We start from the raw sequence: 72,089 nt of genomic DNA, 5'->3' as shown, positions 1-72,089 counted from the left end.
TAAGGCCTTCCCTCGTTCAAACTTTTCTCTCACAAGATAAACTACTCATACAAATGCATCTTGAGGTTTCCATAGAATCGAAGAGAGGGATGATGATGTGTGTGTGTGCGCAGGCGATCGATAAAGAGAACCATCCAATTTGTCTGTGCCCACGTCAAAGATATAGAGTGGCTGGCCTACTGGAACGTGATATGGGACATGTGCAGTTTGTCTCTGTGGCATGGATACCTACCTGCATCGCTCGACTATCGGTGTGTGGTGGGGGAAGAGGGAGGCCTAATTAACTATAGAGGTACAATGGCTGGTATATGTGTGGAGGAGGAGAGAGGCCTACCTCATGTATTAAGGAGATCGATCTACCTCGTGTATTAAGGGAGATCGATCGGCATCCATGCATATGTGCAGGAGAGGAATAAGGTTGGGAGAGTGACAGAGCTAGAGTGTTGGAGGGGGTGGTAGTGGAGTTGCTTCTAACAAATGGTGGGATAGGCTTGCTAGACGAACGGAGTGCACGCCCTCAATATCAATAAGAGAGGAGATGGCTGCTTGTTGTCTGTGCACGTGCATGTGAGAGACGGGTCAGGAGGCATGCACAAATGATGAGGGGGGACGATGTGGCTGTGGTAAGCATACGTAACTACATAGGAAGATAAATCGCTCTTTGTTAGAGAAAGGAGAGACATAACTTGTGAGGTATGTCGATCGATGGGGGGGGGTAGTTAAAGTCGATCTAGGTATATGTCGGGAGATCGATCGGTATACATGCTTGTGTGTGTTAGAAGCAAATGAGGCACGAGGAGAAGGATAGAGAGAGAGGGATGCATGTAGGAGGTGGTATGAGAGGCATACTATATCGAGGGGGAGGAGTGTGCGAGTACAAGAACGATGAAAAGAGTGGTGGGAGTGAGGCATGGACGGTGACAAGAGAAGAGGGGAAGCTTGTGTTTGTGCTAGGCACACCTGGCTAGAGAGGCATATCGATCGATGTGTGCCATAAAGAAGGAGCTGGGGGCCTACACACACCGTGGGTGAACGACCTAAAGTGAAAAGACGAATTTGCGCGATGGAGCTAGAGAATGCTGAGGGAGGGTGAGAGGGATGCGGGCGTGTGCATGCACAAGAGAAAGTTAGCGCTAGCTACAAAGATAAGAGGGTTGTTTGGGTGTAAAAGATGAATAGAGATCATATATACTTCATTATAAAAAGCGAATTTGGGTATTTGAAGAATTTATCATAGTGTTTCAAACCGACGCATGTGTGAATATATATAACGATGATACACATGGTGTGGTTATGAACATGTTATACTACATTCAATATATCTTATCTCTACTCTTATAAAAAACGGAGTTGTTGATGATGGTGTGCCTGCCATCCTGCATTATAGGCCGTCCGATTTATATCTGACGGATAGCAAGGAAACTATGATGGTTCAAGTTGGCAACAATCATGATTGTAGATTATTATTGAAATAGAGAAACGAATTCAAATTTGGTTCGAATTGCAGCGGTAGTATAGACATTTGGAATGCACTAAAATGTTGGTATGAGTAGGTTAATTACATGCATTATACAGCAAGCGAAAAAAATTAATCGGACATAACATGGATTCATACTCCCTCCTTCCATCTATATAGGGCGTAATGAGATTTTTAAGACCGCCTTTGACTATTGACAAGATTAATAGTACATGACATGCACAATGTGAAAATTATATCATTGAAAGAACCTTTCACAGACGAATTTAATGGTGTGCTTTGTGTAAGTTGCATGTCATATATCATTGCTCTAATATTTGGTCAAAGTTAGCATCAAAAAACGCATTAGGCCCTATATAGATGGAAGGAGGGAGTAGCTTTGAATAGCATTTGTATAGTAAAACGGGGCAAGACTCTCTCTTTGTGTGGTGTGAATAGTTTTATTTTTTCGTTTTCTTTTTGGTTGAGGGAAGTGCGAATTTATTTGGTACGTACAAGTACAATATTACTACACGTTAGGCTTGTCCCTAAAATTCAACCCGCGTCTTGTTATATCCCGAAAATTCAGATATCGTGCTCCCAAAATTGGCGCCTTCACAACCCGCGCCTTGCTATCCCGAAATTACAACGCGCGCGAAAACTCCCTCCAGCTGCCAAATCCTGACACGTGAAATCCCCCTTCTAACCCTGAGCCGAAAGGGCCGCTAGTTCAAATCGGTGGGGGGTACTTTTGTAACACACCCTACATTTTGGACAAGCGCGTCCCTAAGTCATGCTTCACCCCGTCCCATCGCCCCCTTTTCGCCATTCGAAATCCCAGGCCGCCATAAACTCTCCACTCCAGCCGCGAAACCCCAACCTCCTCCATCCACCACGTCACCGCTGCCCAGCCGGAGCCTCTTCCCCGACGACGTCGTCCACCACAACAGCTCGGCGTCCCTCGCCCACCTCCCCGGATGAGGATCCGTCGTCCATCTTGTCGTCCCGCCGGTTCAGCCGCCCCGTACTCCACCTCCAAGGAGCTGCTCCGACGATCGCCTCGTCTATCGCGGCTGCTCCATCCCCATAGCGCCCCTTAACCTGCTCCACCAGAACCGCATCAGCCTCACCGACTCCTCGGACGAAGCTGAGGCCTACTCGGCACCACCAAAGAGGTTGTACACTCATCGCATCGCACCTTCTCCTTAACTCGACCTCCCGGCGCCGATGGTGCTCCATCCCGCACCCCCATGGAGCGGCTACCTTGAAGCCGGCGCCGTGGGCGACATCTCCACGGCGGCTCTCACCCAGTGCGAGGCCCCTTCAGCGGCAGCGTCCATACCAGCCGGATTTGCTGCTGCTGCTCCGGCTCTCGCTCGCTCGCGCTGCTGCTGCTGCTCCGGCTCTCGCTCGATCGCTCGCTCGCCCAGCTGTTGCTGCTGCTCTCCCCCTCGCTCGTGCTGCTGCTCTGCTCTGATTAAGCCACACTTCAGTCGACTAAATCGACTTTTGGGTCAGTCGATTTTCAGGGGTTGGGGGGGCTCGCCGGAGTTACGGAAGAACCACCCGCAGCGAGGACGGGGGCCCGCCGGAGAGGTACCCCACTATCTATCTTAGGGTTCAGGGTGGGGACGGGGAGCCTAGAGGGCTGGCTGGGGCGGCGGTGGTGAGTTGTTTCGGGGCTGCGAGGCGGCGCTGGGGCCGGCAGCGAGGCCGGTGGTGGCTGGCGGCTCATGTTGGGGAACGTAGTAATTTCAAAAAATTTCCTACGCACACGCAAGATCATGGTGATGCACAGCAACGAGAGGGGAGAGTGTGATCTACGTACCCTTGTAGACCGATAGCAAAAGCGTTAGCACAATGCGGTTGATGTAGTCGTACGTCTTCACGGCCTGATCGATCAAGCATCAAAACTACGGCACCTCCGAGTTTTAGCACACGTTCAGCTCGATGACGATCCCCGGACTCCGATCCAGCAAAGTGTCGGGGAAGAGTTCCGTCAGCACGACGGCATGGTGACGATCTTGATGTACTATCGTTGCAGGGCTTCGCCTAAGCACCGCTACAATATTATCGAGGATTATGGTGGAAGGGGGCACCGCACACGGCTGAGAATATGATCACGTGGATCAACTTGTGTGTCTCGGGGTGCCCCTTGCCCCCGTATATAAAGGATCAAGGGGAGGAGGCCGGCCGGCCCCTATGGCGCGCCAAGGAGGAGTCGTCCTCCTAGTAGGAGTAGGACTCCTACTAGGAGGGGGAAAGAAGTGGGGAGGGAGAAGGAAAGGGGGGCGCCGCCCCCCTCTCCTAGTCCAATTCGGACCAGGGGGGAGGAGGCGCGCCGTCCACCTTTGGCTGCCCCTCTCTCTCTCCACTAAGGCCCATATGGCCCATTACTTCTCCCGAGGGGTTCCGGTAACCCTCCGGCTCTCCGGTTTTCTCCGAAATCACCTGGAACACTTCCGGTGTCCGAATATAGCCGTCCAATATATCAATCTTTATGTCTCGACCATTTCGAGACTCCTCGTCATGTCCGTGATCACATCCGGGACTCCGAACTAACTTCGGTACATCAAAACTCATAAACTCATAATATAACTATCATCGAAACCTTAAGCGTGCGGACCCTACGGGTTCGAGAACAATGTAGACATGACCGAGACATTTCTCCGGTTAATAACCAATAGAGGAACCTGGATGCTCATATTGGCTCCTACATATTCTATGAAGATCTTTATTGGTCAGACCGCATAACAACATACGTTGTTCCCTTTGTCATCGGTATGTTACTTGCCCGAGATTCGATCGTCGGTATCTCAATACCTAGTTCAATCTCGTTACCGGCAAGTCTCTTTACTCGTTCTGTAATACATCATCTCATAACTAACTCATTAGTTGCAATGCTTGCAAGGCTTATGTGATGTGCATTACCGAGAGGGCCCAGAGATACCTCTCCGACAATCGGAGTGACAGATCCTAATCTCGAAATACGCCAACCCAACATGTACCTTTGGAGACACCTGTAGAGTACCTTTATAATCACCCATTTATGTTGTGACATTTGGTAGCACACAAAGTGTTCCTCCAGCAAACGGGAGTTGCATAATCTCATAGTCATAGGAACATGTATAAGTTATGAAGAAAGCAATAGCAACATACTAAACGATCGGGTGCTAAGCTAATGGAATGGGTCATGTCAATCAGACCATTCACCTAATGATGTGATCCCGTTAATCAAATAACAACTCTTTGTTCATGGTTAGGAAACATAACCATCTTTGATTAACGAGCTAGTCAAGTAGAGGCATACTAGTGACACTCCGTTTGTCTATGTATTCACACATGTATTATGTTTCCGGTTAATACAATTCTAGCATGAATAATAAACATTTATCATGATATAAGGAAATAAATAATAAATTTATTATTGCCTCTAGGGCATATTTCCTTCAGTCTCCCACTTGCACTAGAGTCAATAATCTAGATTACACAGTAATGATTCTAACACCCATGGAGCCTTGGTGCTGATCATGTTTTGCTCGTGGAAGAGGCTTAGTCAACGGGTCTGCAACATTCAGATTCGTATGTATCTTGCAAATCTCTATGTCTCCCACCTGGACTAGATCCCGGATGGAATTGAAGCGTCTCTTGATGTGCTTGGTTCTCTTGTGAAATCTGGATTCCATTGCCAAGGCAATAGCACCAGTATTGTCACAAAAGATTTTCATTGGACCCGATGCACTAGGTATGACACCTAGATCGGATATGAACTCCTTCATCCAGACTCCTTCATTTGCTGCTTCTGAAGCAGCTATGTACTCCGCTTCACATGTAGATCCCACCACAACGCTTTGTTTAGAACTGCACCAACTGACAGCTCCACCGTTTAATGTAAACACGTATCCGGTTTGTGATTTAGAATCGTCCGGATCAGTGTCCAAGCTTGCATCAACGTAACATTTTACGATGAGCTCTTTGTCACCTCCATATATGAGAAACATATCCTTAGTCCTTTTCAGGTATTTCAGGATGTTCTTGACTGTTGTCCAGTGATCCACTCCTGGATCACTTTGGTACCTCCCTGCTAGACTTATAGCAAGGTACACATAAGGTCTGGTACACAGCATTGCATACATGATAGAGCCTATGGCTGAAGCATAGGGAACGTCTTTCATTTTCTCTCTATCTTCTGCAGTGGTCGGGCATTGAGTCTTACTCAACTTCACACCTTGTAACAAAAGCAAGAACCCTTTCTTTGCTTGATCCATTTTGAACTTCTTCAAAACTTTGTCAAGGTATGTACTTTGTGAAAGTCCAATTAAGCGTCTTGATCTATCTCTATAGATCTTAATGCCTAATATGTAAGCAGCTTCACCGAGGTCTTTCATTGAAAAACTCTTATTCAAGTATCCCTTTATGCTATCCAGAAATTCTATATCATTTCCAATTAGTAATATGTCATCCACATATAATATCAGAAATGCTACAGAGCTCCCACTCACTGTCTTGTAAATACAAGCTTCTCCAAAAGTCTGTATAAAACCAAATGCTTTGATCACACTATCAAAGCGTTTATTCCAACTCCGAGAGGCTTGCACCAGTCCATAAATGGATCGCTGGAGCTTGCACACTTTGTTAGCTCCCTCTGGATCGACAAAACCTTCTGGTTGCATCATATACAACTCTTCTTCCAGAAATCCATTTAGGAATGCAGTTTTGACATCCATCTGCCAAATTTCATAATCATAAAATGCGGCAATTGCTAAGATGATTCGGACAGACTTAAGCATCGCTACGGGTGAGAAGGTCTCATCGTAGTCAATCCCTTGAACTTGCTGAAAACCTTTTGCGACAGGTCGAGCTTTGTAGACAGTAACATTACCGTCAGCGTCAGTCTTCTTCTTGAAGATCCATTTATTCTCAATTGATTGCCGATCATCGGGCAAGTCAACCAAAGTCCATACTTTGTTCTCATACATGGATCCCATCTCAGATTTCATGCCTTCAAGCCATTTTGCGGAATCTAGGCTCACCATTGCTTCTTGATAGTTCGTAGGTTCATCATGATCTAGTAGCATGACTTCCAGAACAGGATTACCGTACCACTCTGGCGCGGATCTCACTCTGGTTGATCTACGAGGTTCAGTAGTATCTTGTTCTAAAGTTTCATGATCATCATCATTAGCTTCCTCACTAACTGGTGTAGGTGTCACAGAAACAGGGTTTTGTGATGTACTACTTTCCAATAAGGTAGTAGGTACGGTTACCTCGTCAAGTTCTACTTTCCTCCCACTCACTTCTTTCGAGAGAAACTCCTTCTCCAGAAAGTTTCCGAATTTAGCAACAAAAGTCTTGCCTTCAGATCTGTGATAGAAGGTGTATCCAATAGTTTCCTTTGGATATCCTATGAAGACACATTTCTCCGATTTGGGTTCGTGCTTATCAGGTTGAAGCTTTTTCACATAAGCATCGTAGCCCCAAACTTTTAGAAACGACAACTTTGGTTTCTTGCCAAACCAAAGTTCATAAGGCGTCGTCTCAACGGATTTTGATGGTGCCCTATTTAACGTGAATGCGGCCATCTCTAGAGCGTATCCCCAAAACGATAGCGGTAAATCAGTAAGAGACATCATAGATCGTACCATATCTAGTAAAGTACGATTACGACGTTCGGACACACCATTACGCTGTGGTGTTCCGGGTGGCGTGAGTTGCGAAACTATTCCACAATTTTTCAAATGTACACCAAACTCGTAACTCAAATATTCTCCTCCACGATCAGATCGTAGGAATTTTATTTTCTTGTTACGATGATTTTCAACTTCACTCTGAAATTCTTTGAACTTTTCAAATGTTTCAGACTTGTGTTTCATTAAGTAGATATACCCATATCTGCTTAAGTCATCTGTGAAGGTGAGAAAATAACGATATCCGCCATGAGCCTCAACGTTCATCGGACCACATACATCTGTATGTATGATTTCCAACAAATCTGTTGCTCTCTCCATAGTACCGGAGAACGGTGTTTTTGTCATCTTACCCATAAGGCATGGTTCGCAAGTACCAAGTGATTCATAATCAAGTGGTTCCAAAAGCCCATCAGTATGGAGTTTCTTCATGCGCTTTATACCGATATGACCCAAACGGCAGTGCCACAAATAAGTTGCACTATCATTATCAACTCTGCATCTTTTGGCTTCAACACTATGAATATGTGTGTCACTACTATCGAGATTCAATAAAAATAGACCACTCTTTAAGGGTGCATGACCATAAAAGATATTACTCATATAAATAGAACGACCATTATTCTCAGATTTAAATGAATAACCGTCTCGCATCAAACAAGATCCAGATATAATGTTCATGCTTAACGCTGGCACCAAATAACAATTATTTAGGTCTAATATTAATCCCGAAGGTAGATGTAGAGGTAGCGTGCCGACTGCGATCACATCGACTTTGGAACCGTTTCCCACGCGCATCGTCACCTCGTCCTTAGCCAATCTTCGCTTAATCCGTAGTCCCTGTTTCGAGTTGCAAATATTAGCAACAGAACCAGTATCAAATACCCAGGTGCTACTGCGAGCATTAGTAAGGTACACATCAATAACATGTATATCACATATACCTTTGTTCACCTTGCCATCCTTCTTATCCGCCAAATACTTGGGGCAGTTCCGTTTCCAGTGACCAGTCTGCTTGCAGTAGAAGCACTCAGTTTTAGGCTTAGGTCCAGATTTGGGTTTCTTCTCTTGAGTAGCAACTTGCTTGCTGTTGTTTTTGAAGTTCCCCTTCTTCTTCCCTTTCCCCTTTTTCTTGAAACTAGTGGTCTTGTTGACCATCAACACTTGATGCTCCTTCTTGATTTCTACCTCCGCAGCTTTCAGCATTGCGAAGAGCTCGGGAATAGTCTTATTCATCCCTTGCATATTATAGTTCATCACGAAGCTCTTGTAGCTTGGTGGCAGTGATTGGAGAATTCTGTCAATGACGCAATCATCTGGAAAATTAACTCCCAATTGAATCAAGTGATTATTATACCCAGAGATTTTGAGTATATGCTCACTGACAGAACTGTTCTCCTCCATCTTGCAGCTATAGAACTTATTGGAGACTTCATATCTCTCAATCCGGGTATTTGCATGAAATATTAACTTCAACTCCTGGAACATCTCATATGCTCCATGACATTCAAAACGTCGTTGAAGTCCCGATTCTAAGTCGTAAAGCATGGCACACTGAACTATCGAGTAGTCATCAGCTTTGCTCTGCCAGACGTTCATAACATCTGGTGTTGCTCCAGCAGCAGGCCTGGCACCCAGCGGTGCTTCCAGGACATAATTCTTCTGTGTAGCAATGAGGATAATCCTCAAGTTACGGACCCAGTCCGTGTAATTGCTACCATCATCTTTCAACTTTGCTTTCTCAAGGAACGCATTAAAATTCAACGGAACAACAGCACGAGCCATCTATCGACAATTAAGCATAAACAAGCAAGATACTATCAGGTACTAAGTTTCATGATAAATTTAGGTTCAATTAATTTACTTAAAGAACTCCCACTTAGATAGACATCCCTCTAATCCTCTAAGTGATTACGTGATCCAAATCAACTAAACCATGTCCGATCATCACGTGAGATGGAGTAGTTTCATTGGTGAACATCACTATGTTGATCATATCTACTATATGATTCACGCTCGACCTTTCGGTCTCCGTGTTCCGAGGCCATATCTGTATATGCTTGGCTCGTCAAGTATAACCTGAGTATTCCGTGTGTGCAACTGTTTTGCACCCGTTGTATTTGAACGTAGAGCCTATCACACCCGATCATCAAGTGGTGTCTCAGCACGAAGAACTTTCGCAATGGTGCATACTCAGGGAGAACACTTCTTGATAATTAGTGAGAGATCATCTTATAATGCTACCGTCAATCAAAGCGAGATAAGATGCATAAAAGATAAACATCACATGCAATCAATATAAGTGATATGATATGGCCATCATCATCTTGTGCTTGTGATCTCCATCTTCGAAGCACCGTCGTGATCACCATCGTCACCAGCGCGACACCTTGATCTCCATCGTAGCATCGTTGTCGTCTCGCCAATCTTATGCTTCCATGACTATCGCTACCGCTTAGTGATAAAGTAAAGCATTACATCGCGATTGCATTGCATACAATAAAGCGACAACCATATGGCTCCTGCCAGTTGCCGATAACTCGGTTACAAAACATGATCATCTCATACAATAAAATTTAGCATCATGTCTTGACCATATCACATCACAACATGCCCTGCAAAAACAAGTTAGACGTCCTCTACTTTGTTGTTGCCAGTTTTACGTGGCTGCTACGGGCTTAAGCAAGAACCAATCTTACCTACGCATCAAAACCACAACGATAGTTTGTCAAGTTGGTGTTGTTTTAACCTTCGCAAGGACCGGGCGTAGCCACACTCGGTTCAACTAAAGTTGGAGAAACTGTCACCCGCAAGCCACCTATGTGCAAAGCACGTCGGGAGAACCGGTCTCGCGTAAGCGTACGCGTAATGTCGGTCCGGGCCGCTTCGTCCAACAATATCGCCGAACCAAACTATGATATGCTGGTAAGCAGTATGACTTATATCGCCCACAACTCACTTGTGGTCTACTCATGCATATAACATCAACATATAAAACCTAGGCTCGGATGCCACTGTTGGGGAACGTAGTAATTTCAAAAAATTTCCTACGCACACGCAAGATCATGGTGATGCACAGCAACGAGAGGGGAGAGTGTGATCTACGTACCCTTGTAGACCAATAGCGGAAGCGTTAGCACAACGCGGTTGATGTAGTCGTACGTCTTCACGGCCCGACCGATCAAGCACCGAAACTATGGCACCTCCGAGTTTTAGCACACGTTCAGCTCGATGACGATCCTCGGACTCCGATCCAGCAAAGTGTCGGGGAAGAGTTCCGTCAGCATGACAGCGTGGTGATGATCTTGATGTACTATCATTGCAGGGCTTCGCCTAAGCACCGCTACAATATTATCGAGGATTATGGTGGAAGGGGGCACCGCACACGGCTGAGAATATGATCACGTGGATCAACTTGTGTGTCTAGGGGTGCCCCTTGCCCCTGTATATAAAGGATCAAGGGGAGGAGGCCGGCCGGCCCCTATGGCGCGCCAAGGAGTCCTCCTCCTAGTAGGAGTAGGACTCCTACTAGGAGGGGGAAAGAAGTGGGGAGGGAGAAGGAAAGGGGGGCGCCGCCCCCCCTCTCCTAGTCCAATTCGGACCAGGGGGGAGGAGGCGCGCGGTCCACCTTTGGCTGCCCCTCTCTCTCTCCACTAAGGCCCATATGGCCCATTACTTCTCCCGGGGGGTTCCGGTAACCCTCCGGCTCTCCGGTTTTCTCCGAAATCACCCGGAACACTTCCAGTGTTCGAATATAGTCGTCCAATATATCAATCTTTATGTCTCGACCATTTCGAGACTCCTCGTCATGTCCATGATCACATCCGGGACTCCGAACTAACTTCGGTACATCAAAACTCATAAACTCATAATATAACTATCATCGAAACCTTAAGCGTGCGGACCCTACGGGTTCGAGAACAATGTAGACATGACCGAGACACGTCTCTGGTCAATAACCAATAGCGGAACCTGGATGCTCATATTGGCTCCTACATATTCTACGAAGATCTTTATTGGTCAGACCGCATAACAACATACGTTGTTCCCTTTGTCATCGGTATGTTACTTGCCCGAGATTCGATCGTCAGTATCTCAATACCTAGTTCAATCTCGTTACCGGCAAGTCTCTTTACTCATTCCGTAATACATCATCTCGCAACTAACTCATTAGTTGCAATGCTTGCAAGGCTTATGTGATGTGCATTACCGAGAGGGCCCAGAGATACCTCTCCAACAATCGGAGTGACAAATCCTAATCTCGAAATACGGCAACCCAACATGTACCTTTGGAGACACCTGTAGAGTACCTTTATAATCACCCATTTATGTTGTGACGTTTGGTAGCACACAAAGTGTTCCTCCGGCAAACGGGAGTTGCATAATCTCATAGTCATAGGAACATGTATAAGTTATGAAGAAAGCAATAGCAACATACTAAACGATCGGGTGCTAAGCTAATGGAATGGGTCATGTCAATCAGATCATTCACCTAATGATGCGATCCCGTTAATCAAATAACAACTCTTTGTTCATTGTTAGGAAACATAACCATCTTTGATTAACGAGCTAGTCAAGTAGAGGCATACTAGTGACACTCCGTTTGTCTATGTATTCACACATGTATTATGTTTCCGGTTAATACAATTCTAGCATGAATAATAAACATTTATCATGATATAAGGAAATAAATAATAACTTTATTATTGCCTCTAGGGCATATTTCCTTCAGCTCAGGGGGTGCAGGTTGAAGATGAACTGCAGACCCTCTCTAAACTACATGTCAAGTGCCTCTCTGCTACCATTGCGTTCAGTTTCGACAGTAGCATTCTGATTCCACAGTAAATTTCAGTTTCGATAGTTAAGTTCATAGTCAACAGTTTTTACCTCATCTGTTGTAGTCAGGTGGTTTTTGGTGATGTTAATTTTACATCCACTTTACATCATCTATTGGAGATGCTATTAGAATCCCACTTGAGATTGATGATGTCTGCCTTGTGCTGCTTCAGCCTTGACGTCTTACGGCTCACCGGAGCTACTCCAAAGACAGAACGATCCATCACAGTAGAGCAGTGCCCTGGACGCCGTCTACAGATTCCTCAGATCTTCCTCCACACCTCCGACAGCCACCTCTGCCTCAACTGCTTCAGCGACCAACCCAATGATGTTGAGGTCGACACGGCTATGGTAAAGAGGTTGTACACTTGTTGCATCACTTATTACTATACATTCACGTCGATCCATTAGGGCTATTTTGGTTCAACGGAAAAATGTCGATCCACTGGTTGTTACCATCACTCTAAATTTCAGCATGCTCTCCTTACATAATCTCACCATATTTTTTCGTATGCATGTCAGATATTGTACACAGTCATGCTGAACATGTAGAGAAAAAGAGGAGAGTTTTGCGCGGCAATACAATGTCATGCAGACATCGCTCCATGGTGGGTTCAATGGCTAACCCTCCCCATCCCTCTCCAGATTGTAATCCAGAGGAAGATATCTGTTTTGAGGCGGATTCAGATGCCACTGACCACTCCTATTTACCCCCAAGGTGTTTGATCTACCTTGGCATGATGATGTTAGTCATATCATGCATATGTTGCCTTGCAGTGCCTACTTTTGATATCATATATGTCATCTTCTTAGTTCAGACATGTTTTGTAATGCCACCTGTTTAGTTTCTATATCATATATGGGAATTATGCAGTCTCATGTCTTTTAGCCAGCCATAATATATGTGAAATGTGCAATGCCATCCTGTTTAACCAGACATCATATATTTGAATGATATCTTACCCATCCTTTTCTTCATTACATTTCCATTTGTCGACAATGTTTGTACATTAAACTACTCTTCCTATGAATCAACCATTTGGGTGGGTGTCGGTGTCAAAACCGGCGGATCTCGGGTAGGGGGTCCCGAACTGTGCGTCTAGGCCGGATGGTAACAGGAGGCAGGGAACACGATGTTTTACCCAGGTTCGGGCCCTCTTGATGGAGGTAAAACCCTACGTCCTGCTTGATTAATATTGATGATATGGGTAGTACAAGAGTAGATCTACCATGAGATCAAGGAGGCTAAACCCTAGAAGCTAGCCTATGGTATGATTGTTGTATATGGAGTTGATGTCCTACGGACTACAACCCTCCGGTTTATATAGACACTGGATAGGGTTAGGGTTACATAGAGTCGGTTACAATGGTAGGAGATCTTGAATATCCGCATCGCCAAGATTGCCTTCCACGCCAAGGAAATTCCCATCCGGACACGGGACAAAGTCTTCAATCTTGTATATTCATAGTCCAGGAGTCCGGCTAAAGGTATAGTCCGGCTACCCGAACACCCCCTAATCCAGGACTCCCTCAGTAGCCCCTGAACCAGGCTTCAATGACGATGAGTCCGGCGTGCAAATTGTCTTCGGCATTGCAAGGCGGGTTCCTCCTCCAAGTCCTTCATAGAAGATTCTAAACACCAAGAGTAGTGTCTGGCTCTGCAAAATAAGCTTCCACATATTGCCATAGAGAGAATAATATTAACACAAATCAAATCTGCTGACGTATTCCGCAGTGCGTCATCACACTATAGCCAAGTCCTTTACTCGAATCGTTTTCACTTTTCCACATCAGTGTGTTTTGCGAGGCAGTTTCCTTGGCACGTCTTGTCAAAGCAGAGATCGTGTACCCCCCTTTTACGGGATTCTCATCAATACGGACGTGGATAACCCAACCGCGCCACTTATCACGGCGCTCGGGAGGCAAGCGACTTTTACTAGGCAGGTGGGGACGCACAACCGCATCCGCCCATATAAGGGGACAAGGATCCACCTTTTTACCTACGCCTTCTTCCTCCTTTGCCTATCCATCTCCTGCGCACCCGAGCTCCAGCGCCCAAGCCCGCACTTCCCACCTCAACCTTCTCCAGCAATGTCCAGAGCGGGAGGCAAGTGGATGGACTCCTCCGCCACGGAGGGCCAAGTCAAGAAGCTAAGTAAGGCCGGATACCTGTCCAAGGACATCGCGCACCGGCTTCTCGAAAAGGGGTAGCTTCTCCCCCACCCCAAGGCCCCATGAGAGGGTAGTATTTCTCCCCCAGTTCCTCCGTGGACTGGGTTTTCCACTCCACCCATTTGTCCGGGGGCTCATGTTCTACTACGGCCTGGATTTCCACGATCTGGCTCCGAACTTCATCCTCAACATCTCGGCGTTTATCGTCGTGTGCGAGGCTTTTCTCCGCGTCCGCCCTCATTTCGGCCTCTGGCTCAAGACCTTCAACGTCAAGCCCAAGGTGGTGCGCGACAGCCAGGCGGAGTGCGGAGGCGCCATGGCGGGCAAGATGGCCAACGTCCTATGGTTCGAGGGCTCTTTCATGGAGACCCTAAAGGGATGGCAATCTGGGTGGTTTTATATCACCGAGCCGCGCGATCTGAAATGGACCGCAGCCCCCGAGTTCCGATCCGGACCCCCCACACGGCTTATGTCCTGGAAAGAGACGGGCCTGCCATGGGGTGACGAAAAAAGGTGACCGGATTGCAAACATGCATCCAGTCCCTGGTGAACAAGCCAGTCCAGCTTGTTAATGTAATCTAGGTTATGCTCGTCCGCCGGATCCTCCTGTGCCAACACCAGGATTTTAATCTGTGGGACTTCGACCCGGCGCAGCATCAAACCCTCAGCAGGCTCTTCGACACGACGTACAAAGACGCCTGGAAGATGCTATTCAAGGGCACCGAGGCTCCCACATCTGCCTCCGAGGACCGCAGATACAGCTCGCAGCGTCACGCTAGCGAGGTAAGCCATCTACACCTTTTACAGGATGTTAAGCTTTTTTCACAGTTTGACTCTATGCGGGATCTAAACTTCCTTACCTTTGACAGGCTTGGCGGGCGATATCCGGACCGATTAACTGTCCGGCTCCGCTGCCCGAAGACCCAGCCCCAGCTCTACTAGTGAAGTTGCTGGTTCCGGCGCCTTATGTGGTGCCGGAGAAGAAGGCCAAGAAGAACAAGACCACGGGGACTCGAAAGAGTGCCCGCAACGTGGTGGTGTCGGACTCGTCATCTGACGAGTCCGAGACGCCCTCCTCCCGCGAAAACAAGGAGGAAGAAGAAAACTCTCCCCCCCCCAGCGGAGGGAGGAGAGAAGAGGAAGGCCGCCCCAACGGGGGAGGCCGAGGGGTCTAGGAAAGGGAAGACCCCTCCGCCGGACTACGCCCCCAACGCCGAAGAGGGCAAAGAGGAGTGGCCAAACAGGGCCAAGCGTCTGGCGAAATCGTAAGTTCAGATATCAGAGTAACTCATGATGTTCCTTTGTTGCACAGCTTTCCCTAATGTCGAATGTAATTATGCAGTCCGCCCCGGGCCGAATTCGACGAATCGTCGGGCGGCTCCCTGGACTCATCGGACGTGAACTCAGTTCCGCCCGCTGTCTCCCCCCGCACTGCAGACGACGCCGAAGTGGCGTCGCGACAAGCTCCGGGGCAAGAGGAGGTGGTCCCGGAGGAGCCGCAAGGCAACCTCCCGGACTCCAGGAGTGAAGGGGATAAGGCTCCCCAGGGCTCTCAGTCCGGCTTTGTGCCGGACACCGCGCCGGAATCTTCCACAGTTCCGGACCGCGGTAGGCGAACTCCTTCCAAGAGGAGCAAGCCTTCTGAGCCGGCGGCCTCCGTCCAACCGGAGGTGCCGGACAATCTGCTGGAGGTGCTTGACGACGCCTCCATCGACGAGGGGCACCATGCTATTATGAGTACGGTGATCCAGAAGGTTCAGTCCGCCAAGAGCGGACTGACTGAAGCTTGCGCTAGCCTTCTAACAGGCTTTGAGGTAAGTAAAAATATGTAAAAATATTACCTCATAGACAGTAGCCCCCGATGCTCTGTTTGGCGTTCGGAAAGAAAAGCCGAATAGAGGATCTATTAAATTTTGCAGGAGTCTAAAAAAAGAATCAATATGCGTATGCAGGCTTCGCTTCTATCCACCGCCGCACTGACTGCGGAGGTGGGTGTCCTGAAGCAGGACCTCGAGCGGACCGAGCAAGAGCTCGGCCTTGCCAAGCGGCGGCTCGAGGAAGAAGAAGGTAAGAAGTACCTTACAGAAAAAGTGCCTATAAAAAGGCTTGATTGCAAAAAGAGTAACAGGATTGTACTGCTTATTGTAGGGGCCACGACTGAGGTGGCGACCCTTAAGCAGGCGCTGTCTAAGGCCGAAAAGAAAACGGCCGCGGAGCGCACCGAGCGAGACAGACTTGGGGCTCAGGTCGGCGAGGTGCAGCAAGAGCTTCAGGCTCTCATGAAAAAACATGAGAGTTTGGAGCTGGAGTCGAAGCCGCAAGCATCCAAGCTTGCAACGGCCCTAGAGGCTGCCAAGTCTGCCAAGGCCGAAGCCCAAAAGGCCCTCCAAGAGTTGGAGGAGATGAGGAAGATAGCAGCGGGTAAGGCATTCTTTATGCAAAGCAGAAATATAAAAGTGAACTACCTGTTACTTACCCGAATTCAGAGCTCTCCAGGGGCATTCGCAGATCTTCCCTGCAGCGTATCCGCCACTGCCGCATTCTACCGAGCTGAAGAGGGTAGCTCGACGGAGAAGGTGTTCTGGTCTCAGTATTCTGAGGCCGGACACCCTGTGCCCTTGAGCGACCAGCTGAAACAGCTGGTCGAGCTCCACAAGGCGGCCGAGCAGGCCATGAAGGGCTTCATAGTTCGGCTGTGGCCCGGAGAGGCCCTGCCTGGGAGCTATTTCGGGCTGGTGCGGCGGCTGGTGGAGGCCTGTCCAAGGCTCGAGGTCATCAAGTGCTCCGTCTGCATCGAAGGTGCCCGTCGGGCCCTTGCCCGTGCAAAGGTGTACTGGGGTAAGCTGGACGGTGAGAAGCTTGTGAAGGACGAGCCGCCGCCGGGGAAGGAGCATCGCAAGCCCGAGAACTACTACAAGGATGTTCTTGCAGGTGCCCTCCTTGTGGCGGATGAATGTACCAAGGATGTGATTTTTGAATGAACTCGCTCGTGTTTATCCTGTGCGCTGAAAACTTGTTCATATGCGCTAAGCAATGCTTATTGAATTTAAAATATTACTTTCTATGCGACCGTTTATCAAAAATTGAGAGATGGCCAGTCGTCGGCTTCTGCCCCCATGCCACTAGTGCTGGGGTGTTCGGGATAAACCTGAGCGCTCTTTTTCCCATAGTTGGGTCCTTCGAGGGAGGCGCTCAGCACAACAAACCAGGAAATCGGACTATAATGCTTGAACACTCTCACTTAGCTATAGAACTCTATAATTTTAAATTTCGGCGAAGCCCCTAGTTCGGAAAACCGAGTTCGGGGCGCTATCCACACCTTGGCCGGATAAAGCCAGCTCCTCGCTCGAAGCGGCATAAGCCTTTAGGGACTCGAAAAACCTCTCGAACAGCGACAGGTCTCTCGCCACATCATGACAGTCAGTTTTAGCTTTCTCCACTGAGGTGCTTAACCCAGCTGAACCGGGGCACAATCGCAGTGGTTCTCCTAGTGCTACCTTAGCCGATAGAGCGGAAAGTAAGGCACCAAAACATAGGAGCCGGGCAAACCCAACTATTGACCCAAATCATGATTCGAAGCCGATGCATATAGTGCTATAAGTTCGGGGTGTCGCACTTGTGAAAGTGTACGGACTTCTCACACCATTATGAGGGGTACTGAAGCCCCTGGCTTGTTTGCCGTACCATGGTGTACCGGTGCAATCATGTCATTTAATAAACATAAATGTGAAAAGAAGATAATGCAAAAAATAGACAAGAAGCTAAGCATTGTTTATAGAGAGTCTATTTATCAAAGCCGAACGATACAAATAGTGCGGTAAGCAAAAGATATTGGACTATTTAGTATGTCCTGACCAGGGGCAGGCCGCGGAATTGTATTTAAAACAGGTATACCGCTCGTAATAGAGACCACCTGGGAGTTCCATAATGCGGCATGGCTTGTCTGCCTCCCTGGAGCTTGTATCGTTTGTGCGGCAGTCGAATTGCCGAACAGGTCGTCCGAAGTATGGAGTCCTGAAAGTAAGAAAAAATTAAAAAAAAGAATCCGGCAGCCCCTAGTACGTTTTAAGCCGTATTTTGGGCATGCTGTTATTGCGCCCCTTCCCCTATGCCCATGGTATTTCAAGGGCGTAGTTATGTACGCGAGGTACTGGTTTCGTTATGTCGCGAGAGCTGGGGTTGGGGCCGCATTGCTACGCTTGCTCAGAGTGTGCCAGGCGGTCCTGCTGTGGGTTACTCCGGGCGCGCTTGGCAGTGTCAGGCTTTTTGATGGTCGGACTGGAGAATTGCCTGAGAAGGCTACTTTGTACCTCCGCTGCGAGAGCCACTGTGTGCTCCTCCGTACGGAGGGAGCATTTGGTGTTTCTGTTGACCGTGATTACTCCTCGAGGGCCTAGCATCTTGAGCTTGAGATATGCGTAGTGCGGCACTGCAATGAACTTTGTGAATGCGGTTCCTCCGAGCAGGGCATGATAGCCGCTGTGAAACGGGACTATATCGAAGATTAATTCTTCGCTTCGAAAATTGTCCAGAGATCCGAAGACCACATCAAGTTTTACTGAGCCTGTATAGTTGGCTTCTACACCTGGTATAACGCCTTTAAAGGTCGTTTTTGTGGGCTTAATCCTTGAGGGATCTATGCCCATTTTCCGCACTGTATCCTGATAAAGCAGGTTCAAGCTACTGCCGCCGTCCATGAGGACTCTTTTGAGATGAAATCCGTCGATGATTGGGTCGATAACCAATGCGGCGAAGCCGCTATGACGGATGCTAGTGGGATGGTCCCTTCAATCAAAAGTGATCGGGCAGGAGGACCATGGGTTGAACTTTGGGGCGACTGGCTCCATCGCGTATACGTCCCGTAGCGCACGCTTCCGCTCCCACTTGGGAATGTGGGTTGCGTATATCATGTTCACTGTCCGCACTTGTGGGGGAAAGCCCTTCTGTCCATTGTTGTTCGGCGGCTTGGGCTCCTCCTCGTCGTCGCTGTGCAACCCCTTGTCTCTGTTTTCGGCCCTTAACTTGCCTGCGTGCTTGAACACCCAACAATCCCTATTAGTGTGATTGGCTGGCCTTTCGGGGGTGCCATGTATCTGGCACAAGCGATCGAGTATTCGGTCCAAACTGGACGGGCCCTGAGTATTCTTTTTGAATGGCTTTTTCCGTTGACCAGATTTATAGCCTTTGAATCCGGCATTGACTGCCATGTCTTCATTGCTGTCGCTGCTAACGCGGCGTTTTTGCTTATTCCGACGTGTCCTGCCACTTTTGTCCTTGGTATCCGAATTACCAGGGTTCTTTGATAAGTTGTTACTACGAGCTAGCCAGCTGTCTTCTCCCGCGCAAAAGCGGGTCATGAGTGTCATGAGGGCTGCCATGGATTTCGGCTTTTCCTGTCCCAGGTGCCGGGCAAGCCATTCGTCGCGGATGTTATGCTTGAAGGCTGCTAGGGCCTCTGCCTCCAGACAGTCAACTATCTAGTTTTTCTTTGTTAGGAACTGTGTCCAGAATTGTCTGGCCGATTCCTCTGGCCGCTGAATTATGTGGCTTAAGTCGTCAGCATCCGGTGGTCGCACGTAAGTGCCCTAGAAGTTGTCGAGGAATGCGGCTTCCAGGTCCTCCCAAGAACTGATTGAGTCTGCTGGCAAGCTGTTAAGCCAATGCCGGGCCGGTCCTTTAAGTTTGAGCGGGAGGTATTTGATGGCATGTAGATCATCGCCGCGTGCCATGTGGATGTGAAGGAGATAATCCTCGATCCATACCGCCGGATCTGTTGTGCCATCGTATGATTCGATGTTTACGGGTTTGAAACCCTCTGGGATTTTATGATCCATCACTTCATTCGTGAAGCATAGCGGGTGTGCGACGCCTCTGTACTGGGCTATATCACGACGCAGCTCGGAAGAGCTATGTCTGTTGTGTTCGGCCCGGCCGGATTTGTTGTATCCGGAGTGAAGATCATTGTCACATGCCGTAGGGCGCCTGCGCGATCCGTAGATCGATCTTGTTTGTCTTGCCTTATCCTCCAGTATGTCTCGCAGGTCTGGCGCATTTTCCCGTGCCTTAGTTGAGCGGCGTCGGGGCATGGCTTGGGTGGAGGGCCGAGAGGCCTCTCTGTCGCGGCCGCGAGGTGGCCGGTCTGCCATGTCATGCGTTGGTGATGTAGGTGCTTCCTCCTCTGATCGGGGTAGCGGCCTGCGCTTTGGGTAACTCTTGGAGGGGCATTCGAGTTCATACTCTTCGGCTGCAAGGACTTCAGTCCATCTGTCAGCTAGCAAATCTTGGGCAGCTCTAAGCTGTTGCTGCTTTTTCTTGAGGCTGCTTGCCGTGGCTAAAAGCCTGCGTTTAAAACGCTCTTGTTCGGCGGGGTCTGACAGTATGACGAATTCGTCTTCATCGAGGCTTACCTCGTCTTCGAGGGAGGCGTATAGTTATCATCCTCGACCTCTCGGTCTGCCACTCTCTCATGAGGGCTGGCTTCTCCATCTTCCTGTGCCGAATCTTGCTGAGGTGGGTGTTCTTCGGCGCTATCCGGGGTAGTATTATCTCCCGTGCCGGAATCACCGTTTTTGCTTTGGCGGGATTTAGAGCAGCGCCGCTGACGCCGGCGCTTTGGCTGTTTCTTGGGGGCGTCATCCCCCACTGTTCCATCGCCATCTCCATCTTTTGGAGTATCCACCATATATATGTCATATGACGAGGTGGCCTTCCAGTGCCCTATAGGTGCTGGTTCCTGTTCGTCTCCTACATCGTCGTCCATGCCGTCGATGTCTTTGGAGCCGAAGTCAAGCATGTCGGTTAGATCGTCGACAGTGGCTACAAAGTGGGTGGTGGGTGGGCTTTGAATTTCCTCATCGTCCATATCCCACCCTCGCTGACCGTAGTCCAGCCAGGGCTCTCCTGATAAAGAGAGAGAGACTTAAGAGAATTCAGGATGTCGCCAAAAGGCGAATGCTGAAAGATGTCTGCGACGGTGAACTCCATTATCGGCGCCCAATCGGATTCGATCGGCAGGGGCGCAGGGGGTTCGGAGTTCGGAAAGGAGTCCGGATCCTCGGAGTCACGGATCATGCAGAGTGCGGGGCTATTGTTCGGCTCGATCGCCTTTGAGATCGAAGCCCCTGAGGTGACATCCAACCGCTCATCCTCGATTGGCGCAATAGGCTCCGAGTTAGGGGTCGGAACCGATGCGTGTGCGGCCTCCAGGACACTATCCGGAGGCAGAGCTAGATCATGACCCTCGAGATAGTGCGGCACGCTTGGCCGTGGCTCGAACTCGTCGAAGATCGAGTCTCTGTGGATGTCAGCCATGTAGTTTAAGCTTCCAAACCTGACTTGATGGCCAGGGGCATAGCTTTCGATCTGCTCCAGGTGGCCGAGCGAATTGGCCCGCAGAGCGAAGCCACCGAAGATGAAGATCTGTCCGGGGAGAAAAGTCTCACCCTGGACCGTATCATTGTTGATGATCAAAGGAGCCATCGGGCCTAAAGGCGACGACACAGAGGAACTCTCAATGAAAGCACCAATGTCGGTGTCAAAACCGGCAGATCTCGGGTAGGGGGTCCCGACCTGTGCGTCTAGGCCGGATGGTAACAGGAGGCAGGGAACACGATGTTTTACCCAGGTTCGGGCCCTCTTGATGGAGGTAAAACCCTACGTCATGCTTGATTAATATTGATGATATGGGTAGTACAAGAGTAGATCTACCACGAGATCAAGGAGGCTAAACCCTAGAAGCTAGCCTATGGTATGATTGTTGTATATGGAGTTCATGTCCTACGGACTACAACCCTCCGGTTTATATAGACACCGGATAGGGTTAGGGTTACATAGAGTCGGTTACAATGGTAGGAGATCTTGAATATCCGCATCGCCAAGCTTGCCTTCCACACCAAGGAAAGTCCCATCCGGACACGGGACGAAGTCTTCAATCTTGTATCTTCATAGTCCAGGAGTCCGGCTGAAGGTATAGTCCGGCTACCCGAACACCCCCTAATCCAGGACTCCCTCAGTGGGAGATGGAAAAATCTGGAGTGAAAACAAGGCCTTCAGAGCAGACAGTGCTACCTGTCGAAGCAGATCTCTTGTTGGGTCCCGATAGCTCCTCAGAGATGGATTCGGAGACAGATGACCAGTCCTATTCCCCCACTGAGGTGTATGCTCTAACTTGGCACGGTTATACTGCTCATATCATGCATACGGTGTCTTGCATTGCATAGTTTAGACATCATATACACAATATTCAACACCATGTTCTTAGTTCAAACATCATATCGAATGCCCTCTATTTAGCATATAAATCACATATGTGAATTAAATGATGCGATCCAGATTACTTAGATAACATGTAGGTGAATTATGTTATGCGATCCTGTTTAGTTATTCATCATATATTTGAATTATGTTATGCTATGCTATCCAGTTTAGATAGACATCATATATGTGAAATTATGTCATGCTATCCGTTTTAGTTAAACAATATACATGTCAACTATTTCATGCCCTCTTTTTTCCACACTATCTATTGCATCTATCTCTCATACAATGTCTGTACATTCAACTATGTTTCCTGTTTATCAGCCATTTGAATTGGAGCGGGTGATGCCAGTATCTAGCGGACTAAAAACACGGTCTTCAAATAAAACAGTGCTACCTCTTGGTGGAGATAGCACCCCGGTTGTACATGCACAAGAACCAGCCCTACCACACATAACCCAAACTCTCGCAGATTGTACCCCTACTGCGATGGACAGAGAACCAGCTTCACCCAATCTAACCCCAACCCCGGCCGATAGTAACCCAGTTCCTGTTGACACAGCACCATCTCCACCACAGAGCTCCCAAACAAGAGCAGTTAGTAAGGTAGCTCCAGTGCCCAAAGGGCCAGTACTATCACGGCGAACCCCAACTCCACCAGTTAGTACGCTATTCCTGTGGAGGAAGCACAACCAACTAGTCGTAGTTTAGCATCTATCGCATTTGATGTTGTTAAATCATATGTGTGTATCTTCCCATCTTGGAAATATTATATTGAAGATGAAGGAAAATGCCAGTTGCAGGTGTTTGTCCAGGAGTTATGTGTAAGTAATGTTATTCATGGCAATTACTTTGCTTCATCCCATACATCCTACCTCCATGATGGTTATAATACAACAAATTTTCCCATTTTTCTCTATAGAGAAGGACCGATTTGGAAACTCAGGATGAGGTAACCTGTGCTAATACCTCTGCTATCTTCACGAATGCTTGGTGGCAGTATCGGAATTACCTGAAGAAAACGTACTTCACCGGCAAACAAACTCATCAAATTCCCTTACGTTCTCATGAGACACATTTACTGGACGATGACTGGGAATGCCTTGTTCTGTACTGGTCCCGAACCAAGAATGTGGTAAGGTCTATGAGCTCATTTTCTATTTTTAAGTATTATATTCTTGCGTCTTACTGTACTCTGTTCATGTAGAACAAGTGCCTAAACCTGAAGAACAACTGTTCTAATTTAAGATTCCATTGCTATCATAGTTCAAAAAAGCGCTAGGCGTTAATTGTGCGTTTTGCCACAGCCTTGCGCTTTACTGACCAAAGCGCATGCTTATGCGCAGTTATGCACAGATTATGCATAGTTATGCGCAATGCGTTTTGCCAATGCCTAGATCCTAGGCGCGCTTAAGCGCTCGCTTAGGCGCGCCTTTTTTAACTATGATTGCTTTGCTCTTGTATCACTTTATTTACTCACACAAACTTATTTTTAAATTGAAGGATCCAATCGAAACTCCAATGGCACAGTAGGTATGTTCACGCATGTTTCTTTAACAGGTTTGCTCTTATCAATAGCTCTGTTGATTTCAATTTCAATTGTGTATATAGTTGACTTTCATATCATGCACATTACTATCATCACAACAGAGCCAATAGTGTTGTTGTACATGTAGACCCGTGGTACCCATCTGAAATCTTGTTGTGCCGTGTAGTTTCCCACGCTTTGTATTCTTTCACTGCTGCTTTGTCTTGAACTGATATGATTTGAACCGTGTCCCTATTTTGATTTGGCAAGACAATGAAGTGACCATAGGACATAGATATATGTTTGTTTGATGCTTTTATTATGTACTAGTACTTGGCAATAGAAGACTTGGTAGTTTAATCATGTCCACCTTACTAATGAACTGGTTCATCGAAATGAGTTTCATATACTAGTACATGCTAAACTTGTTATGTGTCTGCTTGTTTCTTCTTTTAGAATGCTGACAGTATATTGGGGAAGAGTGCCTTATTAAGCAATGGTAAAGGAAGTAATGCAGATAAGGTTTAGGATAGTGACACATCCTTGTTGGTCTCCAAAAAACTGATAAAATAGCTAAGGAAGACTATCTTGAAGACAGTGAGACAACCCCAAAGTCCTATCTTGGTTTAGTGTTCGAGTTACTGGCCACTACCGCTTGCACAAGCTATTCAAACTCACTCTCTGAATCAGTTCGGTTTCTTGAGTATCAACTACAAGCTAAAAGACATCGATCAGTTGTGCTGCGACAAGAAGCGGAAGGACTGCGGAAGTCCCTGGAGCATTCAGATGCATACTTTCTGGTGCAACAGCAAGCGTTGGAGGATTTTAGCGCCAAACAGGACAAAGCTAATCAGCTTGCTAAGCTTATTGCCAGCATGGTGGATACCCAGGATAACGTTTCTTGAGCTCTTCTGAAGTTGTTTCAGTTATGCTCTTGTTTTGCTGCCGCATTTATTTGCACTGGTGGCCAATTTTAATGGTGAGTGTATGTAATGTGCTGCTTTGTTCCCTATATTTGCACTGGTGGCGAACTTTGATGCCCAGTGGATGTAATATGTGTAATAGCGGTAATAGGCTAGCGTTAATTGCTTGCTTATTTATTTCCTTATTGTCTTGTTTAGTTGTTTGCTTGTAGTCACTGCAGTTCTTTTTCTGTTTTTTTTCTAGTGGCCACAATAGCCTATTTTTGGTAACTAGGCCAAAATAAGCATGGCAACACACGGACTGTTGTAACCATGGGCCTCCTGCAGGCTGTATGATCCATGGGCCTTTGTCCGGCCATAGGATCCATCGGCCTTCTATACGGGCATTAGGGTCCATGGGCCTTCTACAGGCCGTAGGGTCCATGGGCCTTCTACGGGCCGTACGATCCATGGGCCTTCTACGGGCCGTACTATCCATGGGCCTCATACGGGCCATAGAATCCATGGGCCTTCTACCAGGCCTATCATCATTTCGCCAATCATGGGTCGTACTATTCGTGGACCATAACGGGCCGTTAATAGGCCGTATTTGATAACTCTATGAAAACAGCCCAACGGGTTTTTTTACATGAAAACGGCCCAACGTATTAACGGTCCTCAAACGGGCCGACTGTAAAGACAGGCTGAATTTGGCCCACAAGAAGAAAATGACAGTAACGGGCCGTATGTAACCGAATGCTGCAAATGAGCCCAAGAATCAATGGGCCCTGAGAAGGCCGAAAGATAACTTGGGGCTGGAAACGGCCCAATGGAATAACGGGCCGTTAATGGGTATAAAATGATACAATGTTCATTACGGGCCAGTTTCATCACAGGCCGTTAATGGGCCAAGAGTTACAAAGGTCCTCATATGGGTCGAAAGAAGTCATGGGCCACACATGGGCCGGAAGTTAAAACGGGCTGAATCATATTGGACGGCCCAGATGACGCTACTCGGCCTAATTTGGATAGGGCGTAACGGGCCCTGGGTTAGCGGGCTGTAAATGGGCTATATGCGAACAGGCCGTTAACAGGCTTTCCATGGGCCAACCTGCCACCTTTTGACCAAGTCAAACGGGCCGACCTTTTCACAGGAATGGGCCTCTGTTGGGCCATGCCACGTGTCGCCGTGTCATAGGTGCCTTTGGTCCAATGAGCGGATGACATCTGTCCCAACGATGAGCCGACACATGTTTCCTCCAGCCAATGATGATTTTACACGTGGAAAATCCCCATTGGTCGGGGCTGTTAACGGGTTATCGGAACCAAAACCCGACCCGATAGCTTAACGGTGTTCCGTTACGGTGGATGCCACGTGTCGGTCACCCTTTATGAAAACACTTCTGTGACGCGCGATTTATCGTCATGGAAGTGGACACTTTCGTGATGATAATTTTGGTAATGTCATGGAACACTTCTACGACAGCACAGGTATGACTATCTTGATTCTGTCATAAAATCGTCATGGATGTACATGCATGACCAAACGCGACCTACTGTGACAAACACGTATCATCACGGAAGTTTATTTTTTGGTAGTGATGGAACTAACTCGGACTGACGCTGTATTCAGCAGAATTACCATGGTGTTATTTATGTGCAGATACAAAAGTTCTCGAATGACCTGAAACTTCATGGAACAACTTTTCAGAAATAATAAAAAATCCTTGCAAAAGATGAAGGCCAGGGGGCCCACCACCTGTCCATGAGGATGGGGGGCAGGCGCGCGCCCCTACCTCGTGGGCCCCCTGGAGCTCCTCCGACCTCAACTCCAACTCTATATATTTGGTTTCGGGGAGAAAAAAATCAGAGAGAAGAATTCATCGCGTTTTATGATACGGAGCCGCTGCCAAGCCCTAAAACCTCTTGGGAGGGCTGATCTGGAGTCCGTTCGGGGCTCCGGAGAGGGGAATCCGTTGCCATCGTCATCATCAACCATCCTCCATCACCAATTTCATGATGCTCACCGCCGTGCGTGAGTAATTCCATCGTAGGCTTGCTGGACGGTGATGGGTTGGATGAGATCTATCATGTAATCGAGTTAGTTTTGTTAGGGTTTGATCCCTGGTATCCACTATGTTCTGAGATTGATGTTGCTATGACTTTGCTATGCTTAATGCTTGTCACTAGGGCCCGGGTGCCATGATTTCAGATCTAAACCTATTATGTTTTCATCAATATGTGAGAGTTCTTGATCCTATCTTGCAAGTCTATAGCCACCTAGTATGTGTTATGATCCGTTAACCCCGAAGTGACAATAATCGGGATACTTACCGGTGATGACCATAGTTTGAGGAGTTCATGTATTCACTATGTGCTAATGCTTTGTTCCGGTACTCTATTAAAAGGAGGCCTTAATATCCCTTAGTTTCCATTAGGACCCCACTGCCACGGGAGGGTAGGACAAAAGATGTCATGCAAGTTCTTTTCCATAAGCACGTATGACTATATTCGGAATACATGCCTACATTACATTGATGAACTGGAGCTAGTTTTGTGTCACCCTAGGTTATGATTGTTACATGATGAACCGCATCTGGCATAATTCTCCATCACAGATCCATTGCCTACGAGCTTTCCATATATTGTTCTTCACTTATTTACTTTTCCGTTGCTATTTCTATCATCACTACAAAATACCAAAAACATTACTTTTGCTATCGTTACCTTTTGCTACTGTTACCACTACTATCATATTACTTTGCTACTAAACACTTTGCTGCAGATGCTAAGTTTCCAAGTGTGGTTGAATTGACAACTCAGCTGCTAATACTTGAGAATATTCTTTGGCTCCCCTTGTGTCGAATTAATAAATTTGGGTTGAATACTCTACCCTCGAAAACTGTTGCGATCCCCTATACTTGTGGGTTATCAAGACTATTTTCTGGCGCCGTTGCCGGGGAGCATAGATCTATTCTTTGAGTCACTTGGGATTTATATTTGCTTATCATTATGAAGAACTTGAAAGATCCAAGAACTAAGAGTTATCCCTCAACTACGAGGGGAGGTAAGGAACTACCATCTAGCTCCGCACTTGATTCACCTTCTATTTTGAGTAAGCTTGGGACACCTAAACCTGCTTCTGCTATTCGTTCTGATATGTCACATGTTATTGATGATGCCACTTCTGCTATACATGATACTTATGATGAAACTACTTCTATGCATGATACTACTGTGCCACTTGGTGAATTTCTTGATGAACAACTTGCTAGGGCTAGAGAGAATGAAAATATTGAATCTGATAATATTGATGAAAGTGATGATGAAGACTCACCTGTTATTCCTGAGGGTTATGTTTTTGATAAAGAAGCTCCTTTAGCTATTTTAGCTTGCAAAGATAGATACGAACTAAAGAGGTTATTAGCTAAATGGAATAAGCAATCTCTAAATGCTAGGATGAAACCTGACCCTGCTTTTGCTACTTCACCTATCTTTGTTATTGATAAGGATTATGAATTCTCTATTGATCCTGATATAATTACTTTGGTTGAATCTGATCCTTTTCATGGCTATGAATCTGAAACTGTTGTGGCACATCTTACTAAATTAAATGATATAGCCACCCTGTTCACTACTGATGAGAGAACTCGTTACTTTTATATCCTTAAAATATTTCCGTTCTCATTAAAGGGTGATGCTAAGATATGGTTTAATTCTCTTGATCCTGGTTGTGTGCGTAGTCCCCAGGATATGATTTATTACTTCTCTGCTAAATATTTCCCTGCTGATAAGAAACAAGCTGCTTTAAGGGATATTTACAATTTTGTGCAAATTGAAGAAGAGAGTCTCCCACAAGCTTGGGGGAGGCTTCTTAAGTTAGTTAATGCTTTGCCTGATCATCCCCTTAAGAAAAATGAAATACTTGATATCTTTAATAATGGACTAACCGATGCCTCCAGAGATTACCTAGATAGTTGTGCTGGTTCTGTTTTCAGGGAAAGAACACCGGATGAAGCTGGAATTCTATTGAATAATATGTTGACAAATGAAAATAATTGGACACTTCCTGAGCCAGCTCCGGAGCCAATTCCTGAGCCTATTCCTAAACCAACTCCGAAGAAGAGGGGTATTCTATTTCTCAGTCCTGAAGATATGCAAGAGGCAAAGAAATCTATGAAAGAAAAAGGTATTAAATCTGAAGATGTTAATAATTTACCTCCTATTGAAGAAATACATGGTCTTAATTTACCGCCTGTTGAAGAAACATATGATCTTAATCCTTTACCTATTGAAGAAACTCATGGTCTTGATAACCCGACACAGGTAGTAAAGGTAAATTCTCTCTATAGATATGATAAAGCTAAAATCCCAATTACTAAGTTTGCTAGCCCATGCTTAGATGAGTTTGATAAATTTATGTCTAAGCAAGAAGACTTCAATGCTTATTTTGGTAGACAATTGAAATACAATTCAAATATGCTTGAACACTTGGGTGATTATATGGCCAATGTCAAAGGTGAACTTAAACTTATTAGCAAACATTCTTCTATGGTTACCACTCAAGTAGAACAAGTACTTAAAGCTCAGAATGATTTGCTCAATGAATTGAATAGTAAGAATAATGATAATGCTGTTAGAGTTATGACTAGAGGTGGTAGAATGACTCAGGAACCTCTGTATCCTGAAGGCCACCCTAAGAAAATTGAGCAAGATTCTCAGAGAAATAATGTGGATGCACCTAGTCCTTCTAAAAGGAAGAAAAAGAAAAATGATAGGACTTTGCATGCTCCTAGTGAACCTGTTATTGAAACACCTGAGAATCCAAATGATATTTCTATTTCTGATGCTGAAACACAATCTGGTAATGAACCCGAGTCTAGTGATAATGTTAATGATAATGTTCATAATGATGCTCAACCTAGTAATGATAATGATATAGAAATTGAACCTGCTGTTGATCTTGATAACCCACAATCAAAGAATCAACGTTATGATAAGAAAGACTTTGTTGCTAGGAAACATGGTAAAGAAAGAGAACCATGGGTTCAGAAACCCATGCCTTTTCCTCCCAAACCATCCAAGAAAAAGGATGATGAGGATTTTGAGCGCTTTGCTGAAATGATTAGACCTATCTTTTTGCGTATGCGATTAACTGATATGCTTAAAATGAATCCTTATGCTAAGTACATGAAAGATATTATTACAAATAAGAGAAAGATACCGGAAGATGAAATTTCCACCATGCTTGCTAATTATACTTTTAAGGGTGGAATACCAATGAAACTTGGAGATCCCAGTGTACCAACTATACCATGCTCCATTAAAAGAAACTATGTTAAAACTGATTTATGTGATCTTGGAGCCAGTGTTAGTGTTATGCCTCTCTCTTTATATCGTAGACTTGATTTGAATAAGTTGACACCTACTGAAATATCTTTGCAAATGGCTGATAAATCAACTGCTATAACTGTCGGTATTTGTGAGGATGTGCCTGTTGTAGTTGCAAACGTTACTATTTTAACGGACTTTGTTATTCTTGATATTCCCGAGGACGATAGTATGTCTATTATTCTTGGAAGACCCTTTTTGAATACTGCAGGGGCTGTTATTGATTGCACTAAAGGCAATGTCACTTTTCATGTTAATGGTAATGAGCATAATGTACACTTCCCGAGGAAACAACCTCAAGTTCATAGTATCAACTCTATTGGAAAAATCCCATCAATTATATTTGGAGGTTTTGAATTTCCTCTTCCTACTGTCAAGAAGAAATATGATATTCTTATTATTGGGGATGTGCATATCCCTATTGAGGTAACATAGTGTTATTCGAAATTTCTCCGGTTCCATGTTATTCGGAATGAGTTCGTTAACAAGACTTGATCAACCTTGTTAGTGGATTCCTTTTGATGAGCATGAGATGGATGAAACTAGAAGGCACAACCTTCTGTACCCTCCTTTTACTTTCTGTTATTTATATTAAATAAAATAAAATTAGTATTTTTCTGTCTGTTATCTGATTATCCGTGCAATATAAAAATACCCCAAAAATAAAATTTCTCCAAATGCCCTGAAATTTAAATATGATTTTTTCTGGAATATTTGAGAATATTTGGCACTGAGAACACAGCAGGGGGGTCATCCACCTGGCCACGAGGGTGGAGGGCGCGCCCTACCCCCCTGGGCGCACCGCCTGCCTCGTGGGCCCACGATGGCCCTCCTCCACTTATTCATGCACCCACACACTCCTTCTTCCTCCCACAAACACGAATATCCAGTTCATACCCGAGTCCAAGCTCATTTTGCTGCCATTTTCGATCTCCTTGCTCAAAGCACCTCTCACAAAACTGCTTGGGTAGATTGTTCCTTGGTATGTGACTCCTCCATTTGTCCAATTAGTTTTTGTTCTAGTGCTTTATTCATTGCAAATTTTTGCTGCTTAGGTGACCCTGTTCTTGAGCTTGCATGTCAAATTTATATGGTCAAAAGTAGTTTTGATGCATGATATAGGCCCTAGGCACTTGTAGGAGTAGTTGCTATCAATATTATTGAGTTTGGTTTACTTTTATTTTGAAGTTACTAAAAATTTCAGACTTTTTCAGAAAATAATGAAGAGACTTTTGAGGGGCTCATCGAGCCGAAGCTCGAAGGAAAAGGCACAGAAGCCCAAGTATAATCTGCCTCGCACCACGGAGGTTCGGTCGTGTGAATGGCCTTCCGATGATTTCTTGAGAGCAGCCGGGATTTATGAAGATTTTTATGAATTGGCTAAGAATGCAGGCCTCGCCGCTTTCCTCCACGACCAACGCGATCAGTATCTCTTACTCACAAATATCTTTGTGCAAAACTTTCATTTCCATTCTAGGAGCTCACCACCTACGGTGGAGTTTTATTTATATGATGAGCATAAGGAGATGTCACTTTATGATTTTTGTCAGGTTTGTTTGGTCCCTTTCGAGGGCACGACAGAGGAACCACATCGCAGCGATGTGGATGGGTTTATTGATATCATCACTGTAGGGTAAACGAGGAAGGTTTCTGATGCACGAATCACTACCATACGTTTTCTTGTTTTACGCTATTTTGCATTATTTGCTAGTCGTTGCTTAATTGGTCGCAGAAACTATGGAAACCTTAGTGTTCCTGATATTATTATTTTGCTCCACGGTTTATTCAGTGATAACTCTGTTAGTATGGGCGGCATTATTGCTAAATGGTTAAGTCTGAACCATACAAAGGGTCCCATCTTTGGAGGCATCTATGCTTCACGCCTAGCTGCACATTTTAATATACCTATTAGGCATTATGAGAAAGAAGAAAAAGTGCTGCCTTGTGTTTATTTAGATTATAAGAGTATGGTAGCACGTGATTTTATTGTTAAGAATAGGGAAGGAGAGCTTAAATACAAATTGTTCTTTGATAAACATCATCCTGAGACTATTACCCTGACTGCTCCTTCCTTGTTTGATTTATCTGCAGGCCAGTACCTTGTTCCTTTAGAGGCTATTCACGCCTATCGGAACCCTACATCAGCCACTGACCCAGAGTTGGAACCACAAGTTGATCCTCCACGACAGTCTAATTACTAGTGGGATCCGGAGATGATTGCCAACCAGTGGCAATCGGAGCCTTCTTCTTCGCAGTACGACCCCAACTATTATTATGGATATCCGCCAGGCCAACCGTGGCCATAGACCAACTTAGGCCAAAAGCCTAAGCTTGGGGGAGTACGTATTTCTCACCAACATTACATTTATGTTCACACACTCATTGCCAGATGTCGGTGCTCATACTTTTTCATAGTATTATCCATGCTAGTTTATTTCCCTTTTTATGCTTTCTTCTCGTGTGTTTGATAAACCTTAAGAAAAACCAAAAAATTAGTTGTAGCTTTTAATTAGTTTACTCTCCATGCTTGTAGTAGTAATTAAAAAGAAAACCCAAAAAGATTTCCTATTCTTCTTTTACTTGTTGGGAGCTCTCCTGTGTAAATAGTTTTATTTTCTTTTCTTTTCTTTGGGGGTCGATAGGAGAAGACCAGCCCATATTGCCTTGTCTTCTCCTGTTTATTGAATGCTTGCAGATTCCAGCTTAGTCCAATGCACGTGCACTATTATTATTGTTCACACTATTCGGTCGTGCAAGTGAAAGGCAATTATGACGATATATGATGAACTTATTGAGATGAGAAAAGCTGGTATGAACTCGACCTCCCTTGTTTTTATAAATATGATTAGTTCATCGTTCCTGATTCAGCCTATTATGAATAAACATGTTTGCAATGACAACTAGAGATCATAGTTCTTGTGCCATGCTTGATTAGCTATGAGCTTATAATGGTTTACCTTACGTGCCAACATGCTATTAAAATGGTTGTGATGTGGTATGATAGGGTGGTATCCTCCTCTGAATGATTTAAGTGACTTGACTTGGCGCATGTTCACGCATGTAGTTGAAACAAAATCAACATAGCCTTCACGATATTTATGTTCATGGTGGATTATATCCTACTCATGCTTGCATTCGGTGTTGATTAATTTTAATGCATGTTCATGACTGTTGTCGCTCTCTAGCTAGTCGCTTCCCAGTCTTTTGCTAGCCTTCACCTGTACTAAGCGGGAATACTGCTTGTGCATCCAACTCCATAAACCCCAAAGTTATTCCATATGAGTCCACCATACCTACCTATATACGGTATCTACCTACCGTTCCAAGTAAATTTGTATGTGCCAAACTCTAAACCTTCAAATAAATATCCTGTTTTGCATGCTCGAATAGCTCATGTATCAACTAGGGTTGTCTGTATCTTCCATGTTAGGCGGGTTATTCTCAAGAGGAGTGGACTCCGCTCCTCACTTACGAGAAAATGGCTGGTCACTGGCATGCCCAGCCCCATGCTTTATGCAAACTAAATCAAAATAATTGCAAACAAAACTCCCCTGGGACTCTTGTTAGTTGGAGGCACTCGTTGTTTCGAGCAAGCCATGGATTGATGCGTGTTGGCGGAGGGGGAGTATAAACTTTACCATTCTGTTTGGGAACCGCCTATAATGTGTGTAGCATGGAAGATATCGCCATCTCTTGGTTGTTATGTTGACAATGAAAGTATACCGCTCAAAATATTATTCACCTCTATTTCAAAACCGAGCTCTGGCACCTCTACAAATCCTTGCTTCCCTCTGCGAAGGGTCTATCTATTTACTTTCATGTTGAGTCATCATCTTCTTATTAAAAAGCACTAGTTGGAGAGCACCACTGTCATTTGCATTCATTACTGTTAGTTTACATTGAGTATGACTCAACTGGATATCTTTTACCATGAATTATAATGTCTAGTCAGTCCTTGATCTTTAAAGGTGCTCTGCATTTATGTTTTGCAGTCTCAGAAAGGGCTAGCGAGATACCATCTTGTTATATCATATTATGATTGTTTTGATAAAGTGTTGTCATGCGAAATTTATTATTATTGCTCTCTAGTTGATTATGCCATGGATATGAGTAAACTTGAGACCTAAGCGTTATTGTGAATATGGTTAGTCATAATCTTTGCTGAAAACTTGAATGATGGCTTTACATATTTATAACAACAAGAGCAAACAGAGTTTGTAAAAGTTTTTCTTTATCACTTTCAGTTTATCAACTGAATTGCTTGAGGACAAGCAAGGGTTTAAGCTTGGGGGAGTTGATACGTCTCCGTTGTATCTAATTTTCCAAACACTTTTGCCCTTGTTTTGGACTCTAACTTGCATGATTTGAATGGAACTAACCCGGACAAAAGTTCTCGGAATGGCCTGAAACTTCATGGAACAACTTTTCAGAAATAATAAAAAATCCTTGCAAAAGATGTAGGCCAGGGGGCCCACCACCTGTCCACGAGGGTGGGGGCGTGCCTGCCCCCCTAGGGCGCGCCACCTACCTCATGGGCCCCCTGGAGCTCCTCCGACCTCAACTCCAACTCTATATATTTGGTTTCAGGGAGAGAAAAATCAGAGAGAAGAATTCATCGTGTTTTACAATACGGAGCCGCCGCCAAGCCCTAAAACCTCTCGGGAGGGCTAGTCTGGAGTCCGTTCGGGGCTCCGGAGAGGGGAATCCCGTTGCCATCGCCATCATCAACCATCCTCCATCACCAATTTCATGATGCTCACCGCCGTGCGTGAGTAATTCCATCGTAGGCTTGCTGGACGGTGATGGGTTGGATGAGATCTATCATGTAATCAAGTTAGTTTTGTTAGGGTTTGATCCCTAGTATCCACTATGTTCTGAGATTGATGTTGCTATGACTTTGCTATGCTTAATGCTTGTCACTAGGGCCCGGGTGCCATGATTTCAGATCTAAACCTATTATGTTTTCATCAATATATGAGAGTTCTTGATCCTATCTTGCAAGTCTATAATCACCTATTACGTGTTATGATCCGTTAACCCCGAAGTGACAATAATCGGGATACTTACTGGTGACGACCATAGTTTGAGGAGTTCATGTATTCACTATGTGCTAATGCTTTGTTCCGGTACTCTATTAAAAGGAGGCCTTAATATCCCTTAGTTTCCATTAGGACCCCGCTGCCACGGGAGGGTAGGACAAAAGATGTCATGCAAGTTCTTTTCCATAAGCACGTATGAGTATATTCGGAATACATGCCTACATTACATTGATGAACTGGAGCTAGTTCTGTGTCACCCTAGGTTATGATTGTTACATGATGAACCGCATCCGGCATAATTCTCCATCACTGATCCATTGCCTACGAGCTTTCCATATATTGTTCTTCGCTTATTTACTTTTCCGTTGCTATTGCTATCCTCACTACAAAATACCAAAACATTACTTTTTCTATCGTACCTTTTGCTACTGTTGCCACTACTATCATATTACTTTGGTACTAAACACTTTGCTGCAGATACTAAGTTTTCAGGTGTGGTTGAATTGACAACTCAGCTGCTAATACTTGAGAATATTCTTTGGCTCCCCTTGTGTCGAATCAATAAATTTGGGTTGAATACTCTACCCTCGAAAATTGTTGCGATCCCCTATACTTGTGGGTTATCAGGACTACGCACACAACCAGGATCAAGAGAATTAAACCATATTTTAGCATCACCCTTTAATGAGAACGGAAATAACTTAAGGATAAAGTAGTAACGAATTTTTTCCTCATTAGTAAATAGGGTGGCTATATCATTCAATTTAGTAAGATGTGCCACAACAGTTTCAGTTTCATAACCATGGAAAGGATCAGATTCAACCAAAGTAATTAACTTAGGTCGACAGAGAAATCATAATCCTTATTGGAAATATAAATAGGTGAAGTAGCAAAAGCAGGGTCATATTTCGTTCTAGCATTCAAAGATTTTTCTTTAAGCTTAGCTAATAATTTCTTAAGATCATATCTATCATTGCAAGCTAAAAAGTCTCTAGTAGTTTCTTCATCCATAACATGACCCTCATGCACAACAGGCAATTGATATCTAGGGGAGAATCTTCATCATCACTTTCATCAATATTATCAGTTTCAATAATTTCATTCTCTCTAGCCCTAGCAAGTTGTTCATCAAGAAATTCCCTAATGGCACAATATTATCAAGCATAGAAGTAGTTTCATCATAAGTATCATGCAAAGCAGAAGTGGCATCATCAATAACATGGGACATATCAAAATGAATAGCAGGAGTAGGTGTCGCAAGTTTACTCAAAACAGAAGGTGAATCAAGTGCAGAGCTAGATAGCAGTTCCTTACCTCCCCTCGTAGTTGAAGAAAAAATATTGGTTCTTTCATCTTTCAAGTTCTTCATAGTGATCAACAGATATAAATCCAAAGTGACTCAAAGAATAAAGCTATGCTCCCCGGCAACGGCGCCAGAAAATAGTCTTGATAACCCACAAGTATAGGGGATCGCAACAGTTTTTGAGGGTAGAGTATTCAACCCAAATTTATTGATTCGACGCAACGGGAGCCAAAGAATATTCTCAAGTATTAACACTTGAGTTGTCAATTCAACCGCACCTGAAAGACTTAATATCTGCAGCAAAGTATTTAGCAGCAAAGTAATATGATAGTAGCGGTAATGGTAGCAAAAGTAATAGTATTGGTTTTGTAGTGATTGTAACAGTAGCAATGGAAAAGTAAATAAGCGAAGATCAATATGTGAAAAGCTTGTAGGCAATGGATCAGTGATGGATAATTATGTCGGATGTGATTCCTCATGCAACGGTATATGGAAAAGTAAATAAGCGAAGAACAATATATGGAAAGCTCGTAGGCAATGGATCAGTGATGGAGAATTATGCCGGATGTGGTTCATCATGTAACAATCATAACCTAGGGTGACACAGAACTAGCTCTAGTTCATTAACGTAATGTAGGCATGTATTCTGAATATAGTCATACGTGCTTATGGAAAAGAACTTGCATGACATCTTTTGTCCTACCCTCCCATGGCAGCGGGATCCTATTGGAAACTAAGGGATATTAAGGCCTCCTTTTAATAGAGTACCGGACCAAAGCATTAACACTTAGTGAATACATGAACTCCTCAAACTACGGTCATCACCGGTAAGTATCCCGATTATTATCACTTCAGGGTTAACGGATCATAACACATAATAGGTGACTATAGACTTGCAAGATAGGATCAAGAACTCACATATATTCATGAAAACATAATAGGTTCAGATCTGAAATCATGGCACTCGGGCCCTAGTGACAAGCATTAAGCATAGCAAAGTCATAACTGCATCAATCTCAGAACATAATGGATACTAGGGATCAAACCCTAACAAAACTAACTCGATTACATGATAAATCTCATCTAACCCATCACCGTCCAGCAAGCCTACGATGGAATTACTCACGCACGGCGATGAGCATCATGAAATTGGTGATGGATAAAGGTTGATGATGACGATGGCGACGGATTCCCCACTCCGGAGCCCCGAACGGAATCCAGATCAGCCCTCCCGAGAGAGATTAGGGCTTGGCGATGGCTCCGTATTGTAAAACACGATGAATCCTTCTCTCTGATTTTTTGATCTGTATTGGAGTTAAGGTCGGTGGAGCACCAGGGGGCCCACGAGGCAGGGGGCGTGCCTATGGGCGCGCCCCCCACCCTCGTGGACAGGGTGTGCCCCCCTTGTCGCGACCTGACCCGAATGGATCAAGCGCTCTGTGCTCAGGTGTCATCCCTGGATCAGTAATGCTGACACCACACAGTACATTGAAGGATTTATAGCAGAGTGGCAATCACACACTTATTACATCGTTGTCTCAAAGAGAACTTATTACAATAAACATGGCTTAAGGCCATCTAGTGTCGATAACAGCGGAAGACTCGGAAGATAAATGGGTCCATCAACTCCAACGGCATCGCTGAGTATAGAACCACGACCTAAAACACCTTACTCGTCGTCTGAAAAGTCTGCAACATGAGAAGTTGCAGCCCGAAAACGGGTCAGCACATGGAATATGCTGGCAAAGTAACACATAGAGAGTAATGGAATGAAACAGCCATACTATATGCATATATGGCTGGTGGAAAGCTCTATGGTTACAGTTTTTGCGTAAAGCCAATTTTTCCCTACTGCAAAGGAATAAATTTATTTAACTATCATGGTGGTTGTGAAACATTGAGAATGGTTGACAGCATTCTCAATCCCAATTAAAAATAATTAAAACCCAACAACATTAATTAGAAGTAACATGTTGAGATTCACATGATATTCAAGTACTAGATACTCAAGTTGTCCATAACCGGGGACACGGCTAATCATGATTAGTTTGTACACTCTGCAGAGGTTTGCGCACTTTTCCCCACAAGACTCGATCGCCTCCGTTTGGTTTCTCGCACTACACGGTGTTTGAGAAACGGATGACCGAGACATAGTCTTTCAGAAGCGCTAGCACCTTACATGTGGGATAGACCGTACCACCTACAACCCCTACATCTGCTAGTCCACCCCGTAAGAGTTCGCACTACTTAGTCAACTATGCCAGAGCCCATAATGGCTTGTGGCTGCACACGGAAGTTTCTAGCATGAAAGATCTTATGATCCCTTTGAGCCTGGGTGGCGGTCCAAAAAAACAGGCAAGTCCTGATAGACATCAGGTGCCTCAATCCACCCAGATGTGTGTTTAAGTTGCCACCTTAGATAAACCATTAAAATTATCAACTCACATCTGTCATGGATATCACTCACCCAATCCACGTCTACTAGCATAGCATGGCATAATAATCAAACATAGAAGTAACTCCCAAAGGTTTGATAATACATGTGATAGGTACTACCTCATTTACTTCCCATCCCACAATTTAATTAGATCCTAAACATGCAATGTGAGAGGATTGATCTAATGCAATAAAACATGGGTTGTAGAAAAGGTATGATCAAAGTGTTACTTGCCTTGCTGATGATCCGCGAGTCCTAGGGTTTCGAAGTAACAAGCGGCGCAATCCGGGTAATCTATCGCAGACAAACAAGCACACAATAAGTACTCATATAATGCACAGGTAAAACTCGAACAAGAGAATGAACCAGAAAGTTCAACTTAAGAACTCCGGTTGCAAAGAAAGAACGAACCGAACAAAGAAACGGAAAACAAACGGCGGAAGAAAACAACTCGGTTCTAGCAAGTTGAAACTAGGTCAAATTTTACCGGGGCAAAAACTTGTTTAAGCTGATTAGACGGAACAGCGGTTTCGAAACGAAACTCCAGGCGCTTGAATCACCTGATTCCGATAAACGAGCGAGAAGAAAGACTGGAAAGAAGATCGGATCTGAGATCGCGATCGCGGAATAAATCCGACGAGAAGAAAAAGAAGAACGTTTAAACGAATGGACGTCGTTAACCGGGAAGAATCCGGTGATCACGTTCGTTAGGACGAACGGTCTGGCGAACGGTCCAAAGGCAACTAAATCGGAAAAGAAAACGAATCCGATCTAGGGTTTCGGAGAAGAAAACCGAAACGAAAAACCGATCTAGAAAACGAATCGGAAGAGAAGAAAAGAATCGGAACGATTAGAAGAAAACGATCCGAGGAAAAGAGACGCGGGGCAACCTCCGGCGAGGTCTCCGACGAGGGGCTCCGGCGGCGGCGGCAAGGTGCGGCGGCGGCGGTGACGCAGGGCGCGGGCGGCGGCTTAGGGCGGCGCGCGGGTGAGGGGTGGCCCGGCGCGGGGTGTGGTGGAGCTCTAGGCTTTGGGTTTGATGATTTAGAGGGGGGGTGCTTGGGTATTTATATTGGGGAGGGGGGTTTACTTGGAGGAGGGATCAAGGAATTGGAATAGGAGTAGGAAAGATCTAGAAAAAGAAACGGAATAAACGGGAGTAGGACAAAAGTCCTACTAGGACTTCCAAAAGACAACGGCGGCGGCTCCCTGGAGCCTGGGCGCTCGCGCGATGGCCTCCTGGCCTTGGCCGTCGGCGGCTTCACTGAGGATTTTTTTTAACAGATTTCGCGCGCAGAAAAACTCAGAAAAGAAAATCTAAACGGGCTCCAAAATCACTAAAGTAAATTTTCCCCGACTCCTAAAAATGAGTCAAACAAAATGAACTTTACTCCGGACCTAAAATGCAATTTTCGAAAACGTGCATTTTTCCCTATCCAAATAAAATGCAAATAAAACTCCGGCAAACAAAAATTGATCTATTTATTAAATCTTCATTTTTCCTCAATTTTGGGAAGGTCATATTATTCCCTCTCTTATATATTTGTTATCGGAAAAAATTTTGAAGATAAAATAAATAAATCAAATGATCCTTTTTCAAAATTTGAGAAAACTCCCAAATATGAAAATAACGAAATCTCCAACTCTCTCCGAGGGTCCTTGAGTTGCGTGAAATTTCTAGGATCAACCAAAATGCAAGAAAATATGATATGCATGATGATCTAGTGTATAACATTCCAAATTGCAAATTTGGGATGTTACAAACCTACCCCCCTTAAGATGAATCTCGCCCTCGAGATTCTGGTTGGCTAGAAAATAGGTGAGGGTGGTCTTTGAGCAAATCTTCTTCTCTCTCCCAGGTGGCTTCATCTTCTGAGTGGTGGTTCCACTGAACTTTGCAAAATTTGATAACCTTGCTACGAGTAACTCTACTGGCATAATCGAGAATCTTGACTGGCTTCTCCTCATATGTTAGGTCATCCTTTAACTGAATCACTTCAAGCGGTACTGTATCTCTTAGCGGTATCTCTGCCATCTCGGCATGACATCTCTTCAGCTGAGAAACATGGAATACATCATGAACTCCTGACAGTCCCTCTGGTAATTCCAACTTGTAAGCGACTTCTCCCATACGTTGCAAAATCTTATACGGTCCAACGAAACGCGGTGCTAATTTTCCCTTAACTCCAAAGCGCTTAACTCCTCGAAGTGGGGATACTCGAAGATAAACTCTGTCTCTGGTTTCGTAAACTGTCTCCTTGCGTTTAGAATCTGCGTAGCTCTTCTGCCTGGACTGGGCTACCTTGAGCCTATCGCGAATCAACTTAACCTTCCGTTCAGACTCCTTAATCAAATCTGGTCCAAAGAATTGACGGTCTCCAACTTCGTCCCATGACAACGGTGTCCTGCACCTCCTTCCGTATAAAGCTTCGAAAGGTGCCATCTTCAAACTGGTTTGGTAATTGTTGTTGTAGGAAAACTCCGCATACGGCAAGTTATCGTCCCAACTAGATCCATAATCTAGTGCACAAGCTCTCAGCATATCTTCCAGAATCTGATTGACTCTCTCGGTCTGTCCATCTGTCTGCGGGTGAAAAGCTGTGCTGAACTCTAGTCTGGTTCCTAAAGTTTCATGCAACTGATTCCAAAACTTTGAGGTAAACTAGGTTCCTCTATCTGATACGATACTCCTCGGAACTCCATGCAAACAAATGATCCTAGTCATGTATATCTTTGCCACCTTAGCACTGGTGTAAGTGGTCTTAACTGGACTAAAATGTGCTACCTTCGTCAAACGATCAACTACTACCCATATCGAGTCATAGCCTGATTTCGTCCTGGGTAGTCCTGTGATAAAATCCATGCCTATCTTATCCCACTTCCATTCGGGTATCGGCAATGGTTGTAACAATCCTGCTGGCTTTTGATGCTCTGCCTTTACTCTCTGACATACGTCACAAACTGCTACATATGCTGCAATATCCTTCTTCATTCCGGTCCACCAGAATGTTTCCTTTAAATCCAAATACATCTTGGTATTCCCTGGGTGAATCGAATATGGTGAATCATGGGCCTCTTGCAAAATCAACTTCCTGATCTCCGGGTCATTTGGCACATAAACACGGTCCTCGAACCATAAGGTATCGTGCTCATCCTCACGAAATCCCTTAGCTTTTCCTTTGCAAAGTTTCTCCTTTATAGCGGCAATCTCCTTGTCAGATTTCTGAGCTTCTCTGATCTTATCCATCAATGTTGACTGAATCTCCAATGCTGCTACATAGCCTCTCGGAACTATTTCCAAGCATAGCTCACGAAGGTTTTCTGCGAACTCCTTGGGTATTTTACCCGTCATTAGGGTATTGACATGGCTCTTACGGCTCAATGCGTCAGCTACTACATTAGCTTTTCCGGGATGGTAATGCAATCTCATGTCATAATCCTTGATGAGTTCCAACCATCTCCTTTGTCTGAGGTTCAACTCCTTCTGCGTGAAAATGTACTTCAAACTCTTGTGATTCGTGTACACCTCACAATGATTTCCAATGAGGAAATGTCTCCACGTCTTCAATGCATGCACTACGGCTGCTAACTCCAAATCATGCGTGGCATAATTCAACTCATGAGGCTTCAGTTGCCGTGAAGCATACGAAACAACTCTCCCTTCCTGCATAAGCACTACTCCAAGTCCTCGACGTGAAGCGTCATAGTACACCTCATAATCCTTGGTCTGATCTGGCAAGATCAATACTGGTGAGGTAACCAAACGTTTCTTCAATTCCTGGAAACTTTCCTCACACTCCTCAGTCCATTTGAACTTAGTATCCTTCTTCAACAACTCCGTCATAGGCTTTGCAATCTTTGAGAAATTCTCAATAAATCCCCGGTAGTATCCTGCGAGTCCAAGAAAACTCCGGATCTCTCCTACTGTTGTTGGTGATTCCCATTCGGTTACTGTCTCAACCTTAGTGGGGTCAACTGCTATACCTTCTCCGGATATAACGTGTCCGAGGAATCCAACTTACTTCAACCAAAACTCACATTTGCTGAATTTGGCGTATAATTGATGTTCCCTTAGTTTCTCCAAAACCAAACGCAAATGTTCCTTATGCTCCTCTTCATTCTTTGAATAGACCAGAATGTCATCAATGAATACTACGACGAACTTATCCAAAAACTCCATAAACACTTTGTTCATCAGGTTCATAAAATAGGCAAGTGCGTTAGTCAATCCAAATGACATAACGGTATACTCATACAGTCCATATCTCGTGGTGAATGCTGTCTTAGGTATGTCCTGCTCTTGAATCTTCAATTGGTGGTACCCTGATCGCAAATCGATCTTGGAAAACACTTTAGCTCCTTGCAAACGATCAAACAGATCATTGATCATTGGCAGTGGGTACTTATTCTTGATGGTTACTTCATTCAACCCCCGATAATCTACAACCATCCTTAATGATCCATCCTTCTTTTCCACTAGAAGTACGGGTGATCCCCAAGGCGAAGAACTTGGGTGAATGTAACCATTATCCAATAATTCCTTAATCTGATTCTTAATTTCTACCAAATCCTTTGCTGGCATCCGGTACGGTCGCTTCGATATTGGGCCTGTACCTGGCAATAACTCAATCAAAAACTCAATGTCTCTATGCGGTGGCATGCCTGGTAAATCCTCAGGAAATACATTAGGAAAATCCTTTACCACTGGTACTTCTTCTTGCACAACTCCTGTTAGGCAGTTTACTTGTGTCCTGTTTGGCACATGCCGGGATACATACTTGATCCTTCTTCCTTCTGGTGTGGTAAGCAAAATTGACTTACTAGCACAGTCGATGTTTCCTCCATACATCGACAACCAATCCATGCCTAATATCACATCCAATCCTTGAGATTCCAATATTATTAGGTCTGAGGGAAACACATAGTTACCAATCCTTAATGGTAACCGACCACACCATCGTCTAGCCATAAACTCCGCTCCTGGTGAGCTTACTAACATGGGTGACCTAAGGGCTTGGGTTGGCAGGTTATACTTATCCACAAATCCCCTTGATATGTATGAATGCGATGCACCAGTATCGAAAAGAACGAGTGCGGTAAATGACTTAACCAAAAACTTACCGATTACTGCATCGGGCTGATCTTCAACCTCCTCCACATTAACGTGGTTCACCTGTCCCCTATTGAAAGGGTTCGGCTTCTTCCCATAGCTTCCATTGCCATTTCCATTCTGGCCTTCAGGACATTCATTGGCATAATGTCCGGTCTTGGAACACTTGAAACAGGTGACTTGACTCAGGTCTCTCTTGGTTGGGGTCGATGGGATGGTCCGATTCTGGCCGTTGCTTCCTCCATTCCCATTACCATTCTTGTGGCCATTATGGTTGTGCGAGCTACCTCCTCCATGGGTGTGCTGAAAATGAAATCCCGGTTTAGGGGTAAAGCGGGGCTTCTGCTGGGCTCCAGAGTTATACTTCCCCTGTACATATTTCCTCTTACGGTTCTCAATTTGCTGTTGCTTCCCTTCAATCATGATGGCACGATCTACCAACTCCTGGTAGTTGTTGAAGGTGGCTACCATCAACTGCATGCTTAGTTCATCGTTCAGCCCTTCCAGAAACTTCTCCTGCTTAGCTGCATCCGTAGCAACGTCATCTGGGGCATAACGTGCTAACTTGCTGAAGTCGTCAACGTACTGGCCAGCTGTCCTTCCTCCTTGGCGTAAGTTGCGAAACTCATGCTTCTTTATGGCCATAGCTCCTGCTAAAACATGGGCAGTGCGGAAAGCTTGCTGAAACTGATCCCATGTGACAGTGTCAACTGGGTAAGTGGCTGTGAAATTCTCCCACCATGCTGCCGCGGGTCCGTCAAGCTGGTGAGCGGCAAACTTCACTTTCTCACCATCCGTGCATCCTGCAGTGGTCAACTCCCTTCCTATCTTGCGGAGCCAATCGTCTGCTACTATTGGCTCGGTGCTACTGGAAATCACCAGTGGATTCAGCCTAAGAAAACGGGCTAAGTGGTCAACAGGTGGTGGTGGTGGTGGGTTGTTGTTGTTGTTCTGCTGGTTCTGGACTAACATCTGCATCAATTGATTCTGCTGCTGGATCAACTGAGTGAGCTCCGGTGGAAATCCATTGTCACGTCTTGGAGGCATCTAAGGGTTTAGAAAAGACGAGAATTGAGAATAGAGTGAGGTCTAAAGGGAAAACACTACCCCAATGCACATGAGCAAATGCACACAATATCACTTCAATCAATCAAACAAGGGCTTACAAACGATCTAAAGCTATCGCAAAAGTGCTTGACTATAATGTTTACATGGGGGAATACTACTACTATTTGGTGGTCATCTAGAAATTTGAACCGGTGGAAGACTCCATGATATCTGCTCCAGCTTCGTCTTCAAAGTCGGGTTCACTTGGATCCGAATCGGTGTCGTCGATGATGATGTAGTTGTCTGGACATGCGACGTACTCGTCTTCTTCCTTGGATGCTAACTTCCTCTTGAGTTCTTCAATCTCTTGCTTAAGATCGCCATTGTGTCTTGCTAGAGCTACGATCTCGTCCATGTAGTCCTTGCGTGTAGACTTCAGTTCTCCTTCTAGATCGATGATCCTTACCTTCGCATTCTTCAACTCTACCATATCATTGCACATCTGGTTCTCGTGGCGTCGAATGTGCTGGTTTAACTCCTGGATGAAAGATGCAATGGATCTATCCTTCTTGGTGCTGACTAACTCCCATTGTTCATCTCGGCGTCTGCAAATCTGGTAGATAGTGTCCTTGAGGTCTTCTTGATAAACTTCTCCAATGCGTCCTATGGTGATATGAGCTGCCATGCTCCTTCCTAGACTCCAGGTTGGTGCATTGAAAACACTATCTATGGGCTTCGTGATTGGCGTGAATGTCCTTCCCGGAACGTGAGCTTGAATCTTCCAGCGCTCCTCTTCAGGCAGAGTGGCGTTGAAGGTTCCCGTGAAGCTTGGTAATCCAATGTTCAGGTACTTGGTGACTTCCTTCAGGTGAAATCCAAAAGGTGTGCCTTCATCCGGTTGAGCGTACTTAATCTTCGCGTTCGTCATCCTAAAAGAGTAGAAAATATGAGGAGTTAGAAAATGAGAAGAGAATGGTGATCTATGGCTTTAACTTAGTGGTCGTGTCCTACAGTCAGTGTGTGCTCTGATACCATTCTCTGTCGCGACCTGACCCGAATGGATCAAGCGCTCTGTGCTCAGGTGTCATCCCTGGATCAGTAATGCTGACACCACACAGTACATCGAAGGATTTATAGCAGAGTGGCAATCACACACTTATTACATCGTTGTCTCAAAGAGAACTTATTACAATAAACATGGCTTAAGGCCATCTAGTGTCGATAACAGCGGAAGACTCGGAAGATAAATGGGTCCATCAACTCCAACGGCATCGCTGAGTATAGAACCACGACCTAAAACACCTTACTCGTCGTCTGAAAAGTCTGCAACATGAGAAGTTGCAGCCCGAAAACGGGTCAGCACATGGAATATGCTGGCAAAGTAACACATAGAGAGTAATGGAATGAAACAGCCATACTATATGCATATATGGCTGGTGGAAAGCTCTATGGTTACAGTTTTTGCGTAAAGCCAATTTTTCCCTACTGCAAAGGAATAAATTTATTTAACTATCATGGTGGTTGTGAAACATTGAGAATGGTTGACAGCATTCTCAATCCCAATTAAAAATAATTAAAACCCAACAACATTAATTAGAAGTAACATGTTGAGATTCACATGATATTCAAGTACTAGATACTCAAGTTGTCCATAACCGGGGACACGGCTAATCATGATTAGTTTGTACACTCTGCAGAGGTTTGCGCACTTTTCCCCACAAGACTCGATCGCCTCCGTTTGGTTTCTCGCACTACACGGTGTTTGAGAAACGGATGACCGAGACATAGTCTTTCAGAAGCGCTAGCACCTTACATGTGGGATAGACCGTACCACCTACAACCCCTACATCTGCTAGTCCACCCCGTAAGAGTTCGCACTACTTAGTCAACTATGCCAGAGCCCATAATGGCTTGTGGCTGCACACGGAAGTTTCTAGCATGAAAGATCTTATGATCCCTTTGAGCCTGGGTGGCGGTCCAAAAAAACAGGCAAGTCCTGATAGACATCAGGTGCCTCAATCCACCCAGATGTGTGTTTAAGTTGCCACCTTAGATAAACCATTAAAATTATCAACTCACATCTGTCATGGATATCACTCACCCAATCCACGTCTACTAGCATAGCATGGCATAATAAGCAAACATAGAAGTAACTCCCAAAGGTTTGATAATACATGTGATAGGTACTACCTCATTTACTTCCCATCCCACAATTTAATTAGATCCTAAACATGCAATGTGAGAGGATTGATCTAATGCAATAAAACATGGGTTGTAGAAAAGGTATGATCAAAGTGTTACTTGCCTTGCTGATGATCCGCGAGTCCTAGGGTTTCGAAGTAACAAGCGGCGCAATCCGGGTAATCTATCGCAGACAAACAAGCACACAATAAGTACTCATATAATGCACAGGTAAAACTCGAACAAGAGAATGAACCAGAAAGTTCAACTTAAGAACTCCGGTTGCAAAGAAAGAACGAACCGAACAAAGAAACGGAAAACAAACGGCGGAAGAAAACAACTCGGTTCTAGCAAGTTGAAACTAGGTCAAATTTTACCGGGGCAAAAACTTGTTTAAGCTGATTAGACGGAACAGCGGTTTCGAAACGAAACTCCAGGCGCTTGAATCACCTGATTCCGATAAACGAGCGAGAAGAAAGACTGGAAAGAAGATCGGATCTGAGATCGCGATCGCGGAATAAATCCGACGAGAAGAAAAAGAAGAACGTTTAAACGAATGGACGTCGTTAACCGGGAAGAATCCGGTGATCACGTTCGTTAGGACGAACGGTCTGGCGAACGGTCCAAAGGCAACTAAATCGGAAAAGAAAACGAATCCGATCTAGGGTTTCGGAGAAGAAAACCGAAACGAAAAACCGATCTAGAAAACGAATCGGAAGAGAAGAAAAGAATCGGAACGATTAGAAGAAAACGATCCGAGGAAAAGAGACGCGGGGCAACCTCCGGCGAGGTCTCCGACGAGGGGCTCCGGCGGCGGCGGCAAGGTGCGGCGGCGGCGGTGACGCAGGGCGCGGGCGGCGGCTTAGGGCGGCGCGCGGGTGAGGGGTGGCCCGGCGCGGGGTGTGGTGGAGCTCTAGGCTTTGGGTTTGATGATTTAGAGGGGGGGTGCTTGGGTATTTATATTGGGGAGGGGGGTTTACTTGGAGGAGGGATCAAGGAATTGGAATAGGAGTAGGAAAGATCTAGAAAAAGAAACGGAATAAACGGGAGTAGGACAAAAGTCCTACTAGGACTTCCAAAAGACAACGGCGGCGGCTCCCTGGAGCCTGGGCGCTCGCGCGATGGCCTCCTGGCCTTGGCCGTCGGCGGCTTGGGCCTTTGGCCCAAGGCGCTGAGGATTTTTTTTTAACAGATTTCGCGCGTAGAAAAACTCAGAAAAGAAAATCTAAACGGGCTCCAAAATCACTAAAGTAAATTTTCCTCGACTCCTAAAAATGAGTCGAACAAAATGAACTTTACTCCGGAGCTAAAATGCAATTTTCGAAAACGCGCATTTTTCCCTATCCAAATAAAATGCAAATAAAACTCCGGCAAACAAAAATTGATCTATTTATTAAATCTTCATTTTTCCTCAATTTTGGGAAAGTCATATTATTCCCTCTCTTATATATTTGTTATCGGAAAAAATTTTGAAGATAAAATAAATAAATCAAATGATCCTTTTTTTCAAAATTTGAGAAAACTCCCAAATATGAAAATAACGAAATCTCCAACTCTCTCCGAGGGTCCTTGAGTTGCGTGAAATTTCTAGGATCAACCAAAATGCAAGAAAATATGATATGCATGATGATCTAGTGTATAACATTCCAAATTGCAAATTTGGGATGTTACACCCCTGGCCTTTATTCTTTTGCCAGTATTTTTATATATTCCAAAAATATTCTCCGTTAATTTTCAGGTCATTCCTAGAACTTTTATTTCTGCACAAAAATAACACCATGGGAATTCTGCTGAAAACAGCGTCAGTCCCGGTTAGTTTCATTCAAATCATGCAAGTTAGAGTCCAAAACAAGGGCAAACGTGTTTGGAAAAGTATATACGTTGGAGATGTATCAGCCCCTCCACCATAATCCACCTCGGTCATATTGTAGCGGTGCTTAGGCGAAGCCCTATTCCAGTAGCATCATCATCACCGTCATCACGCTGTCGTGCTGACGAAGCTCTCCCTCGACACTCTGCTGGATCGTGAGTTCATGGGATGTCACCGAGCTGAACGTGTGCAGATCGCGGAGGTGTCGTACTTTCGGTACTAGGATCGGCCGATCGTGAAGACGTACAACTACATCAACCGCGTTGTGATAACGCTTCCGCTTATGGTCTACGAGGGTACGTAGACAACACTCCCCCCTCTCGTTGCTATGCATCACCATGATCTTGCGTGTGCATAGGATTTTTTTTTGAAAGTACTGCGTTCCCCAACATTGCCACCAAGCTACAAGACCTTCGTGATGTACTATAATATGCAAGGGATGGATAAGACAATTCCCGAGCTCTTCGCAATGCTAAAGGCTGCGGAGGTAGAAATCAAAAAAGAGCATCAAGTGTTGATGGTCAACAAGACCACTTGTTTCAAGAAAAAGGGCAAAGGGAAGAAGGGGAACTTCAAGAATAACAGTAAGCAAGTTGCTGCTCAAGTGAAGAAGCCCAAGTCTGGACCTAAGCCTGAGACTGAGTGCTTCTACTGCAAAGGGACTAGTCACTGGAAGCGGAACTACCCCAAGTATTTGGCGGATAAGGATGGCAAAGTGAAAGGTATATTTGATATACATGTTATTGATGTGTACCTTACTAATGCTCGCAGTAGCGCTTGGGTATTTGACACTAGTTATGTTGCTAATATTTGCAACTCGAAACAGGGGCTACGGATTAAGTGAAGATTGGCTAAGGACGAGGTGACGATGCGCGTGGGAAATGGTTCCAAAGTCGATGTGATCGCCGTCGGCACGCTACCTCTACATCTACCTTCAGGATTAGTATTAGACCAGAATAATTATTATTTGGTGCCAGCATTAAGCATGAACATTATATCTGGATCTTGTTTGATGCGAGGCGGTTATTCATTTAAATCGGAGAATAATGGTTGTTCTATTTATATGAGTAATATATGGTCATGCACCCTTGATGAGTGGTCTATTTTTACTAAATCTCGATAGTAGTGATACACATATTCATAGTATTGAAGCCAAAACATATAAGTTTAATAATTATAGTGCAACTTATTTGTGGCACTGCCGTTTAGGTCATATTGGTGTAAAGTGCATGAAGAAACTCCATGCTAATGGACTTTTCGAATCACTTGATTATGAATCACTTGATGCTTGTGAACCATGCCTCATGGGCAAGATGACTAAGACTCCATTCTCCGGAACAATGGAACGAGCAACAGACTTATTGGAAATTATACATACTGATGTATGCGGTCCAATGAGTGTTGATGCTCGTGGAGGGTATTGTTATTTTCTAACCTTCACAAATGATTTGAGCAGATATGGGTATATCTACTTAATGAAACATAAGTGTGAAACATTTGAAAAGTTCAAAGAATTTCAGAGTGAAGTGGAAAATCATCGTAACAAGAAAATTAAGTTTCTACGATCTGATCGTGGAGGTGAATATTTGAGTTATGAGTTTGATCTTCATTTGAAACAATGCAGAATAGTTTCTGAACTCACGTCACCTAGAACACCACACGTAATGGTGTGTCCAAATGTCATAACCGCACTTTATTAGATATGGTGCGATCTATGATGTCTCTTACTGATTTACCGCTATCGTTTTGGGGTTATGCTTTAGAGACGACTGCATTCACATTAAATAGGGCACCATCGAAATCTGTTGAGACAGCACCTTATGAACTGTGGTTTGGCAAGAAACCCAAGTTGTCGTTTCTTAAAGTTTGGGGCTGCGATGCTTATGTGAAAAAGCTTCAACCTGATAAGCTCGAACCCAAATCGGAGAAATGTGTCTTCATAGGATACCCAAAGGAGACTGTTGGGTACACCTTCTATCATAGATCCGAAGGCAAGATATTCATTGCTAAGAATGGATCCTTTCTAGAGAAGGAGTTTCTCTCGAAAGAAGTGAGTGGGAGGAAAGTAGAACTTGATGAGGTAACTGTACCTACTCCCTTATTGGAAAGTAGTTCATCACAGAAATCAGTTCCAGTGATTCCTACACCAGTAAGTGAGGAAGCTAATGATGATGATCATGAAACTTCTGATCAAGTTACTACCGAACCTCGTAGGTCAACCAGAGTAAGATCCGCACCAGAGTGGTACGGTAATCCTATTCTGGAGGTCATGTTACTTGACCATGATGAACCTACGAACTATGAGGAAGCGATGATGAGCCTAGATTCCGCAAAATGGCTTAAGGCCATGAAATCTGAGATGGGATCCATGTATGAGAACAAAGTGTGGACTTTGGTTGACTTGCCCGTTGATCGGCAAGCCATAGAGAATAAATGGATCTTCAAGAAGAAGACTGACGCTGACAGTAATGTTACTGTCTACAAAGCTCGACTTGTTGCAAAGGGTTTTCGACAAGTTCAAGGAGTTGACTACGACGAGACCTTCTCACCAGTAGCGATGCTTAAGTCTGACCGAATCATGTTAGCAATTGCCGCATTTTATGATTATGAAATTTGGCAAATGGATGTCAAAACTGCATTCCTTAATGGATATCTTAAAGAAGAGTTGTATATGATGCAACCAGAAGTTTTTGTCGATCCAAAAGGTGCTAACAAAGTGTGCAAGCTCCAGCGATCCATTTATGGACTGGTGCAAGCCTCTCGGAGTTGGAATATACGCTTTGATAGTGTGATCAAAGCATATGGTTTTATACAGAATTTTGGAGAAGCTTGCATTTACAAGAAAGTGAGAGGGAGCTCTGTAGTATCTTTGATATTATATGTAGATGAAATATTGTTGATCGGAAATGATACTGGATTTATGAATAGCATAAAAGGATACTTGAAGAAGAATTTTTCAATAAAAGACCTCGGTGAAGCTGCTTATATGTTGGGCATCAAGATCTATAGAGATAGATCAAGACACTTAATTGGACTTTCACAAAGCACATACCTTGATAAAGTTTTGAAGAAGTTCGAAATGGATCAAGCAAAGAAAGGATTCTTGCCTGTGTTATAAGGTGTGAAGTTGAGTCAGACTCAATGCCCGACCACTGCACAAGATAGAGAGAAAATGAAAGTCATTCCCTATGCTTCAGGCATAGGTTCTATCATGTATGCAATGTTGTGTACCAGACCTGATGTGTGCCTTACTATTAGTTTAGGAGGGAGGTACCAAAGTAATCCAGGAGTGGATCACTAGACAACGGTCAAGATATCCTGAAATACCTGAAAAGGACTAAGGATATGTTTCTCGTTTATGGAGGTGACAAAGAGCTCGTCGTAAATGGTTACATCGATGCAAGCTTTGACACTAATCCGGATGACTCTAAGTCACAAACCGGATAGGTGTTTTTATTGAATGGTGGAGCTGTTAGTTGGTGCAGTTCCAAGCAAAGCGTCGTGGCGGGATCTACATGTGAAGCAGAGTACATAGCTGCTTCGGAAGCAACAAATGAAGGAGTCTGGATGAAGGAGTTCATATCCGATCTAGGTGTCATACCTAGTGCATCGGGTCCAATGAAAATCTTTTGTGACAATACTGGTGCAATTGCCTTGGCAGAGGAATCCAGATTTCACAAGAGAACCAAGCACATCAAGAGACGCTTCAATTCCATCCGCGACCAAGTCAAGGAGGGAGACATAGAGATTTGCAAGATACATACGGATCTGAATGTTGCAGACACGTTGACTAAGCCTCTCTCACGAGCAAAACATGATCAGCACCAAGACTCCACGGGTGTTAGAATCATTACTGTGTAATCTGTATTATTGACTCTAGTGCAAGTGGGAGACTCAAGGAAATATGCCCTAGAGGCAATAATAAAGTTGTTATTTATATTTCCTTATATCATGATAAATGTTTATTATTCATGCTAGAATTGTATTAACCGGAAACTTAGTACATGTGTGAATATATAGAGAAACAGAGTGTCACTAGTATGCCTCTACTTGACTAGCTCGTTAATCAAAGATGGTTAAGTTTCCTAGCCATGGATAAGAGTTGTCATTTGATGAAGGGGTGAAAGGATCGAGAAGAGGTGTCTAGAGGGGGTAATTAGACACTAAGTGCCAAAAGTTGCAGTTTTTAATTTCTTTAAGTTGAAGTGGAGTTTAGGCACTAGTTTAACAAACACAATACATATCAAGCAAGCATGCAAAGAGTATATGAGCAGCAGAAAGTAAAGCATGCAACTTGCAAGAATGTAAAGGGAAGGGTTTGGAGAATTCAAACGCAATTGGAGACATGGATGTTTTTGTCGTGGTTCCGATAGGTGGTGCTATTGTACATCCACGTTGATGGAGACTTCAACCCACGGAGGGTAGCGGTTGCGCGAGTCCACGGAGGGCTCCACCCACGAAGGGTCCACGAAGAAGAAACCTTGTCTATCCCATCATGGCCATCGCCCACGAAGGACTTGCCTCACTAGCGGTAGATCTTCACGAAGTAGGCGATCTCCTTGCCCTTACAAACTCCTTGGTTCAACTCCACAATCTTTGTCGGAGGCTCCCAAGTGACACCTAGCCAATCTAGGAGACACCACTCTCCAAGAAGTAACAAATGGTGTGTTGATGATGAACTCCTTGCCCTTGTGCTTCAAATGATAGTCTCCCCAACACTCAACTCTCTCTCACAGGATATGGATTTGCTGGAAAGATGATTTGAGTGGAAAGCAACTTGGGGAAGACTAGAGATCAAGATTCATATGGTAGGAATGGAATATCTTGGTCTCAACACAAGTGTAGGTGGTTCTCTCTCAGAAAATATAGGTTGGAAGTGTAGGTATGTTCTGATGGCTCTCTCCACAAATGAAGAGTGGGTGGAGGGGTATATATAGCCTCCACACAAAAACTAACCGTTCACATAATTTACCAATCTCGGTCAGACCGAATGGAGAAACTCGGTCGGACCAATTTAGCAAACCTAGTGACCGTTAGGGTTTTCGGTGGGACCGACTGGATCAACTTGGTGGGACCGATGTGCTAGGGTTAGGGTAAATCCAAAACTCGGTTTGACCGATTACTCAAACTCGGTAGGACTCATTTGGGTTATAAGCGAAACAGAGAGTTGGCCAAGCAAACTCGGTGGAGAAGATTGCATATCTCGGTGAGACCGAAAATATTGCAATAGGTAATAGAGAGTTTGCAAGCCCATCTCGGTGAGACCGAGATCCCATCGGTGAGACCGAACTGATTAGGGTTTCTGGCAGTGGCTATGTCAACTGAACTAGGTGGCTCTGGATAGAAAGAATAGGTGGGGCCGAGTTTGACTTTTGGTTTAGGACATATTTGGAAGTGAGAAAGTGGTTGAGGGCTTTGGAGCATATTACTAAGCACTTTGAACAAGCAAGCCATTAAGCAACACCTCATCACTTCTTAATAGTATTGGCTTTCCTATAGACTCAATGTGATCTTGGATCACTAAAATATAAAATGTAGAGTCTTGAGCTTGGAGCTTGGGCCAATCCTTTGTCCTTAGCATTTTGAAGGGGTTCCACATCCTCTAGTCCATGCCACTTCATTGTTGAACTCATCTAAAACATACTAGGTAAAAGTGTTAGTCCAATAAGAGATATGTTGTCATTAATTACCAAAATCACCTAGGGAGCACTTGTGCTTTCAATCTCCCCCTTTTTGTTAATTGATGGCAACATACATCAAAGCTTTAGATAAAGATATAGAGAATAGCAAGTAAAGCTTTGGAAAGACATGTAACAAGCATAGGCTCCCCCTACATGTATGCAATCATGTGAATATGGTATATAGAAGCATGTGAGAGCATAACCATGACAGAGTAGCAATGTGTTACATGTATCTTGGCTATATGCATCAGAGCAAGTGATGAAAACATGAGAAATGTACCTTCATGCCCATGAGTCCTTCTTGCAAATAGTATGTACATCAGCAAGAATTGCTCATACACATGACCATGATGCATATACTTATCTTGTGGTCTTGAGTTGGCTAGGATGTGATGAACCTGCATAAACAAGGTTAGATAACACAGATGCACCTACTAGCTAGAGCAAACAAAAGAAACCACAAGAGTACCAAGACTGGGATGACATGTAGAGTGAGTACAGAGTACCACGGTAGGTATTGACATGTCCCCAAAGAGAAGGATATGCAATGAATTTAAGAATTTTCTTTCCCTTGGATGTCTTGCTCCCCCTGAATCTAGCATGGGATATTGGGAGAAGATAGGGAACAGAAAAACAGATCTCAAAGAAACAAATGAAATAAGCACATATGAACATGTCTTTCCCCCAAGAAGACATGTGGCATCTCTCCTCTTGAACATCAAGCATCTGGGATCCTTGAAGATTACTCTTTCCTGGAGTATTCCCTCCCCTAGAGATCTCTCCCCCTAGAGATATGATTAAGCTTTGATGTGATCTCTCTCTCCCCCTTTGACATCAATTTCCAAGAAGGGTCTTCTGGAATTTGTTGTGAATGGGTTCGGTCCTTGAATCACAGTACAAAGCATTAAGGTAAGTGTGATGCTTGCAGAGGACAAGATTCATTGAGTGGAGCCGGATCAAGAATAAAGCAAGAATAAATAGCAAAATGTTTTTCCTGTAGTGCAATCGGTGTCACCGAGTTGTATGCTTCGGTTGCTCCGAAAATCTTCGGTTAGACCGGAAACATGAAACCGGTGGAACCGAGTTCATCACAGAAAAACACTTGTCACCTCAGCTCACTAGACAAATAAGATCTCACAAAGATTTGCAATGAATTGGATGCAGAAAAATGCAGAACAAAGAACAAAGAAAAGAAACTAAAAGGTCTAGATGAAGTTTGAAAGGGGAAACAAATATGCATGAGACAACTGCAAGAACACAGAAAAGAACACAAGAGAACTTCATCTAGAGTTGGGCGGTGACAAAGTCACCTATGTTAGAGTACATTGACTTAGGAGTCAAGTGAGATCACTTGATCATAGGTCGTACTCATCGTTTAAGCTCAAAATGGGGTTACCATTTTTCGTTTAAGTATCTTGATGTATTCACATCTTGTCGAGTTGCTTTGACTCATGACTTGGAGTAAAGCTACTCTAAGATGGAATAACATACCTTGGGTGGCGGTGTTGATCTTGATCATGTAGTTGAACTTGTGTGGTTGCTCAAGGTTGATGTAGCCCATCAAGAGTTGGGAGCACCCTTTGGATTTTGAGTTCATCTACCTACATGGGTTAGTTTTCTCAAGGAAGAGCACTTGTGTATCCAACATGACAATCATGAAACTCAACATAGAATTTGTCAAAGGATATGTTTGAAAGGTTTCGTGCTTCCTTGTCATCAATCACCATTGTATAGAGACTTGATGATGTAGAGATTGCTCAAGATGTGAGTGAATTGCAATCTCATATAATTAGATTCATTCAAGTACCTGCAAGGTTTAGATAACATGCAAGATGCAAATTCTCAAGACATAAAATAATCATCATAAGAGAAATATCAAGAGATTAGTCGCAAGCTCAAGTCTTGCATGTATCCAATGGAGTTCCTACTCCAAGTTTGAAGCATCAATGATGTTCAATAAACCTCTTAACCTGCAAAACACTTTCTCATCAAGTGGTTTGGTGAATATATCTGCTAATTGCTTATTGGTGCGAACATGCTTAAGGTTTATGTCACCCTTAGCAACATGATCTCGAATGAAATGATGACGAACTTCAATATGCTTAGTTTGAGAGTGTTGCACGAGATTGTGAGAAATCTTGATAGCACTTTCATTGTCACAAAGCAATGGAACATGTTTCACATATATCCCATAATCTTTAAGAGTCTGGGTCATCCAGAGTAATTGAGCACAACATGAACCCACAGCAATGTATTCCGCTTCAGCGGTGGATAAGGATACTGAGTTTTGTTTCCTGGAAGACCAAGACACAAGAGATCTACCAAGGAATTTACAAGTACCCGAAGTGGACTTCCTATCAACCTTGCCACCGGCATAGTCCGAGTCAGAGTAGCCAACAAGATCAAAGGAAGCTCTCTTTGGATACCAAATGCCAAAATTTGGTGTATGTATTAAGTATCTCACTATCCTTTTCACGGCCTTAAGATGACATTCCTTAGGAGCAGCTTGATATCGTGCACACATGCACACACTTAACATGATATCAGGACGTGAAGCACATAGATATAATAACGAACCAATCATAGAGCGATAAACTTTTTGATCAACCGGTTCACCATCTTTGGTCAAATCAAGATGTCCACTAGTAGGCATGGGTGTAGTCATACCTTTGCATTCTTGCATATTGAACTTCTTGAATAAGTCCTTGGTTTACTTCGTTTGAAAGACAAAGGTGCCTTCCTTAGTTTGCTTGATTTGCAAACCAAGAAAGAATTTGAGTTCCCTCATCATGGACATCTCAAACTTCTCCGACATTAGCTTCCCAAACTTTTCACTAAAATGAGGGTTAGTTGATCCAAATATAATATCATCGACATAAATTTTGCATACAAATAGTTCTCCATTAACCCTTTTAGTAAAAAGAGTAGAATATATTTTTCTAATTTCAAAGCCTTTTTCAACAAGGAACTTGGTCAAGCATTTATACCATGCTCTAGGAGCTTGTTTAAGAACATAAAGGGCTTTGTGAAGTTTGTAAACATGATTAGGTTTCTTAGGGTTGACAAAGCCAGGAGGTTGCTTAACATAAACTTCCTCTTCAATTTCACCATTTAGAAAAGCACTTTTAATGTCAATTTGGTACAAGGTGATATTATGGTGATTAGCATAGGCAAGTAAGATGCGAATGGACTCAAGTCTGGCAACGGGAGCATATGTCTCATCATAGTCCATACCTTCGACTTGTGTGTAGCCTTGGGCGACGAGACGCGCTTTGTTGCGAACCAATTGTCCATCTTCATCTTGCTTGTTGCGAAACACCCATTTGGTGCCGATGATGCTGTGGTTGTTGTCGGGCTTTTCAACCAATGTCCACACTTGATTTCTCTCAAAGTTGTGTAGCTCTTCATGCATAGCGTTTATCCAATCTGGATCTTCCAATGCTTCTTCAAACTTCATAGGTTCAATGCGAGAGATGAATGAATAGTGTTCACAAAAGTTAGCTAAACGAGTTTTTGAGCGAGTGATTCTCCCAGTTTGGATATCATTGTAGATTTGCTCCACGGAATGATCTTTAGCAATTCTTGCTCGAACTCGTGAAAGCTTTTGCTTGGGTCTTTGTTGAACATCTTCTTCATCTTGTTCTTCTTCTTGGCCTTCTTCATTGTTGGCGTTGGCGTTCTCTTGTCGTGGTGGAGAAGGAGGTTGTTGACGTTCATCTTGGTGCACTTCCTTGTTTTCTTCTTCTTGGTGTGTCCCACTCGTGGATGCTTCCGTATCAACTCTTGGTTCACCTTGTCGTGAGGTAGAAGCTTCCACTTGGACGGACGAGGTACTCTCCTTCACCTCCATTGGACGAATCTTGCTAATAGACAAGTCTTGGATTGCTTCCGAGGGATCTTTGTCTCCTACATCAATTGGCCATTGCTCTACTTGCGAGCCGTTAGATTCATCAAACTTCACATCTACCATTTCTTCAACCTTTCGGGTGAAATTGTTGTAGACACGGTATGTGTGAGAGTTTGAGGCATAACCAAGTAGGAAACCTTCATGAGACTTAGGAGCAAATTTAGAACGATGATGCTTATCAAGAATGTAGCACTTTGAGCCGAATACTCGAAATTATCCAACTTGGGGTTTGTTACCGGTGAGGAGCTCGTATGCCGTCTTGTCGAGTAGCTTGTGAAGATACAAGCGATTTGTTGCATGACAAGCTGTCTCTACCGCTTCCGCCCAAAAGTGTTTTGGTGTCTTGTACTCATCAAGCATCGTTCTTGCCATCTCGATAAGAGTCCGGTTCTTCCTCTCAACAACTCCATTTTGTTGAGGTGTGTACGTAGCCGAGAACTCATGTGCGATCCCTTCTTCGTCAAGAAAGGTGTCCACATTTGCGTTCTTAAAATCCCTTCCGTTGTCGCTTTGAACCTTCTTGATCTTCACGTCAAATTTATTTTGGGCCTTCCTAGAAAAGTTTTTGAAGATCTTTTGGACCTATGATTTGTCATCAAGAAATAACACCCACGTAAATCTTGAAAAATCATCAACTATGACCAGACCAAATGAGTTACCACCGAGACTCTTGTAGGCATTTGGACCAAAGAGATCCATGTGAAGTAGCTCGAGTGGTCTTCTTGTGGTCATGATGTTCTTAGCGCGATGACTTCCTCCAACTTGTTTCCCTGCTTGACAAGCACTACAAAGTCTATCCTTGTCAAATATGACATCGTTAATGCCAAGGATATGATTTCCTTTAATGAGTTTGTCAAGGTTTCACATGCCCACATGACCTAGCCTTCTATGCCACAACCAGCCTTTAGAAGATTTAGCAATTAAGCAAGTTTTAGGTTGAGCCTTTTTAGTGAAATCAACAATGTAAAGATCTCCTCTACGTATACCGGTAAAGACCATTTTATGATTATCTCTATGAAACACTTGGCAGTCTACTTCAGTAAATAGGACATTGAAACTGAAATCAGCAAGTCTAGATACTGAAAGTAAGTTGTAGCCAAGAGATTCAACGAGCATGAAATTTTGTATGGAGCTATCATGTGAGATGGCCACCTTACCAAGGCCAACCACCTTACCCTTTGAATTATCACCAAAAGTGACATACTTTCGAGGGCCGTCATTTTCAGCAAGCTCACGAAACATGTCTTTATCTCCGGTCATATGATCAGTACATCCACTATCAAGGACACATTCCTTTCCTCCAGCCATGTAGCCGTGAAGATTTGCCATAAGACCAAAGTGTCTCATCGCATCATCGAGATCATAGTCACTATCATCATCATCCTCATTCGAGTATTCATGTTCAACATCATCTTGTGATTGATCAATTCCTAGAGAGGGCAATTCATTAGATAAATGATCATTTCTATAGTTATCCTTATGAATTCTAATAGCTCTAGAAATGATATTGCTAATGATTCCAACATCTCCTTTGGCACTCGTAAGATTAGTAAGCTCAAATAAGCAGTCACCAAATTTGGGATCATTGGAACTCATCTTAATCAAGGCAATAGACTTATGGAGAATTTCATCTAGATCTTTCAAGGAATAATTTGGAAAGTGTTCCTCAAGAAATTTCCATATGGTGTAGGCACACTTAAGAGTAGGCAGACATCCAATCAAGTTTCTAGGCAAGCCTCTAGTGATGAGATTAACAGTTCTAAGGTTGCGAATCATGTCAATTGATTCATCAAGGGTAGGATGCATGGGATCAACATGAGGTGCACAAGGGCTAGAAATATACTTGTTCAAGTGATATTCATTGAAAATCTCAAGCATTTCATTTTTCCACTCATGAAAATATTCTCCATCAAGAATAGGCACTCTACGTCTAAGACTCCCCAAACTAGACTCATACATCTTCCTCCAATGGTGTTTAAACCAAGGCAATGGAGAGCAAAGCTCTGATGCCAATTGAAAGGATCGAGAAGAGGTGTCTAGAGGGGGGGTGATTAGACACTAAGTGCCAAAAGTTGCAGTTTTTAATTTCTTTAAGTTGAAGTGGAGTTTAGGCCCTAGTTTAACAAACACAATACATATCAAGCAAGCATGCAAAGAGTATATGAGCAGCGGAAAGTAAAGCATGCAACTTGCAAGAATGTAAAGCGAAGGGTTTGGAGAATTCAAACGCAATTGGAGACATGGATGTTTTTGTCGTGGTTCCGATAGGTGGTGCTATCGTACATCCACGTTGATGGAGACTCCAACCCACAGAGGGTAACGGTTGCGCGAGTCCATGGAGGGCTCCACCCACGAAGGGTCCACGAAGAAGCAACCTTGTCTATCCCATCATGGCCATCGCCCACGAAGGACTTGCCTCACTAGCGGTAGATCTTCACGAAGTAGGCGGTCTCCTTGCCCTTACAAACTCCTAGGTTCAACACAATCTTTGTCGGAGGCTCCCAAGTGACACCTAGCCAATCTAGGAGACACCACTCTCCAAGAAGTAACAAATGGTGTGTTGATGATGAACTCCTTGCTCTTGTGCTTCAAATGATAGTCTCCCCAACACTCAACTCTCTCTCACAGGATATGGATTTGGTGGAAAGATGATTTGAGTGGAAAGCAATTTGGGGAAGGCTAGAGATCAAGATTCATATGGTAGGAATGGAATATTTTGGTCTCAACACAAGTGTAGGTGGTTCTCTCTCATAAAATATAGGTTGGAAGTGTAGGTATGTTCTGATGGCTCTCTCCACAAATGAAGAGTGGGTGGAGGGGTATATATAGCCTCCACACAAAAACTAACCGTTAACATAATTTACCAATCTCGGTGAGACCGAATGGAGAAACTCGGTCGGATCGATTTAGCAAACCAAGTGACCGTTAGTGTTTTTGATGGGACCGACTGGATCAACTCGGTGGGACCGATGTGCTAGGCTTACGGTAAATCCAAAACTCGGTTTGACCGATTACTCAAACTCGGTAGGACCGATTTGGGTGATAAGCGAAACAGAGAGTTGGCCAAGCAAACTCGGTGGGGCCGATTGCATATCTCGGTGAGACCAAAAATATTGCAATAGGTAACAGAGAGTTTGCAAGCCCATCTCGGTGAGACCGAGATCCCATCGGTGAGACCGAACTGATTAGGGTTTCTGGCAGTGGCTATGTCAACTGAACTCGGTGGCTCCGGATAGAAAGAATCGGTGGGGCCGAGTGTCGGGTGGTTGGTGCGACATATGCCAATGGATGGCTTATCATTGTGGGAGCCAATAAATCATCGCCGATGCCTGGAAACGGGATAAGGCAAAGACATGCACGCCGGCGAATCTTACCCAGCTTCAGGGCTCTCCGTGGAGATAACACCCCTAATGCTGCTCTGCGGGGTCTCCGCATGATCACTAGCTCGATGCGTAGCTACAGAATGCTCCTTGAGCTGTTCGGTGAAAAGATGAAGGAGGGCAAGGCCAGCCCGCTCCTCTTCTCTTTGTGGTGTCTAAAACTATCGAAAAGAGAGAGAGAGCCCCCTTGCATGGGTGCCCCAGGGGGTTTATATAGGCCTACCCCCTAGGGGTACAACGGTAATCTGGCTGAGCGCGGGCCCTAGTCATCTGCGTCTACGCTGGCCGACTTCTCCGCCGACCGATGGGCCCGCCGCCTAGTAGGCCCCGCCGGCTGCCGGCCTTCTGGTCGATAGGTTGGCCCCACCGCTCGGGAGTCTTGTCGGAGGCTGGTTACTGTTGCCTTGCCTCTGGTGACGATGGCTTTGTCGTGGTAAGCATGGCTACAGTGCCGCCGCGAGGCGGCTCATCACTGTAGCCTTACCTTCTCTTGTCTCCTTAATGAAGCACCTCCTTGGAAGGAGAGAGTTGGCCGGCTATCGGAAGCCGGCCATACCCTTGGCCGACTGTGGGAAGCCCGGCCGCCTTTGGGATCTCCCTGACCGAGGGGGGCCGCCACCCACGGGTCGTACTGACTGCTCGCCATGGGTGACGTCACGATCATCGTGGCAATAGTGCTGCGCTGGACGGGTGATGGTCGCCCCGTACGGTGCATTGTGGCCATGCGTGCGCCGGGATTCGGGGATGGCAGGCTTTACTGTAGCCACGCCCCGTCTTGTCGTCGTTATGTGGGTGCAGACTCTGAGGGCAAGATCTTAGCCGTCTGCTGAGGAGCCGGCTCCTGGGAGTCGGCCTTTCCATGGCCGGCTTTGGGAAGTCGGCCTTCTCGTGGTCTTGTTTCTCAAGAATTTCAGGGCTGGGCCGCCTTTGCGCAGCCGGGCTTGAGAGGTAGCCGGCTGGGGGAACACGGCCCCATGTCTTGGACGCTTGGAGGCTTGATCGGCCTATAATTTTTCTGAAGTACCAGGGGAAGCCGGCTAGGCTACCCGTGGTCATTTACTCCGACAGTAGTCCCTGAAGCTGGTTGAGCTCCGAGGCAGAAAAAAAGACAAGGAGCTCGGTTAGCTTCCTATCTTGAGGAGCCGGGAACTAGGAGACGGTTTCGACTAGGCGCGCCGTCTCCTAGAGATCTTGAAGCTTGAAGGCGGGTGTCAGTCGGTGCGCGAGTCCGGCTGCGAGCTGACCGTTCATCGCCTGCGCGCCACGTGGCATCCTTCGGCTGGAGGGACCTGCCAGCCCACGCACGCGACGGGACGTCGCCGTAGTCTGGGGCCCGCCACTACAGGGCCTCGGCCCATGCGCGGATCTTCTGCGGCCCGGGCGAACCGCGCGCGCCCCAGCGGTGGTTTCCTCACGCCGTGATGGCGCAATAATCGCGGGGCGTGGGGGAGTGGGTGCAGTTAATCCCACATCTCCCCACGTCCTGCCTCCTTGGCTTCGCCGCACGAGGCTATAAGTAGGGGGAGAGGAGGGGAGCACCAAACGCTCGTGCGCTCTCACTCGCTCTGCCCCCTCCTTCTTCTTCCTCCTATCCGCCGCGACAGCTACCTGCCGCCGCTCGGCCTTCCCGCCAATCTTCTTGGCTTGCCGTTGCTTCGTCGCAGTTGGGTCATGCGCTCTCCTTTCGCCACACCTTTCTCGTCGCCGCGCTGTCCCCATGGCATTGTCGAGCTCCTGGGACGGCTCCAACGTCCACGACGACCACGTCGACTTCCTCCGTCGGACGCGGCGGCTGCCGGGCGCGGATCTCGTGCGGGTTCGCCTTGCGCCGGAGAGGGAGATCTCGCCGGCGCCGGAGGAGGACGAGCGGGTAATCTTCCACTCACACTGCATGCGCGGATTCGGCCTACCGGCGAGCGGGTTCCTCCGCTCGTTCCTTGAATTTTATCATCTCCAGCCGCATCACCTTACCCCGAATGCGGTGATGCTGCTGTCAGCCTTCGTTGCTTTGTGCGAGGGTTTTCTCGGTGTCCTCCCCACCCTCGAACTGTGGGGAGAATTCTTTCAGTGCAAGCTCGGTACTGTCGTTGCGGGCGTGCCCACCCCATGCGGCGCCTTCATCGCCATGCGGAGGACGAGCGACAACAACCCGTTTCCGCCCATCCCGCTGATCCAGTCGGTGAAGCTTTGGCAGAAGTCCTACTTCTACGTGAAGAACATCGCTCTGCAAGGCGACTTCGTCAATCTGCTGGCCTACGTAGCCGGCCCGCCGGCTGGGAGGTAGCCCTCATGGTCCTTTCGGGCCAGGTCGCTGTCTCAGGGTGGGGCCGTCTTTGTTGCATGGCTCCAGGTGATGATCCAGTCGGAGGGTCTGACCGGGGCCGACTTGGTGGCCATCTTCGTGGAGCGCCGGGTGCTCCCGCTCCAGGGCCGACCGCATATGATCTGCCAGATGAGCAGCCGCTTCGACCCGTGCCGGCTAAGCACCAAGGAGATGCCTCACGCCGAGGTGTCATACATGGTGAACTACATTTCCAACTGCAAGCTCACCGAGGAGTGGCAATATGGCAAGGTGCCGTACTCTCGCGCCAATCCTCCGCCGGTGGTAAGTTTCTCTTCTTTTCTTCTTCCCATGTAGTCAGGTTCGTGATGGCCGACTCCTGACCAGTCGGCTTGTTTCTGGCAGAACCCCATGCTTCCGCCAGCAGCCGGGGCTGTAGGGGTGGAACGCCAGTTCCTCCCCAACCACACGATGGATGATGTGGACGACCTGGATCTGGGGGCGGCCGCCATGGAAGAAGACGTCGCAGGGGAGGGCGGCGAGGCAGGCGGCTCTGGGCTCGGGTCCGCCTTCGAGGATTGGCCGGATGATGCTGAGGCCGAAGTCGTTCCGCGCCGTCAGCCGGCGCCCGATCACCAAAGCGCGGGCCCATCAGCCGCGCCGGCTTCCCATGGCGGCGCGCAGAAGCGCCGGGCCGCGTTGACCCACTTCGGCAGTCGGCCCAAGAAGCCCAAGAGTACCACGGCGGTGACCAAGCGGGATGAGGCGGCCGCGAAGGCGGCCCGCTTCCGCAAGGTGGTGAAGCAGCCGCAGTCGGTTTCAGCGTAGGTGTTATCGCTCTTACGCCTTTCTTTTTCTTCTTCGGTTGACATCTTTCTAAGCTTTTTTCTCGACTTTTTTCTTTTTAAAAAACAGGGCCCCACTTTCTCTTAAACGGGCCCCTGCCGCCTCCGTGGTCGGAGCCGTGGGAGGGTCTTCAAGCTCCCGCCGGTTGGATCCCCGCGCCGACCTCCTAGAGGCGACGGAGCGGAACACGCGGGAAGCGCGGGAGGAGCGGGAGGCGGAGGAGCGGAGGGCGGCTCGAGAGGCAAAGCAGAAGTCGGCGGAGGCGCGAGCTGTCACAGCTGCCAAGGCCCAGGCGGAGGCCGCGGACGCGGAGAGGGAGGCGGAGGCCCATCAGAACCAGCCTCCACAGTTCGTCATTCCCCTCCACGCCGCGGCTCCAGACACCCCTGTGCCCCCGCCGGAGGAGGCCGGCCGCGGCCAGCCGGAGATGGAGAGGGAAGTGGCGCCATCGCCGCTGACTGGAGCGGACCGAGGAAGCCATCCTGAAGTGCCGCCCACGTAGCCGGCTGGAGGCGAGCCGACCGTGGGAGGGGATCTTGTGATCTCATCACCGCTTTGCCGGCGCACGGGGAAGGCGACTTCAGCGCCGGACCCGCAGAAAACCGTGGACGCCGGCTCATCGGCCCAGGACTTAGAAGCGGCCAGTGACAGCTCGTCCGGGTGGATGCCGGGCGGTGGGACGGCCGTGCTGAATGTGGCGGCGCAGGACGTCCGTAACCGGCTTCAGGCCCAAGCCACCGCGCTGAAGTAGTACACATAGGAGTTTCTCACGACGCGGTCGGTTATTCGGGTGAGTCCTCCTGCTCCTTGTCGATTGCTTTTAATTTCTTCCATGGGGGCGCGTCAGCGCACCCACTGGGTGTAGTCCCCGAGTTCCGAGCCGGCTGCTGAGCAGGCGGCTTGGAACTTATTGGAAAGCTTGATCGCCATCTTGTTCTTACTCGCGTCCCTTGTCTTATCTGCAGGAGTACCACAACCTCCGTGCGGCCGCCTTCAACTCCCAGGCCCAGGAGATGAATCAGAAAGCCACTGATTTGACCGAGAGCCGGAGTAAGTGCTTCGTTTTTCTTTTAAGTGGGGGCGCGTCAGCGCACCCACTATGTGTAGTCCCCGAGATTCAGGCCGACTGCTGAGTAGTCGGGTCGGATCTTTTCCTGACAACTTCTTTCTTCATATCTGCAGGGGCAAATGCTGACTTGAGGAGCCAGCTGAGCGGAGCCCAGACCGCCCTTCGTGCCAAGGAGGCCGAGTGCGCCGCCTTGGCTCAAGAGCATGACCACCTGGCCAAGAGGCTGGCCGACCAAGAGGAGAGCCACAAGGCGGCCCTGAAGGCGGCGCACGACAGCGAGGCCGCCCTCAAAGCCGAGTACGAGACCGAGGCGGCAAACTGGGCCGAGACGAGGCAGGCGTTGAGCCAAGGCTACAGTCGGGTGGAAGACTTTATTGATGGTAGGTCGTCTTCTTCTTTGCTTCCTTGTCTGCCTCCTACTATCTGATTCATTTTTTGACTTTGTTCCACTGCCTTCCTCTTTGTGCAGATTACTTTCCCGGCTACTCAGCCGCCGCCACCAAAGCCATCGAGGCCTACCGCGACGCACGACGGCAGGCGGGGGCCGAGATCGCGTCGGGTGCCAACCGGTCACTTGAGGAGCAGCTTCTGGGGCTTCAAACCCGCCTGTAGCCGGCCCACCGCATGCTCCGTCGTCTTCAGCGCGTCGGGGCGCAAGTGCTGGCCGCCCTCTGGCCTGGCGAGGTGATTCCGTGCACCCCAAGCCGGACTGCCGACTGGCTGGAGGTCGCAGTCGGCAGCTTAGAGGCTTGGAAGGCGTCATCGGCCCGGTCTGGTGCAGGGCGGGCACTGGAGTTCGTTCGAGCCTGGTGTCCAGGGCTGAACTTAGACCAGCTGAGCACCACGCGGCAGGAGGCTGATGAGGAGCTGGAGGCGGTGCGGCCGGCTATCATCCAACGCGCCTCGGCGATTGCCGAGTATACCGACACCAGCGCCTTTGCTCCTGAGGTGGATGACACCGGCGTCGCTCAGCCGGAGGAGTGGTTCGGGCTGAACCCGGCTGAAGGTGAAGACTCAGCGGAGGAGATTGCCTCCAGTGATGAGGGTGAAGGGGAGGAGGGAGAGGATGATGAAGACACTGCGCCAGATGGTGAAGCGACTAGCCCGCCTCAGCCCGATCGTGCCTCTAGCAACGATGCCGAGACTCGCCAGCTGGTCACTCCTCCAGCCAGCACCGCCGACTCCGCCAACCTGCCCAACTCACCCGTTGTTCCCCTGGCTTGATCCGCCGTCCTTTCTTTCCTGCTTGTTACTCTTTTGAACAATCTTTAAATTTGCGCAGTTCCACCCACTGGGGGTGTATTCAGACTATGTTGAATGCTGGCCTTTCAAAGGTCTTTTGTGTAAATATTATGCATGTGTTTGGCTTCCGTTTATATTTGCTTTTTATCCTTTGGCTTTTTCCTTTGCCTCCTTCCCTTGGCCGCCGCCTTCCCAGCCGGACAGCTGCTCTGCAGTCTGCGGCCGGAGAAGGACTTGGTCATTTTGGGAAGGCAAGTACTCGAGCTTTCTCAGATTGCAGCAAGATGAACGGGAAGTCGGCCAACCGACTGCTCTGGTAGCCGGCTGGCGGGGTGGGAGGTCGGCTCGCGTTATATAAGTTCGTTGGTCCTTAGCCGTTTTTCGCGTGGGCATCCTTTCCAGCCCTTGGCTCTTGCCAGTCGGACAGTCGATTCTTCGAGCTGCGACTTTTGGCAAGGAGGGGCTTGGGTGCCGGCACGCTACTTGTCTGACTGCAGGTGGGACTTTAGATATAACTTGAGGCGGCGAGTCCCCGGGCCGACTGGTCGAACCCGGTGCCGGACGAAAAAAAGCGAGTGTAGTAACATAATCGTATGCGTGATACTCGTCATTCATAGATAAAAGAGGGTAGTCCCTGAGTGCTCCTCGGGGCACCCCTTGTCTCGTACTTAGTACAAAAGGTGGCGTGCTACATACTGCTTTTTAACTGTAAAATCTTCGGAGGAGATTGGCGTTCCACGGTCGTTCCGACTCTTTGCCGGGATCATCTCTCTTGCGTGCCTTCGGCTTCTGCGCATCGATTAGGTAGTAGGAGTCGTTTCCTAAAGCTCTGCTGATGATGAAGGGGCCCTCCCAAGGGGCCGAGAGCTTGTGTTGGCCGGCTGTTCGCTAGATCAGCCGGAGCACAAGATCGCCCTCTTAGAAAGATCTTGGCTTGACCTTCCGGCTGTGGTAGCGGCGCAGACCCTGCTGATAGATGGCGGACCGACTGAGAGCTAACAGCCGGCCTTCTTCCAGCAGGTCAACGCCGTCTTCTCGTGCTTCCTTGGCTTCCGCCTCCGTGTACATGGTGACCCGAGGCGAGTCGAACTTGATGTCAGTTGGGATGACAGCCTCGGCACCATATACAAGGAAGAAAGGGGTGAAGCCGGTCGACTTGTTTGGGGTAGTGCGCAAACTCCAGAGGACGGCCGGCAGCTCGTCGAGCCAACAGCCGGCCGAACGCTCCAGTGGCACGACCAGTCAGGGCTTGATGCCGGAGAGGATGAGGCCGTTTGCTCGCTCGACCTGGCCGTTTGACTGCGGGTGGGCCACGGATTCTAGGTCCAGCCGGATGCCGTGTGTTGTGCAGAATCGTGCCAGTGCTCCCTTTGCAAAATTTGTGTCGTTGTCGGTGATGATGCTATGCGGTATGCCATACTGGGTTGTAATATCTGCGATGAAGGTGACGGTAGTCGGCCCATTCAGATTCTTGATCGGCTTTGCCTCAATCCACTTGGTAAATTTGTCCACAGCGACGAGCAGATGTGTCATGCCGCTGCGTGCCGTCTTGAATGGGCCCACCATGTCCAGCCCCCAGACGGCGAAGGGCCAGGTGAGGGGGATGGTCTTGAGTGCAGAAGCCGGCAGGTGTTGCTTGGAGCTGAAAACTTGGCACCCTTTGCAGTGTTTGACTAGTTCCTTGGCGTCTTCCAAAGCAGTCGGCCAGAAAAATCCATGGCGAAAAGCTTTGGCGACAAGTGATCTTGAGGCTGCGTGGTGGCCGCATTCGCCTTGGTGGATGTCCCTGAGGATTGTTATGCCCTTCTCTGGTTCGACGCAGCGCTGGAAGACTCCAGTGACGCTGCGCCTAACAAGCTCTCGGCTGACGATTGTGTAGGCTCCGGCTCCGTGTTGAACTTGTCTTGCTGAGATCTCGTCAGTTGGCAGCTCTCTGTTTACTAAGAAGTTAAGGATGGGCTGGGCCCATGATGGAGTTGTGACTTCTTCTATTGTCAGGACTACCACTGTGATAGGGGCGGGTGGGCTGGGTGGTGAAGAGTTGGAGTCGGAGTCGGTCATCGCCTGTTGTGTTGATGTAGTCCCCGGGCCGACTGCAGTAGCCCCCGGGCCGAGTTCCGAATTCCCCAGGTCGGGTGCGACTATGGCAGTCCCCGGGCCGCCTGTTGGAGTCCCCGTGCCACCTGCTTGGTTTCCCAAGTCGGATCCGACTGCGTTGGGGTCAGGCGGCACGAAGATGGAATCAGATTCTGGAGACGGCTTGATAGACGGCTTGAGGAGGCGGTGGAGAGAAACGCTGGCTGGTATGGCTTGCCGAGTGGATCCTACTCGTGCCAGGGCATCTGCTTGCATGTTGTCGGCACGTGGTATATGAAGGAACTCACATCCCTCAAAATATCCACTGATTTGCTAGACGAGGAAACGATAGCTCGCCATGTTTGCGTCTTTGGCGTCCCAGTCACCGGATGACTGTTGGACCACCAAATCCGAGTCGCCATAGCACAGGATTCGGCGGATGCCGAGCTCTTTGGCTAGCCGGAGCCCGTGTATGAGCGCCTCGTACTCGGCCACATTGTTGGAGGCGGAAAAATGAATTTGCAATGTATACTTGAGCTTGTCGCCCTTGGGAGAGGTGAGGACGATGCCGGCTCCCAAGCCGGTGTGCACCTTGGACCCATCGAAGTGCATCCGCCAGTGAGTGGAGTCGGGAGACGGTGGCAGGTATTGTGTTTCGTCCCAATCGATAAGGAAGTCGGCCAGTGCCTGGGACTTAATAGCGGTGCGGGGCTGGTAGAAGATCGCATAGGGGGCCAGCTCCATGGCCCATTTGGCCACTCGGCCGGATGCATCCCGGCTGCCTATGATCTCGGCGAGCGGGGCAGTACAGACGACCGTGATGGGGTGCTCTTGAAAATAGGGCTTGAGCTTCTTGGCAGCGAAGTACACACCGTAGCACATCTTCTAGTAGTGTGGGTAGTTCTGCTTCGAGGTGGATAAGACTTCGCTTAAATAATACACCGGCCTCTGAACCGGCTAAGCCCGGCCTTCTTCTGGGCGCTAGACTACGATGACAGTGCTGACCACCCGGCTAGTAGCGGCAATGTAAATGAGCATGGACTCCTTTTCAGCCGGTGCCGCCAAGACAGGCGGCGTGGTCAGCATCTTCTTTAGCTCGTGGAAGGCTTGGTCCGCCTGGTCGTTCCACTCGAAATGAGTGGACTTCTTCATGAGTTGGTAGAGGGGGAGGGCTTTCTCTCTGAGCCAGCTGATGAAGCGGTTCAGGGAAGCCAAGCACCCGGTGAACTTCTAGACATCCCGCAGCTTGGTGGGAATCTCCATTCTCTCTATGGCCTTGATCTTCATTGGGTTGCACTCGATGCCGCGTTCGGAGACTAGGAAGCCTAGGAGCTGGCCGGCTGGTACTCCGAACACGCATTTCTCGGGGTTGATCTTGATTTGGAATCGGCACAAGTTTTCAAATGTTTCTCTGAGGTCTTCCAGCAAGCTGCCGCGCTTCTCCGTCTTCACCACAATATCGTCTACATAGACGTGGGCATTTCTGCCGAGCTGCTTGAGGAGGCATTTCTGCATGCAACGCTGAAAAGTGGCACCGGCATTTCTCAAGCCGAATGTCATAGTCAGGTAGCAGAAACCTCCGAATGGTGTGATGAAGGCGGTTTTCAGGCGGTCAGCTGGATCCAACTTTATCTGGTGGTAGCCTGAGTAAGCATCCAAGAAGCTCAACAGCTCACATCCGGCTATGGAGTCTATTACTTGATCAATCCTTGGCAAGGCGAAGGGATCTTTGGGGCAAGCCTTGTTGAGGCTAGTGTAGTCTATACACATGCGCCACTTGTTATTTTTCTTCAGCACGAGGACCGAGTTGGCGAGCCACTCTGGGAAGAAAACTTCCATAATGAAGCCGGCTGCCAGAAGCCGGGCTATCTCTTCTCCTACAATCCTTCTCTTCTCCTCCGATAGTCGGCGGAGAGGCTGTTTGACTGGTTTCGCACCTTCTCGGACATGTAGCTTGTGCTCGGCGAATTCCTTTGGTACACCCGGCATGTCCTTGGGGGACCATGCGAAAATGTCCCGATTCTCACGGAGGAAATCGGCGAGCTCGCCTTCTTATTTGTTGTCCAGGTTTGCCCCGATGGTGGCAAACCTTTCTGGGTGATCTAGATCTAGAGGTACCCTCTGTGTTTCTTTGGCCGGCTGAAAAGAACCTTGGGCACCACATTCCTTCGGGTCGGGGGACCAGGCCGGCTGCTTGCCGGCCATGGCCACGACTCAGTCCAGTATCTTCTTCTCTTTAGAAATTACAAGGGACTCGGCCAGCCGGCTGCTGGCAGCCACACACTCGGAGGATTTCTTGTAGTCTCCGGCTATGGTGATGATGCCCTTGGAACTCGGTATCTTCATCTTGAGGTAGGCATAATGGGGTACAGCCATGAACTTGGCCAGGGCA

The sequence above is a fragment of the Triticum urartu genome, chromosome 3A (genome assembly GCF_056163025.1).
Source record: "Triticum urartu cultivar PI428250 chromosome 3A, HENAU_Tu73, whole genome shotgun sequence".
NCBI lineage: Eukaryota > Viridiplantae > Streptophyta > Magnoliopsida > Poales > Poaceae > Triticum > Triticum urartu.
The sequence above is the reverse complement of the archived record's forward strand: the minus strand, read 5'-3'. Positions refer to the sequence as shown.